The sequence below is a fragment of the Calypte anna genome, chromosome 2, assembly GCF_003957555.1.
Source record: "Calypte anna isolate BGI_N300 chromosome 2, bCalAnn1_v1.p, whole genome shotgun sequence".
Classification (NCBI taxonomy): Eukaryota; Metazoa; Chordata; class Aves; order Apodiformes; family Trochilidae; genus Calypte; species Calypte anna.
Window position 1 is genome coordinate 15,958,873 of NC_044245.1, and position 72,089 is coordinate 16,030,961.

Sequence of the window (72,089 nt, forward strand, 5' to 3'; positions counted from 1 at the left end):
ATGGAAAGAAAAGGAGAGCTAAACTACCAATGATTTCCATCTTCAGCCTCTCCAGGTCTGTTGGGTCCTTTGTTCCACAGGTCTGTTAGTGACAAGTGAGGAGTACCAGGATGAATCCATTGCTTCTACATAGTAATGTAGAGCATTACAGTAAGGTCTAGCCTGCTTGTGAACCAGGGAAAAAACACAGCACTGCACAGTCTGGCCATGAGCAGCCTACACCTTTGCCTGCAAGTTGTTTTTTTTTAATATATATTAACTCGATTATTTAGCTCCCTTGAAGTCCTATCAGTACAAATACAGAACATGGCATTCTTTACTGCAACAGAGCCAAAGTAAACTATCCCAGTGCCATATCAACTTGTGCAAAGGGAGTGGAAAATACTCACATGGAGTGGACAATGCTTTGACACCAGGGCTTACCCAGTACAGATGGCTGGTTGCCAGGCAGTACAAGAGGAATTGACTCTTGCACAGAGGCAGAACATACCCTAAAGGTAGCAAACAAACAGAACATAACTTGAGTGACCTACAGTCTGTGCAGACCCGAGACATTATGGGTGTGGAAAGTAATTTTTTCAAGTAAACACAATTTTTGTAACCTGTTGGTGTAACAGGCTAATCACAACAACAGATTTTAAAGGAGCAGTGCCCTGGAGAATACTGCAGCCTGTTAACACATCACCAATACATTTATCTTTCTCAAAGGCAATGCAAACATCAGAGCACATGCTTCATTTTGTCCCATGATAACAACATCAACAACATCACAGAGAGCATATCCATGCAAAATCTTTATTTGGAGAATGTCTCCTCTTGAATAACAGCACCCCTCCTGTTTACACATAAGCCGAGAAAAACAGTATTTGCATTGTGCAGAAGAAAATACAAAGAAAATTCTTAAAACACATTCATGTTTTGATATATTATAAAAGTTTTGTAATTGCTTACCCCTATTTCCTCTAAATCTGTTCTTGGGCTTGTTAGAGCTGAGAACCATAGTGATGATATAGTATTAGTTCTGGAGATAGGCCACAGTATCTTGAAAGTCAATGTGGAGAATTATCTGCATTGTATAAAGACACAAAGATACTGATATATTGATACAGCACATGGATGCCCTTGTTTTCCTTGCAGGTTGGGAATGGTTTTGGAATGGTTCTGATTATTTTCTCTTCTGGTTCAGAGCTTGAAAGAAGGCCGAGATTGATGCTGTTGAAGGTGGAAAGTTCCTCCTTCATTTTATAATCTGTATGTTATTGTGGTTTCTCTTGGATGGGAAATTCCATTTTTATTTCTAATCTCAGCCATGTGTCGGTCAATTCTGACTTAAGTTCCCTTCACCCTCTCCCTGCTGTGCAGCTCTGCAAGCCATATTGCAAACATATTTTTCAGCATGGGTGGGAGGTAGTGTTGTGGTTTGGGGCTTAGCTATTGATACCAGGATTTCCCTTTTTCTTTCTTTGAAACATTTTTTTCTTTAAAAATAGAGTTGATGGTAAACAGCTTTCATTTAGCCCCCAGAGGGAGTTGCAGTGAACATTTTCATGCAAGTTTGAGTAAGAATTAAATCACAGTTTCCCAACTTTTCTAATAAATTCAGTGATACAGTCATCATCTCACAAAATCTTCAGCTTGATCTTTTATTTGGATTATGCAGAAGAATAGAATTTTAAACTTTTTAGACTCCACTTGTAATAGATTTACTCCAGTAAATTAGGACTGCAGCATCATGGCTTATTGCCAGTGGAGGGAAATCAGGGGATTGTTTGATCCTCAACCAAGAAAATACCATGTCCTCCAAAAGAACAGCTTTACAGAAAATATTCAGAAGGATGACAAGCTGTCAGTTCTTTCCGTTCCTTTTAACACTGTTTTGTCTCTTTTCTTTGAGCTGATGGTTCCTGTCAAATGAAGATTCACCTCGGACAAATACTTGCCTCTGTCAGATCTTGAACCTGGACAGAAGCACCCACGTTGCAATTGCAAGAACTTCTGACATTTAAAATGCAAAGACATTTCATTTGCACTTTTCTCCTTCTCTCTTCACTTGTTTTTCCTTAGAAAAGGGGCACTGAAGAAAATACCAATATTTTAACCCAAAGAGAAGGTTGAGTACTATAAAGCTAGCATTCAGCTGGCTCTCCACATGCAAAGGCAACAGAATGTTGATCCTAGATATTAATACTGATTTATGATATTAAGTAAACAAACATTTTACTAAATTCCTGTCATTATATGTGAATGAGCTTGATGGGACTGGTTATTTTCTAAGCATGTCAGATTAATGCTGTTACATTACCACTCTAAGCATATGCTGTCCTTCTTTCAAGCGTTATTGGATGGATGTGTTGGTATACAGACTGTTTGCTCCCAAAACCAGGATCTGAGTCAAGGAAACTCGATGGTTTCGATCCATGATAGAGTTGTTTGCAGTGAAAATAAACCTGTGGCATGAAATACAACAGCTCTTGTGTCCTGAGAAGGTTTCTTGAGTCAGTAGCTAACAAGAGACACTTAGTCAGGGACATCACCAGGCATTTCCATTCTCGGTCATCCTGTCTCATCCAAAGGGATTCCTCTCCTTTGCCGGCCCCACCCCACCCTTTTTAGCTGGGAGGCCAGGGGGGTTTGAAACACAGACCTCAAAGCTCTTCTCAGACCACACTTCCATCCCATTCAAAAGGCCTCCAGCATGGGGGCTGGAGAGGGCTCCGGAACCAGCGGTTCTTGGTGGGACCGGCACCGGTGCCGCGGGGGGGAGCGCTTTGCCCTCCCAACCCCCAGCGCTGCCGCCCGCCCACGGGGCACTCCCTGGACTGCCGGGCTGGGCTGGGACCCTTCTCTGCTTGTCAGTCAGGAGAGCCTGAAACATTGGGTCGTTGAGTATCTTCCTGGAGCCTTAGCGAGGCCACCAGCTTATTGCCACTATTACCTCGAGCATCTTCATCTCCATCCTCTGGTTACCCATTCTGGGTTCAATGGGAAGGAGATGACAGGTCCTATTTAGCTATTCATCTCTTAAGGAGTCTCCCTCTTAAACATTTTTTAAATGTATAAACCAGGCCTGGGATTTTTGCATGAATTCCTGAGGATTCTTGTGATACCAGTATCTTCCCAATCAAGCACTTTGGTAACCTGGCATCCAACGCCTGCTTCCCCAGCTGCAGCAATCTTGCAGCAGCATAATCTGGATGCACAGCAGCTTGTAACAACATGGTTTCTGGGATTCTAGCTCCACTCTTCCTTCTGAGACTAAAGATAAGTGCACAGTTCCTCACTGCTGCGCTGCTGTCACTCAACTGCATTCGAGGAGACACTGGAAACAGCCCATCACCTCCCTCTGCCTCCCATCACCCCTGAGCTCCTGCTGTTGCCATTAGCAGTGACAGCTGTTGCCATCGAAGTTTTATGCACTCATTGAGACAGGCACTGAAAGTCACCATTTACTGTTTTTTAACTACATCTTCACTATACGGGTGATCAGACACTGGCAGAGTTGTGCCCAGAGGAGTTGTGGATGTTCCCCTCCCCCATCAGTGTTCAAGCTTTGAGCAACCTGGTCTAGTGGGATGTGTCCCTGCCCATGCAGGGGGGATGGAACTCGATGCTCTTTGAGGTTCTTTTCAACCCAAACCAATCTATATAATTCTATGTTACATTAGGTGTAAAAAGAGCTTTCTGTTGACTGCTGTTGGCAACTGGTGGTTTCTGGAAAGGTGTTCAGCTATGAAAGTATCCAGCCCATTTTGATAGCAACATTACAGGTACTGTAGAAACACTGAGCCACAATAATTCATAAACAGTACTGTATGAATTTCTTAGTTGTCTGTAACATAGTATGAAATGAAACAGCCAATGCTGTTAGAGGAATACAGAGTTTTTAAAGCAGTATGAACTCTAGTCTTTCATTCACTGGTCAGTCACATACTACTGCAAAACAAAGCTTACAACCTTTCTAGGTTTTGATTTCTCATTCTTAGCCAATAAAGAGTCTAAAATCTTCTCTGAAATATTCCTTTTTCCTTATTGTTTTCCTTTTGTTTTTTTTTTTTAATTTTATTTTTCTTTTTTAAGATCTTAGTTATTTATGTGTGTTGGAAAAGTAAGTGCTTGACATAACTGATGAAACAGACACATTGCAAAATCAATTAACCCCCACATAAAATGCACAGAGAACTCTTTTTCCACAGAGACATGAACTGAAGGTAGCAGGACTGGTTATATGGGACAATTTACTGTTCTCTATAAATCAAGGACTAATTAAAACTTCCAAGTTACTGCCATGCATACTCAACTTTACTGGTAAGTAGGATGATGAGAGTTGAAGGAATTCTTTTTAATAAATGTTTGTTGTTTCTTTATATGGGCAGAGTTGGAGTGGGGGACGGATCACACATTTTGTAGCTATTTACTAGCTTGAAGATGGTTTTGAAGAAAGGTGGATATAGTAAGAGTGTGGGGAACAGTTTGTCAACAAGTATTGCTACACAGCATGCACAAGAGTTAATGAAATAAAATATACGCCACATTTTCTTTTCAAACAAGCTTTAAATAGTCCATATGTAACAGAATCATGTGTTACAGACAAGAAACTCTTGCTGCCAAAACACAGGATGAGTGTTTTTCCCTGTCATTCTTTCCAAATTATAGACTTAGGAAAAAATACGCCAAGAAATTAGAGATTTAAAAAAAATAATAATTCTAAAAAACAGAGTAGACTGCTGATATACATGAACAAATAATCAGAAGGATGTTAGTATACATGTACTCACAAAAAAACACTGGAGTGGACATAAAGGGTTTTAAGACACAGATACTATACAAGCTAATCCAGTATCAAAGAGCAGAATGCATAGGCTTTATTACAAACTCTGTAATTCATGCATTTGTATGTGCAGATAAAATATACTTAAAGCCATTTCTTCGCTGTCAAGAAGACACCTAAACTCCTTCCCAGCATTCAGGGAAGAATTAAACTCAGTTTTGTTAATTTTTATAGACGGGCCTAATCCAAACCCATAATCTCTAAAACGGAACAAAGTAAAAGAAAGAAAACAGGTATTTTATCTGAGCACCTCAGAGACACTGGGACAAAGATGCAAACCCACTTTTTGGTAATCACTGTCACTGGAATGTAATGGCAGCAGCACTAGCCCAGATAGTTCTCAGCTGTGTTTCAGAAAGGGGCTCCAACAAGAATAATCCAAGGGTTGAGTGGGAAAAAAGTAGAAATTAACCCTCTTGTACAAACAAACATACACAGATGGCTCTTTTGAGAACAAAATAAGGTAGCACTACAGAGTATGTGGCAATATGGAATGTGCATTAAGATATACAAGTGAAATCTCCTTGGGGCACCTTCAGTCAGAGGGATAAGTCTTCTTAAAATATAATAATAATATTAATACTTCTTTATACTTGCCACTTGTTAGCAATTGTTTACATCATAGAAAAATAGATAGTATTCTGTAACAAGAAATATAGTTACTTTGTTAAAATGGGCTATTTTAAACCAGCTACTATTCTTTCATATAAAGAATTTCTAAACAGCAAAACAAAAATAGGTAATACTGAGTGCAAAACAGCCAGTGGTATACTTTGCATTGGTTTGAAACCCTAGTTGCCAGCTACTGTAATTACACGTTCTGTACACGACTACAAAAGTCTTCCATCTTTTAGAACCTTGGGGTTTTTCATTTTCTTCTCTCTAGGTGGCAAGTAAGTATTAATCTGAGTAAATTCAAACTCTGGAAGTCAGAAATAAATTCACAATCAGTCTTTGCTACCATTCTCTTGCATTCCTTCCCCCATGTAGTGCAGCAGCACTTTCTACTTATGGACAAAAATCCCTTAAGTTAAACAAAGTTTAGACTGTAGATACTTAGAAGTTTAGCTTATAAATTCACATTCTTTTAAAAATCATTTCACTAATCTCCCACGTTTACATTTACACCAAAGAGAAAGCTCAAAAGCCTCATTTCATGCATTTCATCATCCCTGCTGAAGACTGAAACAGAGTTTAGATAAAAACTCTTTGCCAGCGGCAGGTATTAAGTCTTAACACTACAAAGCCAGATGGTTCCAATGTAGAAGTCAGATTTTTCTGTGTTTTCTGCAATAGTTTCAGACACGAATAGCTAATTCCTAGTGGCAGTGGTAAAGGCATTATCAGTACACCATGAACACCACAAATGGAGGCAATTTCCAAGCATCAAAGAACAAAAAACAAACAAAAACCATCCAGAAAAAAAAAAAAATCGGTGAAACATTCTTAGTAGAGCAGAAATCTCTATTCGCCTCTTCATTCATCTCACACCTTTTCAACTTTGGTGGGGTCATACGTTTCTGAAAAAAAAAAGAAAAACAAAAACCCAAACCAAACAAGAAAACACTATTAATAATGTATTGTGAAACCTATTCAACATTACTATCTGCACGAGGTAGACATATTTTCCCTATTTTATTTAGAAAAGTAAGTAAATACTGGACTTATACCCATAAAGATATATACCATGGTCCTGATCCAAATTCTGCAATTCTGTAGAAAGCAGTGCAATTCAGGGGGAACTTGGATAGATAGAACTTGGAAACAGAAGCCTTGGGTAGGTAGGAACAAGCACACTGACTGTTAAGTGATTACTTTTAGGCTTTAGATGCTTTCACAGGGAAGGACATAAGATTTGCCTCCTTTTACTGAAGACTAAGGACAAGTAAATGTTTTAATCATCCTAACAGAGTGTTTAAAGTTGGCTGAAGAAGTTGATGCTGCCATCCAGTCATTAGGATCTTTCAGCTGATTGCAAATCCTTGGTTTCAGTTAATTCAACAGAATGCAGGACAGCACAGTTGTCTTGCATCACTATGGTTAGGCTTTCTTGCTTCAGTCTGCAAAACTGCAGCTCATGTTCTCAACATTATTCACTAAAGCACTGGACTGCCTTACTAATACTGATGTTTATTTCCAGCTTACCTCTTGTCAGTTCATAGGACAGCCCACATTTATTTTCTTTTTCTGAAGCCTCAAGGACACTCTTCTATCAGATTTTTTTAAATTGGGTTTATTCAATTGCCATTATTGGGTTAATTCAGCTGCCAAGAAGCCAGCAGATAGGAGCCTTTTCCTTCACCCTTGTGATTTTGGGATAGGACTGCAACGAAAGGGCTTGGCTTTGTCAGTTCTGTCTGCCCTATGCTATCATGCATGTGTGTCTTACTCTGAGGTCCTTGGGATGCATGGTCACAGCATGGAGGCACCAGGGCTACCTGCAGAGGAACCTGGAGGCACACAGGGGCCTGGACAAGCTAGCACTGCAGCCTGTGCTCCCATCCTACTTGCTGCTCTTACACAATCTGGGTATCTCTGCTAACCTTAAATGTCCCTCCTGCAGGCTGTACTCCCACTGCACTCACATTGAAACAGCTGAGCATGAAAATAGCTGCATGTATGAATATCACACCTCAGAGTAAAACATTCACCCTCAGGACTTCCATGCTGATGTGAGTAAATGTCTTCATTGAAACAAGCATAAAAATCCTCAGAGGGAAATTTTTATTCCTGTGTCCAAGTGTCCATCTGTGGCATTCAGGCTTATATAAAGGGGGGACTGGCGAAGAGAGAACTTTTGGATTTGGCCCAAGTGGGTGGATTCCTGCTGCAGCATCCTCTATCACTTCTCTCACATCTCTTGCCCACTCTCCTCAAATTGCTAGGACAGCCAAGAAAGGAATCTGTGCCAGCAACACCTATGTTTTCAGAACTGCTTATTGCTATTCAGCCTCTTCTGGTATTTCCAAACTTCAAGAACAGACACCAGATGAATGCAAAAAAATCAAGAGGAAAAAAGTTTATAAGGACTGGTGCACTCCAGGACAAGGTTTCATCTTTCTAAACTTACTGCATTGGTGGTGTGGGAAGGTGCTTCTAAAGCAGTAATATTTTTCCAACTGTAAACATTTTGCCATCTAAACTGCTAGAACTTACACAAATTCTGAACTATTCTGTCTGAGGCTGACCTAAGAATAAAAATAGATTCACAATGCAGAAGCCTGATTTTCCTCAGGCTGGACACACTAATAGACCTCCCCACAAAACTGCAGGTGCTCACCGTTTCAGGGAGTGGCAGCATTGAGAAAATGAGGCCACAAGACATGGAACCTCTGTATGGTTCAGTTTATTCCTTGAAAGTTTACCCACACCCTCAGCACCTAAACCAAGGACACAAAAGGGCCAGACTACCAGGCTATGTCACACTTCAGGGGGACAAACACTGGAGTTCTGGCACTGATACAGAAATGTTTATTTAACATTTGGTTAAGCTCATTTTAAATGCTCTTTACAGAAACAAAAGCAGATCAGCAGCGTCATGGAAGCAATCTTCAAATAGCAAAGGAGAAAAGACATCCAATGCATTTGGGAACATTTGGAGATGTTCTGTTAATGGCAGCATTTGCATAGTAAGATGAGCTTCTTGCACTGAGTTTCAGCAGAGCTTTTATTCTGAGCTGACTGTTTGTCTGCCAAGCTGTATTACACATGTGAAAGCCTGATCCTGCTAAGGGCTCCAGCCTCTGTGACAGGCCCAGTCTGCCCACCTCACTCCAAATAGAATGGCTTTTAACAATATTTACTCTTCAAAAAAACAAATACAAGGATTTTCCAGGATTAATACACATTTTGGCTTTTAATTATACCAGTGAGCTAATCTGGAAGATGTAAGTAAGGCTTAAAAGAGGAATTCATATCAAGACTTTCTACAAATACGAATTTTCAGTTCTGTCCTGTTAAAGTAAGGTGAAGATCTACAAATCAGGGTCCCTTTGCATGGGAAGAGGCTGGTGGGGAAGACACCTTCCCATCCCAGGTGAGTGCATGTGACACTGTGACACTGGATGTGTGCAGCAGGAAGGGACATCCGAGCTATCCAGACATTGGGGGGGGGGCTATTACATCTGTGAGGGAACTGCTGCAATAGGAACACATGGAATAGGAATACAAGCCTGGCATTGTCAGCAATAGGGATAAATTTAGACCTAATTTACTGCAGAGTAACTCCAATAAAACACACACAATCTGTTTTGATACATCCCCAAAGTCATGTCACCACATCAGTTATTGTCTTCACTCCAGCAGAAACTCTTAAGGGAGAAAAGCATATGAAATGCATATGGAGCATACTAGATCTGATGGGTACAAGGGAGCTGAATTAGCCTGTTTGGAAAAATTGGTCTAGAGAACTATAGTTCAGAGCAGGAAGAGACACAGAGCTGTGAGATACAGAAAAAGACATGAAGGCAAAGGCTGTAAGACTGCAGGAGTCAACTCATACAAATAGAACTCATACAAATAAATCTCTTCAGATGGGAGTAGGTAAATTGATTTAATTTCAGTCCCTCTGTACTGGAAAACTGTGAATAGATTTATATCAATGAGATTTAATGAGCCTGTGAAGGTTTCAAGGTAGAATGTCAGCTGTTACAGACAGAATGGAAAAAGGAAGGAGATTACTACTAATTTAAAACTTTCACACCATGTATTTGCTCACTCCAATTAATTTAATGGACTAGACAGGTGGCCTGGGAGATTTATCCCTTTATACTGATCTATGGCAACACAGTTTTTCAGTTATTTAACGGAATGCTCTATGAAAACTGTTTTGGAGAGAGAAGAGATGTTACTTTGGGGATGCATATGGACTACACAAGTTTATATGCTGAGAGATGAGAAACTTAAAAAAAAACCAATAAAAGGTGTTCATTGAAAAAGTCAACTTTCCATTTGACCTGGGGATAACAGTTATTCTCAACATATGATCTGGAAAATATTCATGAGAGAGAGAGAATTTTCCAGGCCCCTTAATGCAGCCATTTCCCAGAGGCTTCACAGAAGAACATCAGACTTTTATTTTTAGTTTCTTCTGAACTCTGATACAGTATGTGTCTACTTAAGTATTAAAGAGGGAAAAAATGTGTATTCAAGGAGAGGCTATGATTACATCTCCACGTGTTCCCAAACACTGGCACTAGAGTGACTATTTTGAATCCTGCTGTTTGAAGCTGGCCATTCCCTGAAACAAGTCAACAGAGATAAGACCTCAAGGAGCACTCGTGTCTCTGTGAAAGAGTTTCAGTATCACAAGTGAGTTTTACAGTAACTTTTCCTAAAATGGGATCAGAGAACACTCATGTTATCTATTCCACAAGGAGAGCAAAGGGGGTGGCAACCAGATGGGGGCTGAACCACCTACAGCCTGTTACTATTTGAGCAGCATTATGTGGGTATGAGTAAACCAATCATGCCCTTACATAAGGAAACAGTACCCACTCGGATCTCCCGTAATAGATAGGGTCTTACCTAAAGAAAAATCTCTGTCAGTCTTCTTCTTGTCTATTCCACTTAAATATCCGTTTTCACTGAGAGAGATAATACGCTTGGAAACAGCCCCTGAGCTTGCCAGTTTGCTTCCTCTCTCCTCCTGTACCCTTGACAGCTTCTCCTCATCCACCTCCTCTCCTGAATCTGCACTCTTAATGCTCAAACGTCTCATCCGGGACACCGAATCCACTTCTTTCATCCGCACCAAGCGATCCATGGCAGTCCGGCTCGGTGGAGAAGTCAGCTTGCCTTGAAGTGTCTCTATCACTTTCGAAGTGCTTCTCACTTTCTTTTCTGAATGCTGATACGCAGCTGACTTGCAAACCAAGTTTTGATCCTCAGGTTGGCTTGAACTCGTAGGCTGTTCAAGAACTGGCTCAGTTACCAATGTTTTAGCACTGGTTTCCTGTTGAGTGGTCTGGTGTTCAACAGGGTGTGAAGATCGGCCTCCCACTCTGACAAAGAGAGCACTCTCTGTCCAGCCACACTTTCGCCTGCCTTCATAGGAAACATCCTTTTTTCCTTCTTTGTCACTTACTGTGCTGCCCACTGATGACTCAGAGTCCTGGGCACCATTTGCTGGGCCTGAGAGGGGCCCAACCTTGTCATCTGGAAGGAGAGACTCCACTGCTATATCTATGCCTAAAATTCTTGCAGCTCTTGCCTGCAGTGACTCATTCACAGGGATTTCCACTGCATTTGCATTTGAAGAGTGGTCAGAATTGTTAGCACCGGGTCCTGAAGTTACATCAAGTCCCACTGACCTCAGATCTGGCTCAGAGTGCCCTTGGTTCCTCTTTGTTAGTGACAAGCGTGTTATTGAGCCTCTCTCTAATACTGTGTCATTTGTGGGAGTTGCACCTTTACTCAGTTTAACAAAGTCTAGGTAATTTTGGTCTTCACTCATCTCCTGCAAGACAGGGTTATTGAAAGGATTGCTGTGACATGAATTGTTTGGGCTACTGGACAAAACTTTCTCCAGAGGGCCCATATGCACTAGCTGCTTGTTGGTTCTGCTCTTGGCTTCCCCTGTCCTCATTTCTGTTATCAGACTTCCATCTGCTGGCCCAACTCCTTCACTGCTCCCTCCTGGCTTTGAGGAGCCTTGAGAGCCAATGCAACCCAGCTTGCTGCCATGCTCCATTTCCACACTCCAACTTTCAGACTTACTTTTAACTCTTCCTGACTTAAATGCAGGCACCTCTGGTACAACTGTTTCAAATTTCCCAACACAACTTTCCTCCTGGCTCGGCCTCTCATTTCTGGATGCCCTACTCTGTGTAAAGGCACCTGCCTGCAGAGAAGCTGTAACACTTTCCAACTCATCTTCACTGCTTGTGCTCTCCTCCTGCTCTTGCAGCTCCTTGTTAAAACTTTCTAGCTCACTTATAGCATCCCAGGGACGGCGACTTACAGGCTTCAATAGGAACTGCCCAAACAGCTCTTTACTGTTGCAGGGAGCACCTGCTTCTCCCTTAACTATATCTCCTTTGGAAAGAAGGCCATTTTCCCTCTCCTGGGCAGGCACAGGCTGGCTCTGATGGGCTTTTGGGGAGTGAGCCTGAAGGACTGAGGTGGCAGTCCTGGAAAATGCACTGTTGCTAGACTGGTTGAGGTACATCTGACCCTTCATGCCATAAGCATTCTGTCTGCAGATTCTCTCATCAGGCCCTGCCTGTTTAGACCCTATCGTGGATACCATACACCCTGGGAGCTTCGGAGACAGTTGGTTACTATTGGGCTGCTCAGGCTTTGTACCATGGAAAAACTGTGGGCTTTTAGGTTCTTCAGAGAAACTTGTCTGTGTCTGCTGGTCTTTGTACTGATCACCTGGCCAGGAGCCAGAGTATTTGAGCTCTCTGTGTTTTGTAGGCTGAATAAATCTGAGGTCATTCATTTGTTTGAACTCTTCTGGTCTCCACAACTCTTGTTTTTGTAACTCATTTTTATTGGTCATGCTTCCTGTAAGAGCTTGTAACTCCAAGTCTGTTGAAGACATACTTAAGAGACTTTGTTCTTGCAAAGCCCCATTGTTATCAAACCCGTTCTTATCAGGGCTCTGGGTTATGTTGTTGTTCCTATCTGTATCTGGCAGATTGGATTCTGATTTCACTGGGATAGAGACCAAACAAAATATAGTTTCATTCATTTTTTTCTTTGAACTCTTTTTGCTCTGCATCCCGGTTCCAGGTTCAAACTTTTTCACTTTTGTAACAGTCTCACAGGTGCTGTCCATATGTGAATTTGTTACAGAAAGTTTGCCTTTTGTGTACTCTGTGCTGGTTTTGTTATGGGGGCTGTGATTAGTTGTGCTACAACTATCTCTTTGGTCCGGCAAGGCACAATTTCCCTGATCTTGGATGGATGGTGCCAACCATCTGTTGCTGTTGGTGGAGCTGTCGGAAGTTCTTTCTCCCTTTGCAGAAATGGGCAAGTTAGATGCATCCAAGAAGGCACTGTTGTACTGTACTTCAAGATCTCTCTCTTGCAAAGCACCAGAACTGGGACTGGATGCATTCTCAGTGTATTTACTGTTGTCCTGCAGACCTTCCGGTGGTGCAATTTTAATGTGTCGTATCCGAGGATCATCAAAGGGAATATACTGAACAGAACGCAGGTAATCAGCAGGACGCCTCACATGGCTTTGCTTCCCATGAGTAAGATGGTTGTCTTTGCAAGGGCCACTCCCTGCTTCAAAGGTATTCACAGCTGATCGTTGGCAGGGGACAACCTGCTCCACAGGGCCCTGCTGGTTGCTGCTGGCGTACGCCTCATTGTTAGGCACTTCACTGAGGGGACGTGGGGTCAAGTTTTGGTGAGATGGGGATTTGTAGGATGGAGGAGGTACATAGACTGGGGGCTCCAAACCAGGGTCTTGAATGCAAACATCTTGCCTTGGCTCATTAACTTTGGCTAAGTAGGGGACAGATTCATCTTTCTGGTAGTGGTCCTGAAAACCCATGGTTTCTGCAGGTGCCCTTGTCTGCCGCTGCAGTTCATAGGACGGAGGCTTCAGAGGTCTCCCATACTTGGGTTTCACAAGGGGAAGGAAATGGCCTCCCGTTTCATGGTGCTTGACTGGTTCCACACTCAGTCTGTTTGAGGGATAGGAGGGGGCTTTAGTTACAGTGAGTGAGTTGTTGCTGTTGGTCAGGGCAGGCATTTCCACGCACCTCATACTCTCTGGTGAAAGGACCCTGGGCAAGGACTGCGATTTCCCCTTGTGGGTGCTCAGTACGTTGTCTCCCAGGGTCAGTGAATACAGCTCGTGAAGTAGTTTCTCCCTGTCACCCTCAGACATTTGCCTCCCTACCTTTTTTGGCTGGTTCCAGCTTTCCATTCCCAGACTTTGCCATTTGCAGTCGCCGGGCGCTTCGCAGTTCTCCTGCAAGCCACTTCTTCTGACATACCCTGGACCCATCCCCACCTTCAGGTGACTCTCCCTGGGCTGCTGGGGTGCCCCTGGGGCTGTCGCCAGGCCTTTCATTTCCATGCAGCCTTTCTGGGAATAGCCCAGGAGCACACTGAAGTCCTGTCCTCGTCTTCTCCAGTAGGCAAGATCTTTATCAGTCTTGGGCTGGGAAGACCATGCTAATTGAGGCCTGTCATAAACCCTGAAAAAGAAAGGCAGCATCACAAGCAGTTTGTACAGATTCCCTTTTCTTTCCCTTATGGGTAAGGCCATTAGGAGGTTAAATGTTGAGTTATGGCAATGGGGTTTGTGAGACCTATTTGCAATGAGATGACTGAATTATTTTAACAAGAGGACTTAAAAGGCAGTCATTAACATGAGTAAAAGAAGGGAGTGATGCCTCTCTTCGCATGTTGTTAGCTATGCAAAGCTGTTAGAAACAAAGGCACACAGTTATGTGATGTGCAAACATGCACAGCCCTTCTCCATGAACACCAGAAAATCAGTAACAATTGTGTTGAACTTATTTTTCTACTCTGCAACTTCCAGGCCATCAAGGAGACTACCATGGTACACAAGCTTAAGAGGAATCCAAAGTTAAAAAGATGAGGTAGGCAGAATAGGCAGGGACTATTTCATAACATATATTTTGTGAGAAGCATGATTTGCATCCTAGTACAAGAGCTGAAATTTAATACGGCATTTCCAGTGTTGATTCTAATTCATCTTTCAAAGGGAACAAATTTCTTCAAAGCTCTTTGGATGAAATGATGCACGCTCCAACAATGGTAATATATCAGTACAGTTCTGAATAAGATGGAACCAACATTTGAAATCTAAAAAACTCAAAAGAAATATAACACTGTTAAAGAAAAGAGGGATTAACTCCAGCAATCTATTACTGCAACATGAAAGACGTTGGACATTTTAGTGTGCATTAGAAATTCAGAACACAGATTTACATGAACAGAATAGGCTCTTTGTGTGCTCTGAACAGACTGTAAAGTATGTAATATATTACTGCTGAACAAAATTGGGACCATTCCATATCAATAATTAATCTACTTGAACTGTGTTTGCTGTTCTTGTACCTAAGGTGTCCAACAATATAACTGCCTTTACACTATGTAGCTATCACCAGCACAAGACTGTAAAGAAAAATCAAAATTGACAGAAACAGGACAAGTATGTAGATAGAACCCAAGAATTTATTTCTCTTCCCTCCACCCCAAGGTATATAAACAGTGTCATCTGGCTCTTTCTCACTAAAAACAATGATCTATTCAAATAGTAGTTTGTGAAAACAATAATACAGTTCAAAACTTGGAATGAAAACTGAGCAATCCAGGTCCACAGCAATTTTCTTGTGTGTACATTAACTTCTCCTATGATTATAAAAGTTTAAAAAACAAACTGGGATAAGGAGCATCTTGTTCAGATTAATTCAACTGGATTGAGGCTTAACATCTGAACAAACTGTTCTGACTCTGAAGTACAAAGGACAGTTCAATCACTGAACCCCAGGAAGTAATAGATGTCTTTATTAATCAATGATATATAACAGGACACCTCCTATATTGGAATTTAATGGGAATAATGACAAATATTTCCATGAACCTCTGCAAGTGGAAACTGAACAAATGCTGCATTCTCCTGAGGTTATCAAATCTTCCTTTTCATTGCATCCCTATGCTGCTTTGTATCTGCATTTACAAAACAAGGGAGGAAACAGGGTTTAGCAATAGTGAGGAGGGAATATACAGATTGCTCTTTCTGTTTGATTATAGTCATCATCATAAAAGGATCTGCAGAAAATGCAGAAAAAACAGAGTCACAGATTCCAAGACCATCAGACTCTGTTATGATTATTCAGTTTGACATCTTGCTCGGTGCAGGCCATCAGACTTCCCTGAGATGATTCCTGCTTCAGTGGTAGCAAGTCTTTTGGAAAAGCATCTAAAAATCTTTATCTTTACATTTCCAGAGACGCTGTTGCAAAGCTTAATTCACCATTAAAAAACCCCAAACCAAAGTAATCTCAAATTCTTATCAACTCAACTATAAAAACACTGGGGAGGGAGGTATGGTAGACAACAATAGTGAGATTTGCAACAATCCAACTAACAGCACAGGAATGGAACTGGCTTAAAGGATTTAATAGGAAATCAGGAATAGAGAAGGAAGCATTACTCGACTCTTTCCTAGGAAACCACTAAAACAGAAGAGTTTTGTTTAGTTGTTTGATTTTTTTTGAAACAAAAAAAATCCAAGCTCAGACATTAATTAAAGTAAATTAGCCCTAAGGTAGGGCAGCTTCAGTTACAGAAAGGAAGTTCCTCCATTTATTAAAAGCTGTTTAAAAGATTAGATTTATTTTTAAAGATTAATAACTGGGCTCTGGTCATATATTTCTGAACATGATACAAACCACTGTGACCTACACTATGTCATCGTTGCAATGCGAGTGTAGAAAAGACACTTAAAAGGAGGTATTTAGAGCATTTTAAACCTGATCTTTTCTATTATCTGTTCACAAGGAGGACACTATCATCTCTATCTCAGGCACTAGAGGTGGTTACAGAGTCTGTATTGTGGGCTCCACAAGACTCCAGCTTAGCTCCAGCCTGAAGACTCTTCTCTCCCAAGGATGGAGAACAGCACCTGCATACAGCAGTCATGGCAGACAGGCAGAAGGCAGTGAGGCAGCACAGCACAACCACACCTCGTGTGGCCACGAAGGCAGCAGAAAGCACCTCCTTCCAGGATATATGACACTTTTGGGTCTTGCAGTCAATGAAGTGGTGGGGAGGAAGAACATCCAAAAGCCACCTCAAATTTAAAATGCTTCACTTCAGCTTCAGCAATGCAATATTTCTGAATGGTCAATACCAGTCAGGCTGCACTCTTTGCATCCGTGAGGTATTACAAATTAAGAGACCATACTGTCTGTCTTAGCAGCAGTGCAATTTGTCTCACTCTACAATGCACACCCAGAGACAGCAGCTTGCAAGTGCATCCCAGCTGGGAGAGGTGCCAAGGATGAATCAGTCCCATGGGACCAACTGGGAAAATTTAAATGCCAGGGACAGAGGGGTCCCATGGGACCAAGGAGGTAGATTGAACATTATGAACTCCTTCCTAACACGCCTGATTTTAATGAATATTACATGTGCTGTCATAAAGTGTTTTGAACTGATTTGATATAAAATCAATCCAGTTCAAACTGTTTTAAAAATCCAAACTATTGATAGTTGCTATGAAATTTAGGCCTTTGCAAGAAGTGAGGCAATCAGTCAGCTCTGTGCTGGCTGCATGACTGCATTTCACAGAGCTGCCACTCTCAAAGTAATGGGTTGAAGCTGCCCAGTTCCCTGGGCAGTGGGCACTGGACCAGCACAACCTTGCGTGATGCACATAGAGGTGCCAGAAGCGAGGGAGTGTGGCACAGACTTTGTAGTCAAAAACCCTGCAGAAAGTGGCCACTGTAGGGTTATCTAGGGAGTTCCTGTCCCTGTTTCTGGCTGCCAGTTACAGGTACCCAGTAGCTCAGGGTGTGTGAGCTGCAGGCATTGGGCAGACTTTGTTCCCAATGAGGAGGCGCTGTTAAGAAATGTTCAGGATTTGGCAGCAAGAGAGGAATATTTTCAGAGGGCTGTTCTGGACACTGGCAGCTTCTGTTCTGTTTTGAGAACTTATCCTCACATACACACTTCTGACACCCAGCACTGGCAAACGCCAGGACACTGCTCTAATTTTAAAGTAGGTGTTCTTATAAATGATGTTATATACTTATCTCTAGATTTGTGATCTACCAACATAGTTTTCCCCACACAAACAGCTAAGCATAGTGCCTCTTCTTTCCACTCAGAAGGGAAAGAGGAGGCTTCTCTGAACCCTCTCATCTCCACTCATAGGGTCAACTTTTCCGCTTCTTTTTCCTTGTCTACTCTTTCAAAACTTCACTCTGTGGCCTGCTAATGCTCAGTTAAGCAAGCACAGCCATAACAGCCCTCTTGCCATCTGCTCCCCCACATTTTGCCTGAAAAGCTGGGATGGAGCAAAAAATCACTTCCCTGCTCTGCTGGGCCCTCACTCCCTCCTCACAAGCAGCAGCAGCAGGCGGTGATCTGCACCCACAGCAGTTGTGATGCCTCTCTGCTCCTCCTCAGTAAGGTTTGATCTACAGAACAATCCCAATGAGTGTAGACAACAGCATCATCCCCTCTGTCATCAAGAACTCTGAGCCCTGCACACACATTTGTGAAGGCAGGAACGAGGTGAGCAATGTTACTTACTTCTGTGGTGTTTGGAGAGCAATTAGTGCCTTCTCTGCATCAGTGGTCTGAGCAAGGATGTGGTGTGGATAATTCCCTGTCTGAGGAGACTGTGTCATGCTTCACCTTGCCATGGAGCTGGTCAAGCTCTGTGAAGGCAGCTGGGACACACACTGCCTTGTCCAGCCCTCTCCTGCTACTGTGCTGCACTGGAAAGGCAGCATCAGGAGATGGCTGCAGCAAGCCTAAGATGCCCAAAAATCAGTGGGGTTATCTTCTCTTCAGGCCCAAATGGCCCCTAAGTCCACAGCAGACAGTTTCTGTCCCAGCCTAAGTACCAGGAACCAACCTATTTCCTGGGACAGTCCAGAAACTGGACAGCAAAATCAAAGTTCACTAGGGCCTGGCCTCAGCAGGCCAGAACACCACAAAGGGGCCCTGACAAAACACCTCTGTCTTCTTTCCTAGAGCAGCTCATGCTTGTGTGGCAGCCCTGAGCCTTGGGTGCTCCTCCAAGGCATGGGAGTGGGTCTGGAGGGGGACTGTTACCCTGTTGTCACCAAGCAGCCAAAACACAGGTGCTCCAGCACTGCAGGTGCAGAGAGCTCTCCTGGCTCTGTCCCAGACAGCTGCTCCTCCCTTCCTGTACCAGCGGGACAGCGGCCATGTTGAGGTACTCTGCACACCCAGGAGGACAAGGAAGGGATGGCTCACACAAAGCTTTTCCCTTGTTCATAGCTGCTAGTGCCTAGCAAGAATTGTCAATTGCCAGTTCCCTCCACTGGGAACTGGAGTTTCTGCTGTAACAATAACAGTAAGAAGAGACTTCTATTTTTGTAAAAGTGTGACAAAGCCATTTCCAGGTCTGCGTTTCCTATTTTGTGGGAATAATATATAACTATAATAAATAGTATATAAAATAATAGTATAATAAATAAATATATAACTGTAATAAATATATAACTATACTGTAGATGGGCAGGTTTCACCTCTTGCATTTTGAGATGCATTTACATGTTGTGTACTTTGCTCTCTAGAAGGGATGGTTCCATGTGGAACCTTCACTGCAGCTGGGACTTGCTGCCCTAGGACTGCTTTACAGGGCTGACATCTCTTCCCACCGGTTATCCTTGCTCACAAGCAAGAGCCATTCCTACTCCAGGCAGACAGGATTGCAAGGGGAAGAGATATGAAGAAAAAGAGTAGATGAGCCCAGCAGTCAGAGGACACTTGCCTTTGCCACACATAGTTACTGAAGGTCTAAGAGGGCAACCTCTCAAGGCTGTTCTGCCCTGCTTTCAGTTTCAAGCCCGTTCAGCAGGAGGAAGGGGCTTTTCCTTGTAAACCATCATCACATTTGGGCTGGCTTCCAGTCCTGCTCTAGCCCCTTTCCTTTGTTCATCTGCAGCACTCAAATAGCCACAGAACAATGGCTGAGCTGTGGTGTGTACACACAGCTCTTCCTGCCCGGCCCCAGCACGCACGTACTCTGTCTTAAGTAAGCCATGGGTGTACAAGCAGGTTTGATGAAGTGACGACAAGAGCTTCCACTGGCTTTGAGCTGTTTTAAAAAGAAACACAAGGAATCATCTCATGTTTACTCCACAAGAGTGGTCTTAAAGAACCACAAAAGTCCTCAGTGCATGTAGGATCACGCAGTGAGAGCTGCACATGGCTGTATCTACAGCAAAACTCAGGGCATGTACATGGCAGAAGCTCTGTTCAGTTTTCTAAGACTAAAGAAAAGAACTGTTCCCCCTTTTTTTATTTTACTGTACTTGGACTGAACTTTTCTAGGCTCATCAGAAAGACCTTTCAGATTCAGACCATATTAGTAAATTAAATTTTCCCAGACTTTAGCTACCTCCCATCACACTGACATTCTCAAAGGCCTCACTCCAGAAGAAAATTAACACATGTGCCACTGCTTTGTGGGGGTTTACTGTGCATGGAAATGGTCTCTAGTATGGGAGCAGGAAAAGATCATAGGAAGGTGGTCTCAAGGGTTAGAATCATGCTTAGTTATCTATCAAGACCAAAAGGAAGAGAAAGCAAAGCCATGGCATGATGCTGAAACTTACCCCCCTTCTGAAGTATGAAAAGTGGACAAACCCTGAAGGTCATGGTGGTAACCAGGACCTGCTTGCCTCCCTTGGCTCCCATGGCTGCTTTCAGTGCTGCTCGAGTTGATTTTTACCAGAGGTTTCTTGCTGTAAGCTCCAGCTCTTGATTCTGCCTCAAACCCATTCAGCGTTCTCTGAGCGGATCTGTTCCCCGTGATTTCATGCCGGTATCCATCATATCTATTCTCATGTGAAACAGGGGGATTTTTTGTCAATTTGTATCCATGAGAAATCAGAAGGTCCTCGACACTGAACATATTGTGCTGGTTTCACTCACAGCTGTGCCATCAGAAAGCTCTTCCCAGCAGGACCCATCACTGGAAAACAAAACCAAACAGAAGGCCACTTTAAACAAGGAAAGATATCTTGTATCAGCTGGTAGGCTGCTGAAGCTAAAAATCTTATCCCCCGGCCTCAGTTTTCCACCTTTATAATAAAACAGATGAAGCAAAGTGCATGCAGATGCTGATGAATCATGTGCTGACCTTCCCCAGACAATACACCTCCATGTGCTCAGCCAACCAGCAGATGCTGCACTGCTGCTGACTCAGTCCATTTCACTGTAGAATTCACTGGTGATTGCAGCATTCATATTTCACTGTGATCTCAGAAAAATCTTTGCCTTACCAGGAGGTAAGGCCACAACCTGAATCTCCCATTTCCTTAAAAAACAATTTTTCTCCAGTTATGAAGTTGCTGCAGGAGGAAAGAGTGGAGTACAGGCAATATGCCTCTCCCTATAGCTCTGTATATTCCAATTAAGAAAGAAATATTCATATGAGCAAGGGCAAAATATGCATGGGAACAAAAATGGATTATGAAACTACATAAGAAACCCAGGTAATGTCATGCAATACCCAAGCTAAACAGTCCTTTTTACAGATTACTTTCTTTTTGACCTGCATTGGCCTGCTGGAAATCAGTAATCCTCAACTACAATAATACAAAACCTAGGATTTCAACTATGCTTTATTTTTATAGCACACTTCAACTGTGTAAAATGACTGGAAACAACCTGAGATGCCCATGTCTATTGCAACTCAGTGATTTCCAAGATAAGGGACAGTCAAGATTTTTCTTCCCAGTAAGCACCCTCAGTTCTGCACTGACTTAAGTAAAGATCCAGCAAACTGAATTAGTTGACCGGAACTGATCTCTGTTGTCTATACCACTCTCACAGCTTATTATGGCAATTACAGAATGCCCATTCTTCCAGAGTTTTAAAACAAGTAGAAGGTAATATATATTGCTGTGCACAACAACAGATTCATTCTGATACGTCCTTCCTTGCTTGAACCCTGTGAAGAAAACATTTTTTTTTTAAAGGTGGATAAAAAAGAAGTGAAATACATAGAAAGGTTTGTTATGTAAAACATAGAACACTCAAGATGATTCTCCTGCATGAAGACTTAATTCAACATGCTTGTTAAATTACTGTGTGCTGTTACAGTACTGTGTGTCCTTAGCAGCAGCAAGCCTACCTGAGGGACAGGGGCCCAGCATTGGCAGTGAGATCATCTCTGGAAAGATCATGACAAGCAAGTGCATTTTATACACTGGTCTCTAATGATCTTCTTGGGCAAGAAGAAAGGGAGAACTCTGTTTCCTGTTGTTTACAATAATTTACATGAGATGGAACAACTACCAAGATGGCTGCTGCACGTTTATTAGTACTAAATCTCTCAGGCTACATACACAAAAAAGTTGATGTGTCGGTTTAGAATATAAACCAGTTTCTGTGGTGCAGCACTCCATATATTATGGCCACTTTTTTGCCTATTCAGTGCCCCATCCATTTTCTGCTCCCGCCCTGTCTTCTGGATGCTCTGCAGACTGTGGAGCCAGTCCAGCCAGAAGCTCAGGACCAGCCTGGTGGGGCAGCTCCTGGGCATGCAGGGACCTCTCAGCCCCTCTGCCCTGTAACCACAGCAGCCATGGTACTTGCCCGAGGTCAGCCTGCAGTGTGGAAAAATATGCACAATTTTATGCAGAGCCACAATTTAACTGGTAACTTGGAACGCTGCAGAAGTGGCTTTTCAGCCTGAGAGCCTGCTGAGCATTTAAACCGGTTTGTCTCTAGAGCTTAATAAATCTCTTCCCTTTTCACACATGTAACACTACACACCCTCTAAAAACAGAGAACTAAAGCTCTGTGCCGAAGATATTTTAGGAGTATCCCTTGCTAGAACAGAACTCCGAATTCCCAGTGACTGCTCTGAGTAAGCAAGCCAGCAGTAAGTACAAGGAGGCAGACAGCAGGGAGGAGCAGGACCCTTCCCTTTTGGAAGGAAGGGAAGGCTTCATAGATTATTTTTGAATGCTGACCTAAAAGGCTGATTTTCCATCCACCCACCACCCTGGATGGTGCAAGGAGCCAGGTACCAGCAGAGCAAGGGGAACAGCTGGCTGCTAGAGCTGCTCAGCCTGAGAAGAGAAAGATCCAATGTGACCACCATAAACAGCAGAAAGCCCATCAGAGTGCTTGCAGGTGCAAGGAAGAAATGTGCCCTTCCTGCTATTATTGTCAGACTGGCTTGGAGAGCAGCTTAACCCTCTCTCTGCTGCAGCCATGGTGCCATATCAAAGGCAACTGGGCAAGAAATCTCAGCCTGTGGGGTTTACTCTGATCCTCCTTTTGGCACCGGTGGTGAGGAGCACAGGGGTGGAAATGCACCATGAGAAACTGGTGCAACTGTCTCCTCTGGCTCTGCAAACTTATCACGTCTGGAAGGTAAAACCCCGCGGTGCTATGGGAGGTGGGAAGGCCCATCTGGGAGCAGGATGCTATCACTGAGACCATCACAGCTCCACAGTGGGAACAAACAAGGCGGAGAAGCGCAGACCTCTTTGCCTGCCACAGTGCCCTCAGCACCAAGCTCCTGATGAGCTCTCCCCAGACCTACAACATGGAGAAATGCTCTGTCCCCACAGCACAAGCTCCTAGGAGCTGGTGGCAGTGGTGGTGGGTGGCTGCTAGCTGGGACACTGTCAAGACACGTGCCTCAAAGGGCTGCACAGAAGTCATGGGGAGGTACTGTCCCCCCACATCAGACCTGGCCAGGGGCAGGGAAGCTGGAAGCCCTGCCTGAGCAAGGCCTGCAGGACATCAACCATGTCATCACCCAAAGTCCACAAAGATGCTGGCCAGCTTTCCAAACCTAGCTGCGGTGCTAGGACGATCTTTCCACCCTCCTTTAGATAAATACATCCAAAAAATTAAATCGAAGGAATTGGATTGGCAGGAGTAACAAAACTTGCTGCAGTGCTGTCTTATGAATAATCATCTGTCAGACTGGGCCAAAGAGTAAAGACTGTACAGAGCTTCTAATTTGAGGACAGATTAACAACACTGGAAAACAGTTTGTTTTTCCAGTGCTCATTTGTTTTGTTTGCCAATGACATCAGTGCTTTCTGATAGGGTTTGCTTCCTGAGGATGCCTGCTATCTTGCCAGCGTTTCCGACTTGTCCCCGTCAGCCGGTACCGTTCTGCATTACCCTGGAAACAGGGGCCAAGCTTTTCTCTGGAAACTTCTCAGCAGCACTCTCAGATGCAAAGAAACAAGCTCAAGATGAACGGCGGAAATCGGCATCAGCCCCCGTCTACATGGACACAATGGGGACTCACAGCCTTGGCAAGAGGACACAATGGGACCACCAGATGGAAACGTCATCAGAGCACCTCAGCTTGGGGTCCAAAATTGGGAATCTCATCCCTTCCTTGAGAAAAGCCTCAAATTCTCCTGAGAGACACCCTGAAGAAATATGGTGCTAGAATTTCTTCTGGAATCCTTCTGGAACCCATTCTCAGTGGAGGAAATGCAGTTGTTTCTGTTGATAGCCTGCCTTTATCTGCAGTTTTTTCAGTGGCAGGGACTTCCCAAGTGACTGGTACCAGCCATGATGAAGGCCAACACTTATAGCAGTGGCACCTCCTACCTCCATGCTCTGAAATGGCTTGCACCCTGCATGGTGCTTCAAGCAGCCCACCAGCATGCTCCTTCCTCAGCTCTGATTCCAGAGAGTATTCTGGCACAGCACCCATGTGGTGGATGGGAGACCAGAAATGACTGAAAATTTAGCCTTGGCTACTCTCTGTTACATCTCTCCTGCTTTCCACTACTTGAAATAAAGTGGAAGGTGTCAACCCTTTAACTGTTTGATTATGACACCTGAAGCCCTTCTTGTGAATGATTCTCCCTGTTCACCTCTACAGAACTATTTTAAACATTTTTGTAAGTGAATGATTCTGTATAACTTTAAAGAAAAACTTGGAAGGAACATGATTCATACTGCAAAATGAAGCATACAAACATCATGAACTGCCAAAATTAAGGCACCCTGCATAGACACAAGAGCTGCTGCAGTCTGTAATTACATGACTTCAGGCTACAGAATTCTGCAGGACTTCTGCCTCGGTTGATGTACAGGCTAAGTAAGGCTAGTCTGGTCTACCCTGGCTTTATCTACAGCAGCTATCCAAACATTGTTCTGAAGACTTAGTTACTAACAGGCATCTGAATTACAAAACATATTATCTAGATGGGTCACACATTAAACTAGCTTATCTTCACTCACATCTGGGTGACATTACTCTCATTACATATCAGACATGTGCCAGACAGAAGTATTTATGCAGCCAGAGTAAAGTGAAAGCAGTGCTCTCCATTCTAGGCGCTCAGTCTGAAGTGCCTACAACCTGGTTTTTTAAAGCACTAAGCCTTAAAAGTGAACTAGATACATTCAAAGCAACTGCTGCATCAACCTGGTGCCCCTGCACCTCAGCTGAGGGGTGGCAAGCTGGGAAGAGAAGACGACATGGGAAGAGCCAGATAACTGGTTGCAGAAACTTGACTACTCCATCTCTCTGGCCACCTAATCCAATACCAATACTTTTGTACAGACAGCCCTGTATCCTGTTCACATCTGTTAACTCCTCACCACCGTGCCCCCCTGGCCCCCATATCCCACTGCCCAGCCCTGCCATTACCACCCCCATTGCCACCTACTTCTTGCCACCCCGGAATCCCTTCCCTGCCTTCCCACCTCTTGGTCCCACCAGTCCAGCCACTCCTCCCACACAGCCCACCACCACGTAGCCCACCAACCTGCCCTCCTGCACCCCTTACAGCTTCTCCTGACCAGTCCTCAGCTGGCGTCTCTTCCAGGGATTGGTGATGGACGTGGGGGGAAAATCTTCAGAAAATGGAGCGGCTCGGAACAGAGACAAGATTGCTGAGAACATGCGCAGACGTTTCCCAGCCTTGTCACCATAGATCCTGTTCCTGAACATGATGGCACTGCAGCTCTCAAACAGCTGGAGGATTTTTTTTCTTTCCCTTTTTTAATGTGGGCAAAACAATATTCCTTCTCTTCTCCATTCTCCCTCCCTCCCCCCTCCTTTTTTTTTTTTTCCTTGGAAATGGTTGAATTGGTTTACCTGAAGATATTAAAATTAATTTAGCCTGAGAGACACAACCTGAAAGTCTGTGATCAAGTGATAAAAGCCTGACAGACTACAGCAATGGAAAACAGGTTCTTGTAGAAGAAGTTTTAATACCAGATGGTACTACTTGCTCAGCCTAAATATAACCCTGAGCTACATCCCAGGAGAATACCTAAGTCCTTGGCCATCGTAACTGCTCCTGTTTCCTCACTCTGGTTTTGCATGTATGCATATGAGACAGTTTATAAAAAACAAACACATGAAATCAAGCTTTTACCTTGATAATTTCATCTATTTTGGGGACAATAAAATCAGATGGGACCATAAACAGCAGACTGCTGTGTCTGCAGCAGACCCGGCACATTGTGCCCCTGTCCTCTGCTGTGGAAACAACCATCACAACATTGACTGACTTGCAGAAACATGCTCCATTGGGAAAGATAAAAGTCACGGGCTTGGAGAGCCTTCAACAGTAATGTTCACTGTGATCAAATACTAGCTATTTAACACAAAGATAGTCTAGAACATAAGAAAAAGAGGTCAGAGAATATTAATATAATTTTAATGTGTTTGATTCGGCAGGGCTTAATTAAGCATAGGCTAGGAGTAAGGAGTAGGGAACTAGCCTCCAAACCATGAGTAAATACCTCCTAGAAATTTTCAAAGAATGGGTGAAGTGCAAATGTACAATCTAACTTCAAACAAAAGAGGGAAGGAGACAGATCTGAGGTATCGTAGACCAAACATCACAGCTTTGATATCGACTCAGACAGATTATTATTCAACCCACTTATAGCAGGTGTGGATTTATCCCTCCTGTGGAGCAGGAGGGAGCAAGTGTGCGATCCAGGAGGAGCAGTGGCATTTCCAGCTCTCTGCTCCCTGCTCTGCGTTGCAGCTGCATCTACTCCCACGTAATAAGATCATGAGAAAACAGAAAACACAGACTTGTCAAAAACAAATTAAGACTAATCAATTTAATTTTTTTCTTTGACAGAGTTGGGAGCATAGCGACTAGGGAGGAAAAGCAGTAGAAGTCACACATCAGAATAAGGAAAGCTTTTGATGGAAGCATGTGATATAGTCTTATATGCAAATCTGGTGAACACAATTTGAGTATACAAATGTTTCAAATCTGTACTCAAGGACTAGTTAGCAACCTCAACATCAACCTGAAAAGACACATAAGGGCTGTGCCTGGGGACTTGCTCTATTCAGTATTTCCATTAATGACTTGTAAATCAGAATAAAGATTACAATTACAAATCTGTAGGGAGTGCTGTGAGCATTTTCCAGGGATTACAATTAGAATAAAATCTTAATAAATTAGAGATGTAGTCTGAAATGAATGGCTGAGATTCAATACAGGCAGGTGTAAAGCACCACACTGAAGAAGGATGCAATTCAAAAGTGCAAAATGGACCAGCATGGCAAAAGAGTCTCTGGGGTTAGGAGTGCAAAGACAGAAGACATCAAGAGTGGTGAATGGCTTGGTACACACAGGCAAATATACCTGGAGATTCACGACAACGAGTATTGCATGTGAGGCTCATTACCCCTTTCAGCTCTGTGCCCAGTTTTGGGTCCTACTTCAAGCAAGATGCTGCTCCCTGTCACTTGTTTACAAGGATGATAGAAGTTTAGGAAGTGTGACCCCTGGAGAAGAGGGTACAAAAAGTGGTCTTGATTAGTTGAAAGAAAAGGGAGGAGGAACATGGGTGAGAGAATGAGAGATGCTAACAAGTTTTAATATGTCAGGCTACTAAAAGGCAGTGATCATCTTCTCCTCCTCCCTGTGGATGTAGAAAACTGAAGGGACTGGCTTAGCACACAGCAGGTTTGGGTTTGGTATAAGGAGGAACTGTCTAGCCATGATGATAGTGAACTGCTGTTTACCCTGTGAGGCTGTGAATCTGCATCAATAGAGCTTTTCAGGAACAAGCTAAATAAAGACTTGTCAAGAATGGTGCAAATGAAACAGACCCTGCCTCAACCAAGGGATTTGGGATAGAAACTAAACGTTTTGACAGTCCCTGTCTCCTTCCCTCCAAAAAATATATTGCTTTGTTTGTGTTTTACATCAATTTCTAAGAAAATCAAAGCTCTTATGTGCAAGATCCTCAGTCTTAAGAACAGCCACCTCACCTGAATTACAATGTGGCTTTGCCCCCGCTATGGCTGTCCAAAGCAGAAAAAACACTGAATCACACAGTTTCATCAATGACTTACCCTGCAACCCCCTGTCCTGACATACTCTGCATTGAAGGGACTCAGTGAGGGAATACTGAGGGCAGGGAGGCCTGGCAAGAAGGCAATCATCCCTTTGTAGGAACAGAAACCTTACCTCTCCGCCAGGGATGGGAGAGACACAGAGACAGAAACACATTACATACTGAAGGATCCTGAGCAGATGAGCTGAGTGGAGGCACTGGAACAGCGTCCTGACCAAAGGACTCTTATCAGATCAAGACAAACTCCAGGCAAAGCTTCAAGAAAGTTCCTGTTAAAGCCAACACCATACTGAGGGCTGCAAAGCTGCTGGTGCTAAATGCACTAGCATTAGTAGTGCAGTAGTAGTAGCAGCAGTACCAATGCACTAGTAGTCATCTATGCTGACTAGATGGGAAGAAGACATGTTAAAGTCATTGCTGGAAGATAAGCCAACTTTATGTTGGGTCTGCATGTCTTCTCAGACCAGTCACTCCCATTCATCTCAGAGAAATTAAAAATAAATACGTGCATTTCTGTGTTTAACCCTTGTTACCTAAGGGCAGGGAAGTTCACAATTTTTCTCTAACATAGAGATGCACTGACAGTGAAAATTACAGCTCACATCCTCTCTGCATTCTTTGAGCAAAATGTCCTCCACTGATGCACCATGCCAGAGAATAAATTAATGATATGATGTGTCTCCAAAAAAAATCAGGAAGTGGGGAGGAGGAGAGGAGTGAGATGTAAAGTTTATTAACTCTTGGAAGGTGGTTATTCCTGTCTTGTATCTCACCATTACAGATGCATCAGCAAACCCACTGTGGCATGAGAGAGAGCATAGAGCATCTCCTGCGGGAGACCTTAGCTAGTGATGGCTTTTCTCCATAGGCTGATAGCCAGGTTTGTTAGGATGTTTCAGGTCACATTTCAAAGTCTGCCTTTCCAGATTTGCCATGAAAAAAATGGTAGAGAGCTAAACCCTTTAAAGTAATGTGGGTGTTTGAGTACTGGGTTCACACAATGCTGAAATGTGTGTCTGACAGTGCATAGATGGGAGTCTGGATCTGAAATAAGGTTGATTTTGAAATTTGCCACAGACCAATCCAGCTCTGAGGGAGCACTGATTCACTGTGACTCAAAAGCAGCCAAAAAGAAGTAAAGGCATAAAAGGAAGAGAGGAAATGTCCAAGCATGCACAGATACCACTGTTCATATTAGCTGGTTTTCAAAATGTCAACAGCTTGCTTCCACTGATGACAGAGCAGCACATTACTCCACTGAAATCGGTCCAGATTTTTTTCAGAGAAGGAGCAATTGTTAAAAGAGCACTCACTGCTACTCTGTGCTCCAGATATAACCAGTCCTTAGACCAATTGGCAGCATATGGTGTATTTCCTCAAATGACAGCTTTTGTTTGTCACAAGAGAAGAACAAAATAGTACATTTATTAAACAAAGCATAATTAATCAACTCTTTCCCTCCCAAAAAGAAACTGCAGAAGAGGATATTTTTTATGACTCAGATAAATGTTTCTGTGCTGTTTACAACACTTTTGTATAGAGGAATCCATGCTGGTAGAACAAAGCACATGGAATCACACTTGCTGCCCACATCTTAAAATCAAGATGTTAAAGCTAACCATCCCACCTAAAATACCTATGGGCAAAGTGCTAATCAGATACTCCCACAATAGGGTTACATGGATCATTATTATTGCTTGCATTTTGTTAATGGAAAAGCTCTCCATCTGTACAAACCAAAAAGAGAAAAAAAAAGTACCTGAATAATAACTGTATTAAACCTTTCAAAGTACAATTTTTTAATAAGGGATCTATCACATAGTTGAACTTCTTTGAGGTGACAGTGACATGACTTATAGAGCCAGGGCTCTGTGATCAAAAGGATTACACACATTAGCATCCTACTAATCACAGCAGGACAGGACAGCCCATCAGGCCAGGACTCAAGGAGGAGAGATCCATAAACAAACACTTTCTCCCGCTCACAAATGGCCAGGAGCAGAGGCATGTCAAGGTTGGTGTGGTCTTCTCTTTCACAGAGATAAGGATTGTGTCTGCTGGAGTAAATAAATTCTCAGCATAGTCTTACACATCTGTTTGTTTACTCATTTTCAGACATTACTATCCTCTCCTGTGTTGTTATCCTTTTAACATTACCCTTGTATGTATAATCAAATGCCCTCTCTTCTGGATTGACCCTCTGCTTCTTCCTGTATTATAGATGCCTTTGATCTTTCTTTCTTGAATCAGTGTGTCCTGCCTTGTAGTCTCAGCAGGATTTCCCCCCGACCCCTTGCTCTACCAGAAAATAAATGCCAAAGTAACATTTGTATGCATTAGTGTAGAAAAAAATAAGACAGACACTTGAGAAGGCTGCACGCAAGCGCTGCTGTGCTGCTGAGGCACTGTGTGTGCTGGGCAGGGCTGCTGCTGCAAGGTAAACCTGGGCTGGGGAAAGCTGGCCCAGCTCCTGAGCACCAGTGAGACCCTGGATCAACAAGGTGGAAAGCCATCATCAGGATGGGGGAAGACGGACTATCCTACAATTTCAGGAATGGCTGCTAATTTTTCCCCCTTCGTGACACACTTGGTGACTTGAAGGATACCCTTGGCACTTCCAGAAAGTAGGACTCAGCTTTTAACGTTTTCCTTTTTTTTTTACTAGCTCAGATTTAAAAACCCCTTCCCTTGCCCTACCATTTGAGATGGTCCAAGATGGTTGACAAATTCTATTAATATCCTGTAATACACCAGGGCAACAAAGAAGCTGCTGCTGCTTTTTATTCTGTCCAGGCACTTCCAATACCAGAAGAACGACACTTATCTCTAGTTAAATGCAAAAAGATGCCATTGGTTCACATAGAAACCTTAACAATTGTATCAAGACTGCTGAAAGGCTGACCAACCCCTTCCCTCATCACTGGAACTGGTGAGTAAGCTTCCCCAGCAAGCCCAAGTCCACTGGCTCTTGAAACAAAGCATAATAAAAAGGATGCAGAAGGTGAGATAACCCTTTCCAGTCATGAAGTGGAAAACAACATCTGTTAAAAAACAAATAAACCGGTGTAATGGCTTCAGCAAGAGACCCAGAGGATTTCAGAGATGCAGATCATGGCTTGGTCAACACATTGTGAACAGCAAATTACAGGAGAACAATCGTTTCATACCAAGCTCTCCCACCCCTGAACTCCCTCAAGGTTAATTAGGATGGCCTCCAGCCAAATTAATTAGAAGAGAAGATTTGGGCAGGACTTTGCTTTGCACTCGTAACTATTTCCAAGGTGACTGAGAAGTTCAGAATGCCTCACCTTCCAAAAAAAAGCCTGCTTGGCAAAAACCAAACTCACATGGACCATGTCATGCCTCTGGAAATCAGGAGAAACACTTAAAAGCAATCTTTCCCTAACTAACGCCTAGGGTAGCAGAATTTTCTGCATCCTTCCCACAGAACAATATGCCCTTGTTTATTTTTTGTGTGCTTTTTAGGTCATAAGAGTTCAGTGAAATTACGCATCTAAAGAACAATATAGTACTGTAATATGCCACTTAATACACACAGCCCAGCAGACTCCAAAAGATCCATCTTTTACAAGAACTGGCACATGCACGTTGCAGTATGGAGTAGTCCTTAACATCATCCTAGGAAAGGAGGATGCAGAAGTGGGCCAGACTTTGAAACAACAGATTAAGCTGGTAGTTTAGTTGATATTACAAGATGCCCTGTTGGCACTCCTTAGGAGAGCATCCTGCCTTGAGGAGGATGGCCCTGCTCAGCTTATCTGCCCTGAGGCAGCAACCCTCCTCAGGACTCCTACTGCCCTCAGCATCCTTGGCAAAGGGAATAGCTGGCAGGACCACACCTTTTTTCCTCCAAGTGGTTCCAAGGTGAGGGGTAGAACTGCAAGAGGGTAGTAAGGTAGGGCTAGAGTGCTGTCACAAATAGAGGTTGTCACAGTGGCTGTATCTCTGAACTGCAGAGCCCTTCTGATATCAGTCCTTAATCTGATATTCTTTAGTTTGAAGCTGGAAGGTTGCTATTTTCCATGTGTCTGTTACCCACAAACAGCAACATCATTTCTGGGCAGAATCAGAACTTTTAAAGTAACAAAGAAGTGAAGCTGAATACTTTTCGGCAGGACACAATTCTCATTGTCATTAGCCAAGATTTAATGTCCTAACTATGCGGATCAGAGTGACTACTCAGAACAGTTACATCGTATTTTCACTTAAAGACATAGTCTGGAGTAGCTTAACATGTAGGTTCCAAGCCACAAAAAAAGCCATTATTCTCAACTCTTGACAAAAAGGAAGAAAAAAAAATGACAAAAAATGACAAATAGATGCAAGAGTCCTTTGGAACTGATCCAAGAATGGACTAAGGCCATGATTTGTAACTCTGAGGCAATTATGAAATGACAGAGCAGCGCCGATCTCCTTCTGACATAACAGCTTTTTTTTGTCTCTGCAACAGCACACGGTTTAAAACACCCACCAAAAAAGAAGTAACCCCCAAGATCTATGTGACTGCTGTGTAAACATCGGAATAAACACCAAGAGGGTAGGCAGCTGATGTTTCAGACCCTGATGCCACATCCTGGCCGGTGACAACGGGCACGAGCGGCAGCCGGTGCCCATGTCCCAGGCGCAGGGGACCGCAGTGACAGGCGCTAAAATAAGGTGAGAGGCTCCAGCGACGGGCACACATCGTCTTCCCCGAGACTCCTGCTCAAAGCGAGCTGCCCGGGGAGCCTGGGTGAGGCTGAGGATGTGGGCAGAAAGCCCCTCGAGAGACGGGGGACACAGAGGAACCAGCAGGTGCAAAACGGCCGGAGCAGAGATAGAGAGGCGAGGGATGTGCCCCCCGCTCATCGCTGCCCTCCATGGGACACCTCCGAGCACCCCGCCCGCCCCGACTCGTCCTCCCTCCGGCTTCTCCAGCTGCCTAAAACCCCCTCCACGACCAGCCGGGACTCACCTCTCCGGGTGCCTTCCGCAAGACCCCTCGGGTGGCGGCTGGGGCCGCCGCGCTCAGCTGCCGCGGCAGCCGGGAGGCGCCGAGCCCGAGGGCGGGGGGAGGCGGGACGGGACGAGGGGAGGGGGCGGTTCCGCCCCTCCTCTCCCCTCTCCCTGTCCCGCCTCCCCCCGCCCCTCCCGTGGGCGACTTCTTGTCCTCTCCGGAGCAGATTTATCGTGGTTTTCCCGAGGTCCGACCGTCCTTTAATCCGTCCCTGTAAACACGCTGGCTTGTGCTGTGGGGCTGTTCAGTCTGGAGAGAAGGCGGCTCCGGCGAGATCTTCCAGCTGCCTTTCAGTACCTGAAGGGGCTACAGGAAAGCTGAGGGGGCGGTGGAGGTCTTTTTGCAAGGGTGTGGGGTGATAGGACGTGGGGGAGAGGTTTTAGACTGAAAGGGGGTAGATTTAGATTGGACCCTTGGAGGAAATTCTTTACTGTAAGGTGGTGAGACACTGACCCAGGCTGCCTAAAGAAGTTGTGGATGCCCCCTCCCTGGGAGTGTTCAAGGTCAGGTTAGATGGGGTTTGGGGCAACCTGGTATAGTGGGAGGTGTCTCTGCCCAAGGCAGGGGCATGGGAACTTGATGATCTTTGAAGTCCCTTCCAACCCAAACCATTCTGTGATTTTATGACTGGGGAGCTGATGTCCTGCACTGGCAATGAAACATTGGTGAAGCACTTTCAAGCTAATGAAAGACAAGCCCTGAAAAGTCTTGTTAGCTTCAAGCACCTAAGCCCACCCATCACAGGCCTGTTCTCATGGCACTTAATTGAAAAGGACAGGTTGGTGACCTGTCCAGCTGCAGTGCATACTTACAGAGGGGGTAACCCTGAAATGCCTGAGCCAGGAGCCCACCTGGCAGCAGCACCTCTTTCAGAACACAACTTTTCTCTGAGAAGTTGAACACTTGGTACCTCCTGCCCACTCTTTCTGCAGCTGAGCTCTGCCCACAGCTCAGCTGAGAAGAGAGACATCAGCTTTCTCAGCACAATGAAAATATTCAGAAGGGAAGACTGGGGTACATCAGGGAGGGAGAGGGACCAGAGGACTCCCTTTCAAAGCTTGCTGTGCCTGCTGGCGACTGGCCGTGCACCCAAAGGGGTTGTCCTTGCCATGGTTTTTACTGTGACATCCACAAGCATTTTTGTAGCATTTCTGGTTGCCTGTTTCCTGACCTCTCTCTTTCCTTTCCCATCATTTGTTCAGCCTCTAAAAACAGGTGAAAATCTGTTTTGGTCTAACAATACTCTCAAAAATAATGTGTTTGTGAATCATTTACTTCAGCAATTGCTTGGGCCCATCAACTGCTCGCCATGTCTTAATTGACTTTTACCGTAGGCTATCAAAGTGCTTTACACATGTTCATAAATTAAGTCCTATTTAATATGTGCTCTAGTTAATAGCAGGAAAACAAGGGCAGTGAAGTTACATGATGAGTCCAAGGTCACAGAAGAAGTCTGCAGGATAGCCCAGAACTGGGTACAGGTTTCCTGGTGCCCTGGTTTCATAAGGTGTTGGGAGTAATTGTCATTGACCTGTTTTCCTAACATCTTCTTTTGTCTTCCAGAAGTGAGGCTCTGAGCCTGCAGCCACTGACACATGAAGCATTCAGCAAGGGCAATGCTATTGGTGGCAGGGGGACCTCCAGCAGGACCCCAGACATGCACCTTACACCCCATCCCTGCAGGATACTTGCAGAGTTCTCCATGGCCTTGCTGGTTGGGAAACCCCACTATTTTGCTATAGTAAAGCCTTGTAGCTGACAGAGTTAGTAAGTAGAAAGTTTAGGTTTTGTCACAGAACAGCTTCTTCGGGTATGATGATAGCATGGGTTTCCATCAAGGAATCTATGCTGGCACAGGTTACCGTTTACTATTTAAATGTGTTGACTCTGGCAGGCAAATTGGGAATTGTGGTTTTTTTAAATACCTGCCTCTACTGTCTTGTATGAAAAAAAATATAGGATGATTTTCTCATCTGCATGGCAGCAGGTCTGAGCTGTTTGCTCTGCTTGGTTGTAGGAGACAGTCCTGTTTTTGTCCCTGCTTCCCAAGCCAAAAAACTCTTGCTCCTTGTTCGTTAATTACAATGCACTGAACAGAGCAGGTACTTGCTGCTAGAGCTCTTGGCTCTCCATTGGGAAAGCTGCAGCTGCACTGGCTTTAGGGGATGGGAAGAGGGGGGCTCAGGTTGGAGCTGCCACTCCCAGCAAAGAAATCTGGATCATTTACTAAACAGTGTCAAGGTGGAGGAAAGGGATGTCTTTTGTCTTCAGCAGGTTAATAGCCTGTGGGAAGTACAATAAAGCACAGGGGACAGAAGACCTCAGCACTGCATCTCTGCACTTGGGGGTATTTTTTGCTACAGGTCTTCTGAGAACACTTGATGGGCTGCAAAGGGAGGAACAGCCCTTGGAAGGAGACATCTCTGCAGACTTGTTTGGAGTCACTGAAGATTTCCCCTGAGTGAAGTGAAAGGGCCCTGAGTTGAGAACAGCTTTCCTCATAAGAAGTTGTGCTTCTAGCTCTGCTGTTACAGAGAAAAGCCTTGAAAACCTGAGCTGAACACAGCTTCATGGTCAGACCCCAGAAAGCAAATTGCATGATTTTTGAGGCAATCTGAAGAATTTCTCAGTCTGGATTTAAAATTAATGACCAATGATGCCAGGCAGCCCCACGTCATGTCTGAGTGAGATTGCCCAGAGGGCTGGTGTAATGCATGAAGCCATCAGTCTGTGATTTGAGAAGTCTGAACACTGTGCTCCTCACCTGCAGCACACCTATCAGGGACTACCTTTGGTCCTACTGCATCTTGCCCTCTGCTTGTTAAAGAGGAAACTCTTCAGGCAGATGTTTCTTCTGGTTTTGTTTTAGCTCTGTGCCCAGATTAATAGGGCTGTGGCCTCAGGTGACTCCTGCAATACAGACCATGAATGCCAGGAGCAAGACAAAGATGAAGCAAAGCAGAGGAGGCAAGAAAGCAATGCTGCTTTTGGGTAGGCAGACTAAATGTGTATGACTGATGGAGCACTGCTCTTCTGCAAAGCCCATAGTCTTATTGCCACCTGTGGAGACATCCCTCTCCTGTGTCTTTCTGGAGAAGGAGACCATAGTCAGAGATTCTTCAGCTTAGTGTTTCAACCTTGAAAAGACTGGAAGCACTTAATGCAGCTGTGAGTGAAGTGTACAAATGGTATTTGTGGAAAAGAGCACAAAAGCCTCTGCCCTGCCACTGAAAACTCCTGAGATGTGTGAAAATCAGTGTGATGGGGCAGGGTGACATGATAGGGCAACAGAGGAGAGAGTTATTGTTATTGTACCTCTGCTTCACGTGGCTTGCAGAGAGCAAGGACAAGGGCAAAGAAACCACAAATCAAAAGTCAGTGATGGCTGTGTGTAGCAGAAGCAGGTATCTGGACAGGACCATGGACGGGTTGCATGGACCCAGCAAGCAGTAAAACTGCCCCCGTGTCACAGCAGTCTGGTTCAGATCAGTGTCCCATGGAAGGTGGTCAAGCAGGTTCATGTGCCTGGTCAAGCAGGGAATGTTGAGGCTCAACTCCTCAGGAGATGAAGAGCAGCGCCTGAAGTCTGGGAGAGTGGCTATTATGGGCAGAAATCATGGAAAAAAGAAACACAAACAGGAGAGAGAGAGGCCAGATGGGGGAAATACAGATGAATTAATGCACTGGGGAGGGAAAAGGAAAAGCACACAGGCATGCTGCACACCAGCCAGCTCCTCAGCAGCAGCACTGCTGCATGCCATTGCTGTGTGATGAGTGAATGGGAAGTCCTGCTCTGCTCCGTGCAAGTTATTGCTGGTTTACACCTTTATAATCCTCTCTGGCCTTAAAACCTCCCTGATCAGGAGTCTTCTGTTTAAGTTTTATGTCCCATCATCAGCGTTGCTGCTTGGGACCACAGCTTTCCTGCTGTTCCTACCAAACTTGTTGCAGGGTTGGAACCTCATTTCTGGGGGTGACCCTGCATTAGTGTTTTTTACATTGAAATCAAGCAGATTTCTTTGTAACTTGGCATGGTTCAAAGGTGCATTAATTACTCCCTGAAAGACTGTAACAGGTTTTGTCTGAGCTCCTGTTGCTGTTGCTGGGATTATATTTAGGAACATATGCTGAAATCACCACATACCTGAAGTTTACCATAACTAACCAGCCACAGATGTGCTATTAAATCTGTGCTTATTTACTCCTCTTGTCTGTCCTATATGGCATGTTGCAGCCATGATATATTAAACTTTTCTAGAACAGATGCTAGTCATAAACCAAAAAGCTATTAGCCTTTTGCAAGAAAACACATCACGTTACCCATCCTGCTGGTAATCACCTGTTTATAGAACTGGCACCTCTTTTTACTTTGAAGTAGAGGAGCTTCAGATGTTTTATAGCTACATCAAGGGAAACACTAAGAATTGCCATGGAGAGGGGACTTCTTCATTTGCCATTATTTTTGGTGCTTCTTTAGCTGTATCTTGACCTGGTGTTTGGGGATGAAGTTCTTGAACTACTTCATCACATCCCAAAGAAGCAGGTGGGATGGGTACAGGCCTGTATTGACTAGAGGGAAGTAGCTCAGGATGCTGGGTGGTGACCATTCTGTGAGAATGACTTAATGCACAGCACTTGTGTATGTGCAAGGTGATGGGCCACAGGCTGCTGAGGAGGAGTAATAGTCAGTGCACTAATGGAGAATATTTTCCTTCAATGTAAGGACTCAGATGTCATCTCTGCTAGATGTGCATCAGAGTCCTAAACTATGACAACATGAAAGTGTGATGGAGGGAGAAAAAAATGAGGGAAAAATAGTTTAAAAATAAAAGAATAGTTAACATAGAGGAAGTATGAATGTATACTGTGTGTGAAGACACCTGAACATTGCAAAGACTACTGAAAAGTTTGAGGTGTGGCACACAAATTACCATTCAGAATTTTCCTGTTTTACATTAGGGAAAATTAGGTAGCACTCCCAAAACTTTTGAAGTTTGCTTTGCACTTTTTGAAGTGTTAAGTATTGTTAAAATAATCCTTTCAGCTTTTCATTCGAGGACTTGGCTCTGGGTACTCAGCAAATATTAATGAGTTTCTCACCATAACACCCAGGAGAGATGGGAAGTTATCCCAGTAATTACCCCTGTCTCCCAGCCCAGGTACAGAAAAGTTAGGTCTCATTTTGCAGGAGAATTTCCTGACCAAAATATTTGTATAGTCCTTTAGCCAACAAGCTCTTGAGAAGGATTAGGAGCTGCATCTGGTCTCCCAGCAAAGTGCTGGGACTAGAGATGGAGAGGGCCATCCCCAAAAGCAGGTGAAGTAAAAAGGAGAATAGTTGCATGGCAGCAAAACATATTTGTGCTGGATCTGTCCTATTTTTCCTAGTTTAAAAAATTTGGTTGTTTACTACTCTAGAGAACTCTAATCCCTGCCTTCAATTTACAAAGTAATTGAGATTTGATCCTTTGCATACAATGGTATATAAACAGTGCAATACAGATCTTATTGCAGCCCCATCCATCTCCTTGATGGTACATATGGACTTCAAGCTGTGATGGCCATATTGTCATTTCTGCTAGTGACATGAGCTTCTCTTGATAAGGAATGAAGCCTTGCAGATGCTGGGAGATGATGTTGTGGGTGAGATGTGTGCAGACAGAGAGGGGGCTTTTTCCAAGCACAGACAAGGTTTTAACTTGATTTCTCTAATAAAAAAATAAAGGGCAAGAGATATGGATCTCATTAACATCATTGTGCAGACTAGTGTTGGTGGAAGGAACACTTCAAGTAAGATAAAAGCAAAGCAGACCTTGGTTGGGTCTCCTGTGTTAACACAAGATATTAGTGACCTCCAGAGAATGCTCACTTCACCATTACTTGTGAGTGCTCAGCATCTCCCAGCCAACACTCAGCAGCCCATCTGGTCATGCCTAATACTGATTGTAGGTGTAGCCAAGCAGTGGAATCCACCCAGTTGCTCAGCACCATCCAACTGTGACTCCAGATTTACTGTGGTGAGAGCAGATGCTGACTTGTTGGAATCAGAAGGCAGGATGAGAGCAAACTCAGGTTGTCCACAGGCATTAGCTAAAAACTCATTGCCTTTTTCATGAAACTAACTGCAAAACCACTCCTAAAAAAAAAAAACCACAAAAAAACAAAAAACCCCCCCAGCAACTTCATCTTCAAAACAGCTGCAAACATATTCTTAGAAATACAGATAATTTAATGGGCAAGGCCATAGTGTGTGATGAGCAGGTCTTTATGAGCAGCTCTTTATCTGGGAGGACAGAGTCATAGAGTCTGAAATAGTAGGGCACCTGGGGGAGGAGATGCACAAGAACAGGCAGGGTGATAAAGGTTTGTAAAGTGAAACAGAAACAGTAGAGGTGATTTTGAAAGGTGCCCTCCCATTCCTGAACATACTTGTATAAAAAAAAAAACACCAAAACTGGAAGATTGCAAATTCAGTACGAATAATAGGATTCTTATTTATTTCCACTGATAAAGTTAGGCTGTGAAAACTACTGCTGTAAGATATAACTGAAGCCCTTAAATTTATAAGGAACAACCAAAAATACATACCAATGGCAAAAGAACCTATAATTACAGCAGTAACTATCAAGGAATAAGCTCTGGGGGGCGAGGGGGAGTTGTGCTCTTCAAAGGTTTGGTTGGACTGTAATTATTGGGAAAATACTCTGGAGCAAGTTATCCCCTTCCCCCATCCCTGGTCACTGCCAGTTGGCAATGCAGGGAGTTGCTGAGGGAGCTGTGCAGGGCCAGGCAGGGGCATGCAGTGGGATGGAAAATCTCACTGATGGCTCTAAGCTGTGGGCCAGTGGTTGTGGTAGTCCTTCTGCTTGCCTTTGGGAGGCAGGAGATAAGCAGAGCAAAACTGAGAGCTGCTGTGCCCTGAGCTATGTGGCTCTGGCTACCACTGGTGCTGAGCCCTTGCAGCAAGCCCTGCCACAGGGAGCACAGGTTGAGGCTGAAATGGTGCATCTGAATACAAAACACAGCAGACAATAAAAAGGCTCTTTTTTATCAATGCCCTGTGGCCTAGTTCCTATTAGTTCCATAAGGAGTTCAGTAATAGCTATTTAAGTTAAACTCACCAGTTTCAGCTTCCATCTGTGGTAAGGCTGATTTTTAAATCTTATGTTTCAAAAGGCAGCACTGTCCTTTCTGAAACACTGCTTCCCACATGTAGATCTACACGAGCTGGTTTTATGACATCAAAGGGAGAAAGTAATCTATAGTAAGTGGTTTGCAACTTTTTGTAAGAAAAGTTGAGCACAGTAGCAAGGGCAGAGCATGAAGAAAGACTTGTCTGTATAGGGATTACTCAAAAAGTTCAACAAGAGTTTGCAAGACCCCTTCATTCCAGTGCATTCCCACAAAAAGCCTCACCCAAAAAACCTGAAATTACAGTCCTTCACTTTTGAAGGGAAAAAAAATGTGAGGATGGCTTGTAATTTTTCAGCTAGAAAAGCTATGTTTATCTCTTAAAGAAGATGTAACTGTCATCCAGGGTTAAAGAGCCTGGAGAAAGCCTGCACAGGGACAAGCCCTCAGCAGCTCAACACCCAGCACTAGGCATCTGCCTCCACAGATCGGGGGGGACTCTCCTGCTATCTAGCTGATATATACCAGAGTGTTGTGGTTTTCCATATCCAAACACATCTTGACACTGGAGATTACACAGATCCCAGAGCTCTGGTGTGAGGCCAGGACGTGCACCCACCCCAGAGCAGCTCTCTGCCATGGGAGCAGGCAGAGTCAGTGTGGAGGGCTGTTATCAGAGAGCACTGACATGTCACAGCCATCTCAAATGGGCCAGGGGTCAAAGGAGTATGGCTCAAGTCCATTCTTCATAGAAAAGTCTTTTCCAAATGCCTGACTTAAAGCTATGAAATCACACAGGGAGAGTGCTGTTATCTGTGGGGGTGATACAGACCCACCTCTGCTTCAAGTGGAAATCCAAAAGAATAATATAGCTGTATAGCTGTGCAGAGCACCCTCATCGCACAGACTCATCCTCACCAAGCTGCTTTCCTTCCCCCTCACACCCACTGGTGGACAGGTTTAGAGGAGCCAGTGGGGGTGGGTATATAGACCCACAGTAATAAATTTACCTTGAGCGTGTGTATTTCACTCTTGAGTTTAACCCTTATTTGGTCTTATTTTACAGCAGGGGATGCAATTCTGCAGATACTGCTGTCATCCCCATTTCTTACCTGTTCTCCACTGGAATTGCTTTTGAAGGGACTAGAGAGGAGGCACTTTTTTTGTAAGTCCTTTTGCTAAGAATCTATCTAAACCAAAACATGTTTTTTCTTGATAATCTTTTAAATTACAGCAATTTGGCAAAGGCTTGCAGCACTAATGGAATGTTATAGAAGTTCATACTGATATTACATACAATCATAGAATCATAGAATTATTTGGGTTGGAAGGGACCTCTAAAGGTCATGTAGTCCTCTCGCTCTGCAGTAAGCAGAGACATCCTCTATGAGATCAGGTTGCTCAGAGCTCATCAAGCCTCACCTTGAGTATCTCCAGGGATGAGGCCTCAACTACCTCCCTGGGCAACCTGTTGCTTTTTTCCACTACTCTCATGGTAAAGAACTTTTTCCTGATTTCCAATGTAAATCTACTCATTTCTAATTTAAAACCATTCCCCCTCATCCTGTTGCTACAGACTCTTGCAAACAGTCCACCTCCAGCCTTCCTGTAGGTCCCCTTCAGATACTGGAAGGTCACTGTTAGGTCTCCCCAGAGCCCTCTTTTCTCCAGCAATCCCATCTCCCACAGCCTGTCCTCACAGGAGAGGTGTTCCAGCCGCCTCTTCACTTTTGTGGCCCTCGTCTGGACCTGCTTCATAAGATCCATGTCTTTCCTCTATTGAGGGTTCCAAAGCTGTAGGCAGTACTCCAGGTGAGGTCCTACCAGAGCAAAGTGGCAGAATCACCTCTCTTGGTTGCTTGGAAGTTAGGGAATTCCATGCGCTCAGACCAAAATACTTGTCAAACTGAATCCTTCCATTTCCTTCCTTCTATCCAGGACCAGAGGGAAAACAGAACAAAGCACTAAAATAGTAGAAGGTTTTTCTTAGGCAAAGCCTCATTCAGATTAATCAGAATGTGTCTGTGTGCATTTAACAAGATTATTTTGGTCTGAGGCCACTTTCTGTACAATTCATACAGCCTTCAGATTCACTAGAGGGCTTTCAGACTCATCAGTGGAATTGCACCTTGACTTAGACCATATTTTCTGTGCTTTGGATATGAAACAGCCACCACGGAAGCCTTTATTTATCACACCCTTTTGTCACTGGCTCAAGCTTTACCCCTGATATTTAGGTGCCAAAACATTATGCAGGCTCTCATTAGGAGGCAGGATGTCAAGACCGGGGTGCTGTGAGACATTAATACCACACACACCCTTTAATAACACCCTAACCCTGCCCAAACACCAATCATCCCCATAGGCAAGTCCCTGATCTAGGGGTCCCACATCCCACTGCCTGGTCTGGAGTTGGAGGAGTCTCACAAGACCCCCCTTCTTCTCACAAGTGTTACAAACACTTGAACCAAGAAGATCTTTAGTTCAAGCTGGTTCGAAGCACTTTGCCCTCAGGAGGGCCCTGGGAGAAAAGGAGCCAGCCAGCCTCCAAATTGCTGTTTGAAAGTGCATTAAACCTTCCCCTGCATGTGCAACTTATAGTCAGTCAGACATCAGAGAACCAGAGCTGCACCCACTCCAAGGAGTAAGTCAAAATAGAAATTAATCTTCTCACTTCAGCTCTGCCTCTTGTTGTGCCCTGCAGGCAGTGTGCACCTGTGACCATGTATGCACCAAAGTCAGAGTACATTTTCCTAAGGTAGAAATGACACACACAGACTTACCTTTTAAATCCTATAATTTCTAGAAAAACTTCTGTCCTCCTTCTATTCAACATGAACTTGGTGGTTGTGAGCAGCACCACAAACCGTGTAGGTACTTGAGACATCTCAGAAGAGAAGCTGCAGAGTGAGATGCTTAGTGCATAGCTCAGGTCCTTACGAGTGGCCACTCCATATTTAAGGAAAGAAGCAAACAATCATTACAGAAACAGCAATACTACTGTAAGATGCTGGCCTCCTCCACTGGCCAGAAGCCACCTTTCTTCCTAAGAGGGTCAGACACATAGGTAGTGGGACCTGTAAATCCATTTCAACACCAGTGGCACTAGCCTGGCTAGTTTTCTGGATTGCACTAGACTGATGGTTTTGCAATAAAGCCAGTGAGGAAAACTCTGCTGAGGGGTGTTTCCCTTCCCTCTAGATGTGGTGAAGTAAACAGCATGGGGCAGTGACACCGTACCAAGTACAGCTGTTTCTGCAGTGATCATTTGTTAACATCCTAGGATGCAATAAAAGAGCAGCTTGGAGCATTTCTGTTGCTGCTTATCCTCTCACTGGGCTGTTTTTAATGCAACACTCACTCAATGAAGTGTTTGGGAGGAGGTCCAAAAAAGCACTTAGGTGCCTAAATCCAAGACAGCAATTCACAGCTGCCTAAGGACTTAGGTTCCCGCTTTTGTACACCCCTTCCTCGAAACGTCTTTAAAAACCTGGACTTCTGCAATGAGGATGACTCTAGATCCTGCCATCTTAGATGGGCTTGGCCACCACAGCCTGCGTCCTGCCTCTCTGCCACCCAGCCCTGCAGATGAGGTGGATGTGTTCAGGGTTGCTTAGGGGCTCTGGGCTCCTGGGCTCCAAATCCAGCAACTGCAGCTGCTCTTGGTCAGTTTGTGTCCAGTGCTGCCTTTCCCTTTTGGTTTAGCTGCCATGAGAGGGTGGTGCTGGCTGGCTCTTCACAGCCAGAATCATGATGAGCATGGCACAAGGGGGACTTCCTGCTGCTGAGGAATGCCACTAGTATGGCTTGGTTATGTTTTCCCCTCATAGCATTCCCATTCTTCCACTCCCTAAGAAGGGTTCAGAATAGAAGAGATGAACATATCCATCACAGAAAACAGATGTTCCCTCTTCCCCTGCTCTTGCTGCTGATGTCGTGGTAGAGGACAGTGGAAACAGGTGGTCTCTGGCAACTGCTACATGTGTGGGAGCTGGGTGGATCATGGCTTAAAGCCACTTGTACCATGACCCATAATTAAGGTCATACAGGAACTACTTAAAGTCATTCCTAACATGGTATAAAATTCCTCCATTAATCAACTCTTCTACTTTGTAGACTATATCTGTCCATATGTCTCTTTCCTCAGGACAGAACTCAAAATAGTTACAGAAGTCTGGTTATCAAGCTCCAGTGGTTCACAGGGACACCACAGTTCTTCTAATACATCCTACTCACCCTGCTTCTGAAGAAGCTAATTACATCCCAGGAGGATCTTTGGGTAGGTGACAAGCTGGGGCATGCCTGCTGGGAACCGGTTTGTTGGGATGGCAGCACCCCCTTCCTGCAGCCTCAGAATCTTTTTGAGATATCCAAGAGACATCTTCCAACCATGTTCACACTACTTGCTCTGAGATCATTAAGCCTTGCCAGATTTCTCCTTTCATCTGATAAAGTAGTTAGGGGTCCGTGTAACAGACACTTGCACTTTTCAAATACATGTCTCAGGTAGGGCTCTACACACACAGGCTGTTTTTCTCATTAAGCCTTTAGTTAATGCAGTCTCCCAAAGTCCATGCTGGACTGTAAAAGGCTTAATCGATGTAACACATTCACTCCTGATGATGTCAGGGAGCCACTATACCAATCTAACAGATGAGCTGAGCTGGTAGTCAGTAAATTTGGGAACACAAGCATGGTTTATCATGTTAAGCCAGATGCCATCAAACCCCCTTTATTCTGCAAAAACACTCTAGTTCTTCATCAAGCGATTACTGAGACATGTAAGGAAAATGTGAGATCTGAGCTCCTTCCTGCTCCAGCCTTCTGCCACTGTCTCCTCTTCCTACAGTGCAGAGGAGAGGCCAATGCAGAGGCATGCTTTGGAAATTATTTCAGAGATCACATTTGGTGTCTTCTCTGCCCACACATCTTGAGAGGAAAACTGCAGAGCAGCAGAAGAGGGAAGATAAGGGCAACAGTTGAGCAGAAAATGATTCTTCTGTAGATCTGTCCATATGTGTGTATCTGTCAGGACCCTGTCTTCCAGCCATGCTGCGATCCGTACTTCAGGGGGACCATCATTCCTTCTCAAATTACTGGTGCTGGCAGTGCAGCAGAGCTGGCAAGTGAGCTTTCAGGAATGCCTTTGTCCTTCACAGTCCATGTGAAATGGCTCCAAGAAGTAATATTTTTGGAGAACCAGATACACAGAACTTGCAAAGGCTGGGAGCAGCAAAGCACTCTATTAATAAAACAGCCACAGTACTCTTGTTTTTTTTCTGATTGTGATAATTATAAGCAGAAGTTTTCTTCTGTTGAGGTCAAAGTCTGTTGCTTCAAGTTTAGAACTGTCAGAGGCAGCTGAGTGAGAGAGCTTTATTCAGTGAATACCAGTATCTGTCCCAGCAAGTGCCATCAGTCTATGTTGGTAAGTTCAATGGAAGAGGGAAGAGAAGAGTTTGTCTGAGGATCCGGTCTCTCATCCACTGTTCACACTCATGCAGCTCAGAGTGGCTTAGAGCTAAGTCAAAGGTGTCTCGGCTTAAAGAAAAACATGGATTTTTCTGGATGTGTACAAGCATATCCGTGTTAATGGCTTTTTACCACACAATGGTAATAGCTAGTGTTACATCACATGCATATTTACTATTTTATTAATACTGGCTTATTTTAATGAGGTACCTTCAACAGGTACCTCCCTTCCTAAAATACTGGGTACTAGGTACAAAAAAGAAGATGCCAATAAGTGTCTTTTTTATCCTCAGCCAAATATTATGAAACAAAGTTGGTGACTTCTGGCAGTATGAGCCTGTTTAGGAGAGAAGATTTTGTTCTGATAGTCAACAAATTTTCCCTACATGTTTTCAAGAGGTAAGTCTCAATAATTATCATGAAGAATCAAAGTATCGATTCTCCAGAGGCCAAAGCACCCACCATTTCATCTCATTTGCAATTTAACAGGTTTATCATTTACACTATGGTGTTTCTTTTAAAGAAAATCCCGGTGGAATTAACCAGTACTAGATTTCAGGTGCAGCAGGAAAATGTGCAGTGAAGCATATTTATGCTAGAGAAACACTTTTGTGCCTAGGTAGGCTGCAGTGGATATTGCTGAAAAGAGCAGCTTTTTATGAAAAGTTTTGTTAGATCCTCCTCAGCAGGAAACAATTATCTGTAATACCAATTTCCCACAGAATTTTGCAAATCCTTCCCTACAGGGATTTCACCTTTCATTGTTTCTCCTGCACAGGACAGAAAATCTAACTGCAGTGGTATAAAAACAGATCTGAGTCATACCTTTTTTTTTTTTTCTCAACCTCTGGTAGCTGAAGGGAATAATCTCATCCTCGAGTAGAAGGCCAAATACAATAAGGGCTGGTGACCTAAATCCCAAGATGACCCCCAGAGGTTCCTTCTCACCACAGACATTTTGATGTCAAAGAGGAGAGGGGTGGAGGATGCAGTGGTGGGGTCCTTGCTTGGTGGCAGTCATGCTTTGGCAGAAGAAAAGTCCAAATCCAAGCATGCTGGGGCCCTGAAATAACCACAGGTAGGAGCATGGCCACAGCCAGTGTCTGCTGAGAGGAGCTTCTCTCACCACCCACTGTCCCTCTGTGTGTCCTCTGAATGCCACAACATCCCCATGGCAGAGCCCCCACCTGCTTTGAACCACCTTCTCTTCTACTTTCCATGGCAGGGATGCAGGTTTACAAGGATTACAGCCATGCCAATCAGGAGTCATATTTTCACCCAGGCCACTGTGGAGGGCAGTAGGAGCCATGAGGCAGCAGGCAAGGCAGTGGCAGGGCTCAGACCCTGCAGCAAACCAGCCTCACAGACTCCTACAAGTAACTCCGTCACTGTTTCTCCTCAGCTCTCCCAGGCTCTTCATTAACTCCAGCCTGGATGACCAGACATTCAGGTAAGCTGAATCTGGTTTTCTGGTTGAGGGATCCCTCAGGTCTTTACCATTTCCAATTAGATTTTATTGTGAGAAGCACCTTACCCTCTGAGGCCTTCTCTTCTATGCCAGCAGCAGAAAGCACCATCCAGCTGCTGGCTGAAGTCAGACCTTTGCTGAGCCCCTGGGATATAGCACCTGACCCAGAGGTGACCCATGGTGTCTTTATCCCTGTCTGTGGGTGACTACAGCAAGGCTGGCAGCAGGCAATGCTCCCCTGTTTCCAAATTTTCCTGCAACAAATGACTTTAAAAAGTGGTGACAAACCCCTTTATTTTGGGAGGAACCTATTAAGGTCACAGAAGTCCAAGTAGCTCTACTCCCCACTGCGGATGCGTTCAGACACACTCAATGTATGTGGAACTGTGATTCTCTCTTCTTTGGGATGTCTTTGTTGCTGTCCTTGAAGGAGAGTTGCCTTGTTTTCCCCTCAGCAGAAGGAGATGCAAAGTATGATGCTGCTGTCCAAGAAGTGTGAGTGCAGCTGTGCTCACAGACCAGCAACATGGAAATTTAAAACTATGGAACAGTTCTTCAGGGCTGTTAATATCATTTAATGTTCATCTCTGCTTATCCATTTATATCCATGGTCTTTTAATTACTACATTAGTCTAGCAATCTTTAATCCAAAAAAATATTAATTTCCCACTTGAGATCTCAGAGGAACATGATAATCAATGACTATTTCAAGGAAAGGATAGGATCTGGATAAATAAGCCACAACCTAACAAGAGTGAGGATACAAAGAGTGGGGATACACATTAGAAGTTTTTCCCCTGAATTCCAAAGTCCAGGTGGCCACAAAATGTTGTTTTGAAGAAGCCAGGAGAGCATAGAATCATAGAATCAGCCACCAGGTTAGAAAGGACCACTGAGATCATCAAGTCCAACCCTTGATCCACTACTGCTGTGGTTACCAGACCATAGCACTGAGTGCCACAACAGCAACAGCTGAAGGGGAGAAGTCTGTCATATCACCTTTATAAAGGACTTATATTTTTTCAGTGTCTAGGTTTTTTAAAAAAATTTTTGATTCAGTTTGCAGCATTGCTGTGATGTCCCACAACATGCCACAACACTTACAAAAATCAGCAAGAGACCAAAAGCAAACAGTGACTTTGTTGACTGGTAGCACTCCTGGATATTTCTGAGTGCAATGAGAGAAGCAGAGATCCTGGCCTTCCCCCACAATCCATCCTCGAGGAGGATGTAATTACTGAATTGGATTTTGTAATCTTTCTGCTGGGCGCACTCTGACTGACAGCCTGGGCCAACCCACACTTCTCTCCTTCATAATAGTGGAAGCTTATCTGGCTGCAGTGCCAATAAAAATAAATCATCTGGTTGCCTTATGCTCTGTGTGGATGAAAAAAGTCATCAGTGGTCTGGGTACTTCTATAATAACTTTACGCCCACAGAATTCCTTCTTTAAAAGCAAATTTCAGAATTTTGAAGAGGCTACTATGTACTGGAGAAGAATGGAGGGCTGAGGCTCAGTATGTGCAAATGATGAGGTTACAATACATTCATTGTTCAGTTTAAATAATGGTTTTTCAAATTAGGTTTGCATGCATAAGTGTAATGTTCTCATTGACTAGAGTGATGCACAATAGACCACCCACAATTTGGGAGAGAGCTATGAGTTTGTCCCTCTGTGGGCAGACATCACTCTAGTTTTCCATCCCCATTCTGTCAATATATCTGGTCTTAATCTTTCCTTCTAGTTGAGCTGGAAGAATATCTGGATCACATAATTTTCCATGGTGGCCTCATATGCAGTTAAAAGATGATTTCAAGTTGAGAGTTCTCAAAGCCTGGAGAGTTGATACCTGTACCAATGATCCAAAATCTAACTTCAGCATTTTCCACTCATTCAGTGTGGGAGTAAATCAGGGTTTATTATACTGAAGTCAGAGATCTCCATCACTTTGAAGCAAGAATAAGTGAACATTCCTCTTCCATCAAGTTGGAACAACTTAACAGGGTAAAAAATTTTTTTTTACCGTATATTGGGAGTCTCAGCTGCTTTGCAGTAGTTTTGCCATCCTCCTGACTACCAGTCTCCCTGCTTTCACAAAAAAGCAAGCATGAAAGCAGGATGACAGAGATTGTGGAGGACTCCCACTCAGGTCACACTGAGATAAAATTATGTAACTGGAAGCCACCAAGGGCACAACCCCCAGTTGCATTTCCATCTGGGACATATGTCCTTCACTCTTCTCCCAGCATGTGCAGGGGAGATGCTTGGGTAAGTTGTTATTTATGTGGGTGCAAACTGGTGGTACCAGGCATGTCCCTGAGTAATGAAGGGAAGTATTAGTGCTGGCATCATTGTGCGGGATACGTATGTGATGAGATAATGGACATCTGGCACTGAGCAGCTTCTGGGGCTCTGTAAATCCCTTGTTTTGTAGAAGAGCTACCTCCAGCACTGTATATGATCCTATAGTCTGGAGTAATACATTAAAAGCTGTGCTGGTCCTTACAAAGCATTGAGCTGTGTAATGAATACTGCTTTTGGGTGCCAGGCTTAGTAATTGGGTCTGGAGACTCCCAAAAATGTTGGTGCCCAAAGAGGGTCCCAGAGAGCTCCCAGGTGTCTGTGGGCTTGCTTGTAAATCCCCAAGGGTTGCTTTGCTTCCTCACATCTTAGCATTTTTGTCAGCCCAATCAGATCAGCATCTGCCCTTGGGCTGAATGCCTCCCACCTGAGACCTTTCATGTGACACACTGGCTGGCCAAGTCTTTCTGCATGAGCACCCATGATCACAGCCCAGGCACCCCATGTCACCTTCCCATCCCACATGGCTGCTGGCAACTCACTGCCCAGGATGTGGGATGTGCTCATTGTTTTCTGGACTGAAATGACATCAATGTTACATGTCCAGCTTCTGGAATAGAAGAGCTGAATGTTCCAGTCCCTGCTCCAGGTGCAGGTTATGCATTGCATACAGTGGCTATTCACAATACATATTCTAAAAACCTGTGTTTTTACCTCTAAATCAAGGGGATTACAAATGCCACTAACACTGACCACTATTAAGAAGTGCAGGAGTAAAAACTCATGAGAGAGCTTTGTGACCATGGCAAACCCACTGCAAAACATCTGGCACGTTCAGTTCTGTGATAGGGCACTGTCAGCTCACAATCTCTTGAGATGGGTATGGGACCAGTTTCAACTCTCTCTTGCACTGACCCACAGTGTAACTGACTTCAGTTTGCATCCCTGTGGTTTGAAGTGGTAAACTGGTGAGATATTTGATCTCCAGCACCAAGAACAGAAACAAAATGTCTGACTCCAGTGCATTATATTCTGAAAATAATTACTTGAGTAGATGGGTCTGAGTAAACAAAGAAATAAAATAGAGGGATATGGAAAAATCTTTTTATGCCTATAAAAGGATTGCTTCAAAATGCAAGATTTTCTATAGGAGCTTTTTTCCTTAAATAGTAGAAACAGTTGCCAGGTGCATTCCACCAATGTTAAAAACGGGGGATAGAGGAGAGCTGCCATGTCCAGCAGCAGTTTCCTCCCCTTTCCTCCCACCATCACATGTGTACCTTGCCTTAGCCCCAGAAAATGTGCTTGTAGGAAGCATGAAAACAATATTATTGCAATATGCATATGTTTACACATAGATATAATCAGTCATAGTTATATGCTACGTGGTTAAAAAGGAACTGCACAGTGGGATTTTTCTCATTCTTCAGGAAACACCTTTCAGTCCCATTTTCTCACTGACATAGGCAAAACTTGGTCACAATTTTGCTGGATGGCTCAATCCTCAGTGTAGGCTCCTGCTGCAGGCTCACACCTGCAGCCTCCCCTTGCCTGTGCCAGTCAGAAGTCAGGAGAATAAAACCCAAAGCTCTTCAGCAGTGCCTGCAGGAGGGCAATGGGCCAAATCCTGCCATGCAAAACCCTGCTGACATCACAGGGATTAGATGGGTCGCTAATCAGGACAGTGGGATTTGTGTCAATCTTTTATTTAGCATGTGATGCCAAGTGTCTCAGTAGTGAATGTGGGGTGGATGGTGGCAGGGTCTCTCCAGGAGAGAGCAACTGGGGGTGGTGGCACTGGGCTTTGGGGTGCCCTGCATGTGCTCCAGGGTGACTGCGTGTGCTCATGTGGGGAGGAGCAGGAATGTGTGACCTGCTCCAGCCCTTTCCAGCTGTGGGCTCTCAGGCCAGCACAGAACAGGAGTGGGAGAACATTTCTGTGCATCTCACCAGCCCCTTTGCAGCAGGTTTGTCAGAGAGTGGAGCGTGGAAAGGAATCAAAAGGTTTCCATCTTAATACTGGAGACACTCTCTGTCAAGATGGAAACCTTTCTGGGAGGTTGTTTAGAAGCTAGAGTGGTGTTTTTAGTACTTTTTTTAAGAGGAGTCCCATGTGTTCAGATTAATATGATGAAGACGTCATGCAGAAGGGTCCATGAGGACTCAGGCTGGCTCCTGTCCATCCCTCCACCCCCTGCCTAGGTCAGTCTTTACAGATGTCTGGATAACCTGTTCTTAAAAACCTCTAATAACAAAGCCTCCCCAGTCTCTTGAGATGGAGTATTTCAGCATTTTACAACTCTTACTATTAGGAACATTTCTTAAATCTCTCTTAACTCTTTCTTAACTCCCTCCAGCCAGATCCAGTACAAACCCTCACTGAGATTTTAACATGTGTCTACTTATCTACAGAGAGCAGTTAATTTACTTTCTTTTTGCTCAAGCCCTTATGTATCTGAAAGCTATTATTTCTCCCTCCAGACATCTGCTTTTTAATCAAATCCAGTTTCTCTAGCCTTTCTGCACATACCTGTGTGCTCCTTTCTTGAGGAATAGCATCCCCATACATAAAAAAATCCCCAAGTGAAGTCTCACACTAAGAGGAGGAGCTAAAGAGAGGGAAGGGAGACACCTTGCATGCTGTATGTCTATTTATATGCTCCACAATGAAGTCTGGGGTTGGGTTTTTATTGCAACAAAATGACACTTTAGGCACTCAGTCAGCCTGTGACCCATCACAACCTGCAGGTCCTTGGAGCTGAGCAGCAGCCCAGGCAGCCCAGCCCTGGAATGTCTCAGGGGACTGGGGAGAGGTGTGCGTTCATCCCTCCCAAACAGCATCTCAGGGCTTTTCAATCCCTATCTCCAGTTTGTCATTCCTGCATCCTGCAGCCAGCATAACACCTGCAGGAGCTCCAACAAGCACAGTGTCTATTTTTCTTCACCCAAGCTGTTTTAGAAATGTTGGTTAGGTCTGGGATGATGAGGAACTTCCAAGGTCCCATTCAAGGCACCCTCTTAGTCAACAGAGAAGTATTGGCACTTTTACTTAAAACTTTGCAACAACTTCACCCTTCCCATAAGAGTTTCACTCCAACCCTGTTGGAGCTGCTTGCTCATGAAAGGATGACACTGTCAGGATTGGTAGAAAACCAGGAGATGGTGATGGGGTGAGAGTGCACCCATTTACACTGCAGGTGAGGCCTGGGGTGGCAGAGCAGGGATCACCCACAGGGTGGGGGCTGTGGGACCTGCAGGCTGAGCCACATCACCCCAGGCACATAGGGGGAAAAATCCACATGGAGCATGGTTCCTCCTGTGGGAAAGATTTTTAGACCTCAGTCTTGGGGTCCCACAAGTGCAGACATGGGCTAGCACAGACAAGGCTCCAAAAAGACCAGGGGCCCTGCTGTAGCAGGGCAAGACATTTGAGAGCATAGGAGGCACAGGATAGGAGCATGGTGCCTCCTTTTTGGTGCATGAAACTCAGCTCTGTTATTGTAATAAATATTAGCAACCTCACAGTGGTAAGGGCTGTGCATATGGCTGGCCACCCCCAGAATGGCTGTTTGTGCTTGTACCTTTTGATAAGTTCCACTGTCTGCAGAGGGCACAGGCCTTGTGTTGCACATGAATAAGTTTCAAGTAAACTTGTTAAGTGCAATTAGAAAAGGATAAGAAGTACCTCTGATGAAATTGCTCAGCCATTTTTTCAAGGAGCAGGACATAATATAGCTGGAGACATGCTGCTGAGCAAAGCGTGCTCCATGTACTGGTCTAGCAAACACCTCCTGAACATTTTTTAATGTGACCTGGCAGCAGATCAGGGTAAATGGCATGTTCTTTTCGCAGTACTTTGGCCCAAAGTGTGTATTTCAGAGGCTTAAAAGAACAGTCAGTCAATTAAATGTGATAAATGCGGCCATTTGTCACCAGCATTTTAGCTTTTCTTTTAAAGTATAAAACGAGATAATGAGCAGGGCTTGAAGAAATCCTCTGTGGTTGTTGGGAGCCAAGGGCACATGATATACAGAAGGGATTTTCTGCCTCTCCCATCATGAGAATGAGATCTGACAATACTCCCCCACATGACACAGAAATCAGAGACAACGTTAAGAAGGGGGGAAAAAAATCACTAATGGGTGGAAAACTAGTGACATGTTGCAATGAAGAAAAGAAATGCACTTAGATAAGGACAAAACTCCTCCCATTCCAAACTTCCTGTTGTAGGTGCTGGTCAATAGGAACACTAAAGCAGAGGCAGCTTCATAGTAACTTCAGATTACACAAAAGCCACAGGTAGTTCCCAACACATCACCTGCTTAGAAAGAATTCAGCAGGGTATGGACACATGGGCAGGTAGTGGTCAATGGAAAAGATGGGTTGCCCCTTTCCTCCCTCCAGCACAGGGGGGGGGGGGAACATGTCTGTGATGGGGATGTGAGCTGGGAGGTCATGATTTTTCTCAATCAATCATCAGTTTATACTGAATACATTGAGGCAGAAGTGCCAGTAGTTATGGTTGTGCACAAACATGAACAGATATTTAAAGAGATGAGAACCACTGACAGTTTGTCTCTACAACCTATGCTTTATTTATGCTTGTTCTGTGCTGTCCTTGATTTAGTCCTGTCTTCTTGCAGATATGGACAGCCTCACACATACCTCTGACATTAAATAAGTAATAGACACAGTGCTCAGAAACATAGATTCTAAGATAACTACCCAGTTGCACCAGCAACAGCAGGTATTGAAGTAACTCAAAGATAAATGATTAAAATCTTATTAGAAGAAAGCATGAAAGAAACAAAATTCCAATCAGGAACCAGAGGAGGAAATGCCAAACATGCAGCTGAACTAGAGCCTCTGCATCAGGTTCACCCCAAGTCAATGAGTTTTTGTCTGATAGTTAACTTTGTGCATGGCTTTTGATGGGGCTCTGGACGGAGGAGGAGTGCCCTCCTCAGAACCCAGTGATCCAATGGCACCAGCCTGTGGCCATCTGCACCCACATGAAGTTTCCAACACTCCTGGTGGCCACCACATTAGTGAGTTCTGAGCCCAGGGGATTTTTCAAATGAGGTTTCAAACAGGACCAGACCCCTGTACTGCATAAAACTGCTGGACTGAGTGGTCAGCCTGTCCCTGCCTGCCCTAGAAGCAGTCTCAGTCCCAGCCCAAAGGTTGCCCTAGCTATGGATTGCTGAAAGGTTGGGATAATCCTGCTGAAGCCCTTGGTGGACTGCCCATTTCCTCTCCTTCCGACTCACTTGCTTCCAAAACAAATTCCTATTGCAATTGCTCAGACCCTTTTAACTCCGCATTCCTGTCTGTAACAGGATCCCTTTTGAAAAGGAGGTGAACTGATACAACTCGGTTGACTCCAAAGAAAAGGATCCCAAATAATTGTTGGAAACTATTACAAAGAAATACCTCAAAAACAACATCTGAAACTAAACAGAGCACTGTATGTTTTGTGCACAGTTAGCTGTGAAATGCTGTGTTTTCAAAACCACAGTGACTTAGCACAGGCAGGCAATGGAGATGTGGGAGTCAGTGCCAATGCCTTTCCCTTCCTCATATGCACACAAAGCCCATGGGATGGCTGCCCGCACCATGAGGTGGTGTAAAGGTGCTGCCACCATCCATTCCACCAGCAGTACCAGAGTCCCACCAGTACAGTATCTAGCTAGGGCCCCAGGAGTGAATGAACCATTCCTTCTGAAGCAGAGGTTTGCTGGCATCCACCTCATTTGTCTGGGTGTAGTGAGGAGGATGTGGGGAATGAGGGAGAGGCTCTGACTCGCAAAAGTTCAAACTTACCTCTTCAGGAAGATAGATTTTTACAAGCACTTTCCACGGTTTTCTTCTTCTTGTGATCTCTACAGAAAGTTCAGCATTTTAAAAACTGAATTATTTTCCCTGAGGAAGGCTTGTTTACAGATCTCTTTTCAACACAGTGTGGATCAGGAACATCAAAGGCAAAGCAAATCTGTCTGCCTGCTCACTTGGATCCATTTGGAGCTGGTCTGGGAAGTTGGAGCTCACCATGCTCTTCACAGTCTTTCGAAATATTTACTTATCTGACTGACAAGAGAGTTATTTAAGAAGTTATGAACTCTGCATTTTCGTGTAAACTATTTACAGTGCCATGATTGATGCAGGGTGCTGTTTGGAGAGAGGCAAAACTGATTGTACATACTGGGCCTCGGTTTGAAGAGTTCAGCCCCAGGACTGGGCAGCATTGTACCTAATAAATAACAACAGTTCATCATTTGGACTCAAGCTGTTTCAGTGCTCATAAAGCCATGCAAACATGGCCAAATTCAACCAATGCTTCTTTGAGCAGACTTTGGCCATGCAAACACCAGGGACCTCTGTGAGGATGCCCAGTACAGCAGTCACAGTGCTCCCTCTGCTCTTGCCCCAGGCCTATGCTGTCCACAGCTCTCCAGCATGTAATGCACAGAAAGAAACAGATGGGTTTACAGAGCTTCAGCCCCTCCAAGAGTGCAATGAAATGAGTGAGTTTGCTTCTTCTGGCCCAGCTTCACGCCATGGTACATGGGTGGGTTTCCTCAGTTTTGCTTTTTTCAGTGCACTTCCTTGGGTCCCCAGGGGCTCCTGGGAGGAGACATGATTTCTGCTGCAGTGCTCAGTCACACCACCAAAGTCCTTTCTTTCTGGGTGAATAGCTCCTATTACAGGTGTGCAGGATCATGAGGAAAGCCTATTCCTTGGCAGAAGAGGTGTTTTCACCTCCAGTGGAGCAATACAGGAGTGTGATTGCTGTGGCTCCTGGTTGCATGCAGCCCAGCTGCTGAGCCAGAGCTACTGCAGATCAACACAACCCCCCACAAGGCATCACAGGAGAAATGGGAGGGCATGGACTGATGCCAAACCGAGAGGCAGTCAGAGGTCTTGAGTCAGTTCAAACTAGAAACAAGTTATTTCATTTCTAAACCATCAAGATGTTGCATTTTTTTCTGGAATTAAGTGACCTGGACATGTCTGAAACATATTCAGGACCATGTAGCTCCCTCAAATTTTCTGCAATTTGACTTTCTGACCTGATTATATACAAAGATAAGGGTATGACTCTCAGAAGCTCCCTTGAAATGCAAACCCTGGGCCCAGTGGAGCCATGTGCAATGCAGGAGCTATGCAAGAGCTACCACTGAAAGAAAAAAATCTTGTAAGGAGAGGAAGAAAAAGCTGTTTCTTGCTACTAAGCATCTGTTCAGATTGACTAGTACAGGAAAAAAATTAAAAAGAAAAAAAAAAAGCACTTTATTCTCAAAATATACCTTCAGACACATTCACCATGAAAGGTCTAAGCCAGAAGCTGTGAATGAACAATGTGAGGAATTTAAAGGAATTTAAACGAATCAACCCTAACAATGACACAAGATGGCTGGGTGGATGCAAGCTGGAAAAAGTCTCCATGTACCCATGAAGAGAAAAATGTGCTTCCTCTGACCAGAGCACAATAATGAAGTATTGATTTGGAATTATTGAACTATGATACTGCATCCATGTTGCTGACAATGGCCTTGCCTGATGGAGAGAAAAGTATAAGGAGGTCTTTCCAGTTCTGACTGGAAAAAGAAAAAGGATGTCCGAGACAGATTTTCCACATATTACATTCACCAGGGGAGGAAAGTAATGCTCAATGCCCTCCTGATGTTCAAAACAGTTTCTGCAATCATCCTCAGCCACCAGAAAAGGATAATTGATCCCCCAGCTTCACCAATAGCATTTGGTCTCAAAAGAATGTCTTTTTGTTTCGTCTATTGAAATTTGCTCTTAGAACAAGAAGGATCTTGAGCAAAAGGCAGCCTGTCTCTTCCTCCCCAGGGACCCTCCAGAGAGGCACTGCACTTAGCAGAACAAGTGAAGGTTTCAGGGGGACCTGGGTGACAGCAAGCTTATGGTACCATTTTCAGTCTCCATGGAAATATGTTTTGATGTAATTAGTGATGAAGAACTAGGACGAGAATAAAAATTATTCAAAGAAGCTCTGGTACTTCTCCCCCATTTGGCTCCCGTGATTAAACCCACACAGAGCCTAGAACAGGGAGATGAGTCTCAATTATAGTTAAGGAACAGCATAATGAATTATCTCCTTTGCACTTACTTTAGCTGGTGAGTAATCCAATTTCTACCAGACCCATATTAACTACAGAGATTTTGCCAGTATCTGATTCATCAAGATGCTGGAAGGATATAGAATTAGAAATGCAGAAGAGTGGCTGCAGCTCTCCACCACTTATTCTTAAATATGGATAATTTCAGGCAAACATTTTAACATATAACACTGCTACAACCAACGCTTCTGTGAAATCTACCTGCAGCTAAAATTAAATAGCAACTCATGGCCTGCTGAGTGAAGCGTTAGGATTCTCCCTTTTATGTACAATATGAAGATCTTTTTATTTTGGATGGTGAGTGTTTCTTAGATTCATGGACTTCAACTGAATAGCACAGTGTGGTTTATGTGTTTTGAAGGTCTTATGATCAGAAAATACCCAGAACTGAAGGTTTGGAAGTTAAAATTCAAGTAATATTGAAAGGTATCAGCAGACTCAGCATCACTCCCTGGCTGGCAAGAGACACAGAAAGCATCCCTGTGTTTCCAGTCCCAGACATTGTGTGGGGAACAGACAGCCCCCAGGGCAGTTCTCCTGCTTTTGAAAGGAGCCTGTTTCTGGAAGCTTACATGGTTGTTGAGTTCCTGAGACAGAAACAATATGACTGCTAAAACTCTGCCTTGCAACTCAGGTGGCTGCTTGCGTGATCTGAGAGTTGGGTCTGTAACTCCCGTGGAGCAGGCTCTGGATTTCTGAGCTGTGGGATCTGCCACCTTGGCAGAAGGAGCTGCTGGCCCACAGCATGGCAGCAAAAAGCAGTTCAACTAAATGAAAAGAAAAAAGAAAAGAAAAGAAAAGAAAAGAAAAGAAAAGAAAAGAAAAGAAAAGAAAAGAAAAGAAAAGAAAAGAAAAGAAAAGAAAAGAAAAGAAAAGAAAAGAAAAGAAAAGAAAAGAAAAGAAAAGAAAAGAAAAGAAAAGAAAAGAAAAGAAAAGAAAAGAAAAGAAAAGAAAAGAAAAGAAAAGAAAAGAAAAGAAAGGTTGGGGTCTTTTTTTGAGTCTTTTTTTAGGTCTTTTATAAAAGCCAGTCATGTGCAGAAATTTATAAAGAGCTCAAGGGATGTTATTTTTTAAATAAATATTTAAAGGAGATTCCTCTCAATTTAAACAAGTGAGCTGTAGCATGTGGAAAGCATCGTTTGATTACCCACATGCAAGAGGCCAGAGGAAATTGTTATGAACAAAGGTGTCAGAAGAGTAGAAAGCTGTTTCATTTGATTCTGCTTCTCCAAGACAGGTCATTGAAAACCTCACTTCTGCCCAGTGCCAAAGTGTGGCAGAGGTACAAACCCAGGCAGTGCCAGCAGTGGATGCGCTGTGCAAAAAAGCCAGTCTGCAGCTGGCATTTTGTCTGATGAGGTGGCTGTGGAGAGAAGTGAGGGCAGGGTTTAGCTGAGCAGGTGACAGCCTGCCTGGCAGCTAGAGACCCAACATGCAACAGCAGGACTGTGGGGCCCCAGGGGAAGGGGACAAAGTGGGTTTGGCTGGTGATGTGTGGCCCATCACTGTGTTGGCCAGTCTTCAGCAGACACACAGCACAGCCTGCATACCAGGGGGATGCACATTGCAGCATGGCTTCACATTAGAACACTACTAGGTTGCGTTGGGGCTCAGGGATGACAACTCAGGTGAGAGTTTGTTGTGCTCTGCAGGTACAGATCTGGAGTCATCTTATGCAGTGGGCACAGCCAAAGCTCAATGCCATGTACTGCCAACAGAGGTTGGATACAAGCAGGTCCTTTCTGCCCTCCAGGGAGGAAATGCCAAGGGTATAAACAGCCAATCAACAACAAAGAAGAGAAAAGAAGAGAAAGAAATGAGATATTCACTGCTGAGGGACAAAGCATCTAAATAAAAGGGGGAAAAAATCTCACATATAGATTTGAACTATGGGATTGACAAGAGTTTTGCAAATGAATTGATAGAAAAGGACTTAGGGGAACCCATGACAATTACCTCAGGGTGGGAAACTTGAATTTATGTCTGTGTAGAGGTTTCCCAAATGGTCTTCACCAGTGAAAAGGACTGAAATTCTCATCTGCCTCACCCTGTGCTAGTCTGATAAATGTAAGGCCTTTGTCTTGTATCAGAAAAGACTTTTTCCTTTCCTGTATAACTGTGTATTTACTCCCCTTCTGAATTTAAGTCACAAGCCAATAGGGCACCAAATAAATCACTTTTCCAAAGTGTCCCTGAAACTGGGGGATTCAGCAAAGGTCATGTAGTCTGGGTGGCACCTATTTTATTGTTGCACCTGAAGACATGGCAAATTCCCTGTATGCTACAGGACAGTTCTGGTATAAAACAAAACTGTTTGGGTTATCAAGATGGTTGCTACAAGAGTACTCATGCAGGGCTGTACCTTGGTAGGAGAGAAAATCTGGCCACCCATTCATGAACTAACTTCTTTACCCTATGCCATGTCACTGTACAACAGATGAACAGGAAGACAAATTTGTATCTGGGGTAAACCCACAGGAACTAAGCAAGCTTCTCTCAGGGCTGGGATCAATCTGGTTCTTTCCAGAAACTCAGGACCCGGGCATGGCTCAGGACAGAAGACCTAGCCCATGCAATCTGTGGAGACACAGGGGTCTGTGGAGTAGGTCAAAGCAGACAATTTGGAAGAAAAACATTAATTTCTGAGACAAAATAGTTCATAATTCATGAATATTTGGAAACAAATGAGAAATAGGAACTACACAAAGGGCTTGTTTTGTTCATTGAAGAACCTCAGAATTAATTGCATGTACTTTAGTTTCCTGCAAAGACTAAGTCCCGGGGCACAGTGTTGTGATTGTTGAACTAATAATGTCACACATACTGGCTTAATTCAGACCAAAACTGTAGATGGGATATAGTCAGTAACTAGCTGGGAATAGAAGTGGGATAGGGGCAGGGTGTGAGTCTCAAGTAGGTCAAGCAATTCATCAAGCCATGAAAGTTTTGGGTTAGTACCCTTGAGGTAACCTCACACAGCTGGGCTGTGTGCAGTGAAAGGAGCTGGCTGGACCAGCCAGGATTGCAGATAAAGAGGCAGCCCCTCTTCCAAAGCTTTGCAATAAACCTTGTGCACAGACCTGACTGCTTCATTCCTGATGTTGCTCCCCACTTGTAATCATCACATCAAAGTTGTACTAGCAACAACTTCCCAGATTTCTTTCTTTCGTGACAGCTTCCACAAGGACATCCCCATTAAGCATGTCTGGTCCTTTGGGTGTCAGTCTCCACTCCATCCATCCACTCTCATCCAGCTTCCAAGTTTATGGCACAGCTTGACACAGTGTTCAGACAAGCATATTCTTGGTCTGTTTTTTTTTACATGATGCTTGGGGCAGCTGCTCAAAAGCATCCAGCACTTCTTTTCCTTTTCTGTTTCATCTCTCCTGCAAACCCCTGTTTCAAACTCCTTCTTGTGACACTCTTGACAGAGGCAAGGCTGTTGATTTGCAGCACGACCTGTCACACTGGCCAACACTGTTCCACAACTTCTTAGCACTCCTTCACCTCTCAGTACCCATCTGTGGGCTGCTCTGGTCTACAGATAGTATACAGGTAGGCTCACAGCTTCTGTGGAACAAGAGCTGTTCTTTTTGTCTTGATTTCTACGCTGTCTCACACAGAGGAGTTTTGGTGTGTGCATGGAGCTCCCAGGAGCTGATAAAGATGACAGAACTTCACATCCTGGCTTTATGGAAGGAGACCTATATGGAATGCTCCATATCCTGTAGCCATAAAAGAAGCTGAGGAAATCACCTCTCTTTGCCACTCCAGCAGGTGTGGAAACAAGCAGACTGCAGCTCCCTATCTTTCAATGTGGAAATAACATCAAGTGGCAAAATGGAAACCCTGACATTTCACCATCTGTCTGCAAATGCTGCATATATATTGCATACAAAAATAGGCTGTAAGAATATGGTTAAGACTAAAGAACTCATGAGGCAAGAGATGCCAGAATTAGGGCTTCCTTGTGCTATGTGTTATGATACACTTATTAATTAAAAGATCACACAGTATTTTGCCAGAGGTCTCAGCTTTATCTCATGGTACAGGATGACCTGTCTGTACTGCAGAAGATGTTATATAGGATTCTGTCTTTTCCCTAGTTTTAAGTGCAATCTGAGGCTGCATTTGTGAGTGCTCCTCTCAATAAAATTGACTCATTTTCCCAACACTGAGAAAATTCCAGTGGCACACATCCCTCTAGTATCTGTGTGTTCCACATGTGTCTCTGAGCTCTGGTAACTCTGACAGGGGTGTATTGCTGCTTTAGCCACTTGAACAAAACAGAAATGGAGGGAAGAGCCAGGCATGCAAGCAATCAGCTCAATTACATTTGTCACCCGTTTGTCAGTGTTGTGGCTTGGTTGCCCACCCTGGCTGTCCCCACAACTGTGGCCTTCCCTATACTCATGCCTTAACCCACCTTTGTAGGCTTCACTGGTCCCACAGCCCCAGCTTCAGGGCTGTGAGCTGGAACCATAGGGTGGGCAACAGACATGGTTGGGGCTGGGGCTGTGCATCTGTTGACACAGGACATGCTCAAGGCAGAACATTCATCTACTTCCACCCCAGGAGCAAGTAGCCAGAGCTGGGGTCTCAGGGCATGTGCAAGCAGGGGGCACACGCCACAGCTACTGCCTGTGGAATGGAGAAAGTCTCAGTGTAATCTGGCACAAAAAGCCAGTGTAATCTGGCACAAAAAACCCTGCAAGGAGAGCAGGACTGAAGCCAGTTCTGCAAGGAAATGTTCTTCCCAAAAAGAGACCGGGTACAGGGCAGGGGCAGCTTAGGTTTCCCATCAGGCTCTGGCACATTCAGACTTTCCCTGTGGCTCACACATTGACACAAATCTTCCTGCCACATTTCTGAGCCCTCCAAGCCCCTGGCTCCTCAGTTGCACCATGTAGTCCCATCCTAGTCCCATCCCATCCTTCAGCTTTAGCATCCCTTTGGTAGCAGACCTTCCCTTTGCCCATCCTCTCCAGCATCCCTGCTTGTACCCTGGCTGTGCAGGGCAGGTGTCAAAATAAGAGTGTTGTTTCCCAGACACTTTTCCAGTGCACAATCTTTCTGCCCTGAGCAGTGCTACAGGGAGAGCCCAGCTTCATTCTGCTCCTGAGGCTGGGGATGGCTTTGGGCTGCAGTGGGGGGATATAGGTAGCTCAGTCCCTGCAGAGTTGCAGTGGAGCAGCAGGAATGTGGTAGCACTGAATGGGTGCACAGGATCACTGGGGTCAGCACTGGGAGAAGCCAGGATGCTGGGATGAGCTCACTTAAGGGGGGAAGAAATCTCCGCAGATTTTGACTACTGATCCCTAGCACATCCCTCATAAGTTGCTATTTTTTCCCCTCAAGAGCTTTCACTAAGTCAAATTGGAGGAAATTTACTATGTTAAAAAAAAAAGTAATAAAAAAAAAAATCACAGTCCTGACACAAAGTTGCCAAATTTCAGATCTCTACTCCAAAAAGTGGAGGGCTAAGAACTATCCAAGGAAGGGATCACCAGTTTCCCCACTCCTGTTTCTTCCTTTTTTTTTTTTCCAATTGGACAACAATGCCTTTTTCCCTATGCTCATTCTTGGAAATGGCTGGACAATTTTGGCTGGTTTTTCCAGCAAAGAACTTAGCCTGAGGCAGATAACCAAGTTGAAAGAACTCAGTCTAAACGGTTCAAGTCTGGCAAAGTTATAAGCAAGTGCAAATGTGGTCTTCTAGCAGGACACAAATGAGTAACCTTAGTCATAGGAGCTGCACACAATCCCACCCTTGACGCATTCAAAGTTAAAATAGCTGATGATGCTGTTCCATTCAGGTGCGACTTATCACGATTCAGATATGTCAACAGGAAAAAAGATTTAACTCAGTCATCCCACTGAGACTTCCCACACCCCTTCCTACTCAAACATCTCTTCCCATATAACAACTGGTTGTACAAAAAACCCCACAGTTCCCTCGCCTCCAGTATTTATATTTGAACTTCTGCTTCTTGGATAGAGTCAGCTGATACTAAAATGGGATTACTCTCTGAACTAGCATATTCAAAATTAATAAAAGAAATAAAGCAATACACTCCTCTGGCAGGTTCCCATGCATATTTTCCATAAAAGTTAATTTTTCCACATGAACAAATTTTGAGTATGTGGGGGATTTGCACTGAATCTTGATACAGAGCTTAGAATTCTTGGCACTGCTTGGGATGTTAAAATTACATCAGCTCCATTTTCTATACTGAAATTTTATAGTTACTGCCTGACCACATTTCTTTGTTCTGCACACATCCTCTCTCTTCTGAGCTGCCTCTGCTGTACAGGAGTGTCATGAAAAGCCACATGTTTTTATTCCTCACATCCCTTCCTGCTCGTCCCCACACCAGACACCCAAGTGATAAAGCTGCATTTCTTTCTCCAGGACAAAGCTGCATTGTGGGTTCAAGGGGCAAGGGCACCTTTGCCAGCCAAGAGGCTTCCCCACATCATGGAAGCTCTGTGCTGTGAGGGACCTGGTGTGCCAAGCAAGGTCCTCCTCTTTTCTCTGGAGAAACAGAGGAGTAGACTGTGTGCAACTGGGGTGACACGGTGTGGGACACTGGGGATCAGGAGAGATCAATTATTGCAGTCAGGACAGTTCAAAAACCCCAGTCTCTCTCAAGGAAGGGAAGGGAGAGTGGAAAGAAGTGAAAGAGGAAAGGGAGCATATCCAGGTAGGAGACAAGGCTTTCTCCAGCACTGGCAAGGTAGAGCCTTGAGCAGTTCGTTCTGTGCTGCCTTGACAGAGGGAAAGCACAAGTGGGCCCCTGTCCCCCCCAAAAAAACCACCAAAAAACACAGGAGTGGCAGCATTGTTTAAAATTAAACTGAGCAATTAATCTGAGTAATGGGGTTGTCATATTACCCAGCAGTGAGCACCGCGAACCTCGGCGCAGGGAGGAGCAGGGGTGTCGGGGCCGGGAGAGTTAAACTGGCTCCCGGCACTGGGAGAGAGGCTCCACGAACATTAGCACAGGCATCACGCTTGTTTCCTGGATTTCAAATAAAAGAAGGTTTCAAGGAAAAGTTGTTGCTTTCCTACATCCCCCTGTGACTTGGAAAGCACTAAGAGCAAATGAAGTCAGTTAACTCTCCGGCGCCCCGCATCCAAACCTTTCTGCGAGCACCCGCCCCTGCGCCCGGGCTGTCAGAGGAGCGCTGGCATCTGCTCTGTAAACAGGCTCCGTGCCATCCTCCGGCACAGCCCCAGCCTCCCGCACGGGGATTACAGCAGCTGTGCCAGCCTAGGAGGGACTATACCTGATAGTCAACAAAATGTCAGTTTTGCTTTAGTCTGGCTCGATCACAAGAGAAGGCAGGTCTGTTATTTCCTACCTTGCTGACACACTCAGCCTCCCCAACGTGTCACCGAGAATTGCTGCCGCTTGCTTCTCTGTGCAAGATTATAATTTCATCATTTAACTGCCATATGGAAATAGCCACAAAACCAGATTAACACAAAGATTGTGATGCCATTTGCCAAACGCTTCTTGCTCCGTAAGCAACAAAATATTTACAATCACATTTGTGGCGTTTTCGCAGTCACAGTTATGTGCTCCTCTACATGCACATGCGGCCACACACAGAATGCAGAAAATCTTTACCTTGCATGCCTGGAGGAGAGAGCCTGGTTTCTTCTCATGGATCAGAAGGAGGATGAAAAACAAGCCCGAGAAAGATCCTTTAACAGACTCATCTGCTGAGAGTTGTCTAAATCCCAAGCCTGCTCCCGCTAGCAGCTCTTAAGTTTTGCTCTGAATAGAGGCTGTGTTGTTTTAACCACAGGATTTCTAGTCATGGGGGAGGAGAGATGGATTAGGTACATTTGCAATCTAATGCTTCACGTTTACCTCAACTGAAATGAACTACTTTAAACCCGAAGTAAATAAGTACTGCAAAGATATAAATTTCAAGAGCCTACTAGCCAATTATGCTTAAACTAACATGCTAAATAACAGTGGAAAATTCCAGAAGAGTAAGATAACATACTTTTGTGTTCTTTCCTAAATAAAAGGCATGTGTGGAATTTCATGCTAGATAGTCCAAGTGAGGGGCAGCAGATGAACTGTGTAAACTAACCTATGTAAGGTGTTGTACCTTGTAAAAAAATACTAACACCTGTTAGCATGGATTTCTGCAGATGTCCACGCAGTTTGGCTTTTCATGGCTAGTAAAAAGTATAGATTTCAATCTCATACTTCAAAAGAATAAATAAAGCTCTTTAGAGAAAAAGAAGCAACATTTTGAAAGGCCATGAGGTATGCAGTTCTGTGGGAACAAATATTATCATGCAGAATAAGTGTCATCCCCAACAGAGGTGTAAGCTTGATACCTGCTTCGCACCTCACAGAATGCTATGGAGATTATTAAACTCAAGGAAAAAATATTGCAGCCAGGAAACTAGTTTGAGGGTTTTGTTGTTGAATCCATCTCAAACTCTGTCTTTATTTCCTGGTTTATGATGTTTTAGTGCTGCAGCTGCTGTAGTTGCAAAGCATGGCTACAGTCCAAGCTTCCAAGGCCACCTCACAGATGATGGAAAAGAGATGCATTATCATTAAAGAGGCATGATTTGTAAATAAAATGCATTCTTTAACTTTGGGCTGAATTGAAGCAAAAAACTAGAAGAAATGGGCACAAATTCCAATTTGTATTTGAGAAGAAAGGTTTCAGGAACACCAGTTTAATTCCATTTTAAATAAAACCTGGCTCTATAAATAACCTTATCTTACACTTACATAATGCTCTTCATCCCAGAGCGTTCCCAAGTGCTTTGCAGATGTAATCATCCCTTCTGAAAACCTCCAGCAGACATCCCACCCTGGCATGGAGGGAGGAAGCACAGCATCCAGCTGCAGCACTGCTGGCTTCGTCCATTGTCCATTGGCAAGAGCTGGCAGCTGGTCAGGGCATCACAGCCAGCTCCCTGCTCCTGGGATGCTGGCTGGGAGCACAGGGCATCAGCTTCTTGGGCCACCTCTGCTGGCTGCAAGAGATCAGCTCTGATGTACTGGTCTGGTGTTTTTCATGACCAGTAGTGGTTAAGAGTTTGTCACCCAGGTGAGCCTACAGGGTCCCAGAATGGACTAGAGCATCTCTGGAGATGTTAGCCTGCTTCCCAGAGCCCATCATTCTGAGCTTCCCTTAGTGCCTGACTCAGCCTGGCTCATCTGAGATTGATTTTTTGCATGATAGGCAACTGCAATCCCAAGCTGCTGGGATCCCAAGCATCTGTGCCACAGGCAGGGCTGTGCACCTGAGCTAGGAGCAAAATGTCCCCAAACTTCCCATCAGCATGCCTCTGGCCTATTAATGAACTTCTCCTTGGGATCATAGAATCATTGATGTTGGAAATGACCTTCAAGATCACTGAGTCCAGCTGTAATCCAGCTACCACAACCATAAAACTTTATCATGAAGCACCACATCTAAGTGCTTCTTGAATTCCACCACCTCCCTGAGCAGCCCATTCCAGTGCCTGACCACTCTTTCAGTAAAAAAGTTTTCAGTTCCATCAGCTGAGCAGCTTGCTCCATCCTAGCTGGCTTTCTTTGTCATTACTGTAATTGCCACAAGGTCAACTCCACTGATATTTCCCAGCCATAGGTTCTATCTCCTCTTTTCATGAGACCCTACAAGGAAAGCAGGCATGAGAGGTGCTCCTGGGACAGGGGGGGACACAAGTGTTGCTACAGCCCTCCTGTGGGGAGCTACAGCTGAAGGAGCCCAGGTCTCCCAGTTCACAAAGTTAATGGCATGACTGGCACCAGTTGTGCACCAACATCTCTTTTTTTTCTGTGCTCCCTTTTCCACCTGGATGGAGGATCTTTGCATGCACAAAGGAAGTTTCTGTGCTGTAGAAAGATATATTTTTCTTTTTTGCTTAGCTGGCTAGATAGGAAACAGCAGGAGGAAGAGAGGCCAGCAGAAGCTGTTCTGCAGGTTGACCTAAAAAGAGTCCATTTATCCAGAGAAACTAAAAATAAATAAAAAAGCGGGAGGGGTGAAAGCAAAAACTATTTTTTAATTAAGTGCAAGCATTTGATTCTAATGCATGTTTTGGCTTTTCTAGTTTATCTCTTAGGTCAGACTGTACCCAGTTTGTGAAGAAACAGCACTTTAGAAGCAAACATAAAGGAAATTAACAGTTTCATTTCTAAATGTCAAGGCAAGACATTTCAGCATCCCACAGTGCTGCTGTTTCTTTGAGACACAGTGAAAAGCAGTGACAGAGGGATAGGTATAGTGTTTGCTTCCTTTCTTGTCCTAGGCAAGTAAAATATTGGACCCAAGTCCACAAACCCATTCCTTCAAGTTCTTTTTCTCTTCTTAATAAAAAACAAATGATCCTGTCTGAAACCTTTGCCAGATATAGGTGCTCACACAGCAGCCAGCATCTGGAAGTCAAACACCTGACTATTGATGAAGTTTATTATTTTTTTCTTGTGCCCTGAGTCAGCTCAGCCGTGCTCCCTGCCTGGCATGTCCTTCTGCTACAGTGCAGACCACAAATGTGCCCCCTGCCTCCAAAACAAAGTCAGCTCTGAATAGTTTCCTAGAGCTTTCTCTCTTTATCCAACCCTAACATTGGATCTTGGCTGGAATGGCTGCTTCCCAAGTGCAAAAGACTATTCCCAGGTTATGAAGGGAGCATTCCCTTTCAGCACCCTCTGTGCCATACTGGATATTTCTGCACTGTAACCACAGTGGGCTGAGGTCTGCAAGCTGCAGTGCTCACCTGCCTTCCAAAGTCTGCAGGATAAAACATGGCCCATGCTAGAACTATTTAGGGATTCAATTTTGCATTTCAGTCAGCACTTAGATGAATTGAGCAACAAATGAAAGGAAATGTGAAGCACAATGAACTGTACAATGAAGTACAATTTTGCAGCAGCAAGAACTCCCACACTGGCCTCCCCTTCTGAGATAATGTGCTAAAGAATTTGTAATGGATGGTGTTGATGGGAAATTACGTTACAGGAACCTGAACAGTTGCCCATCTGTTTTCTATGTTTCCTCACTTTTTTATAAAGTGATCTGAGAAACAGAGAATACAAAAAAAAAAATTCTATTTCTTTGAATTAGAAAACCACTTCTAGAACTGATACTGCCATTCCACACTGTTAGAAGATCTTCCATTAGGAATAGAAAAAAAACCCTAAGACTGATCCAGTGAACACAAGCTTTGGGGGAAAATGTCCATTGGGAATGGTAGCAGACCACATTTTTCACACTTCTGCTCTGCAGTTTTGTCATCTGGTACTTCTGCTGTGAAAGAAAGAAAATTCTTTCTTTAATCAAAGTACTGCAGGAGTTCAGGTTCTGAACTCTCCCATCCCAATATGAAGCACCATAAGACACAAAATGGTGATAGCTGTTGAAAACGAAAAAAATGTCAAGGAAAAAAGGTAGTTTAAGCTCATGCGTCTTGAATTATTTTCTTCCTGGATTGCAGTGCTTATTCTGTTCTGTTTATTTCTAAAATTAGGTCAGTCACGACCATCGGTGAACACAAAACGCCAAATGATGTGATGAGCTAAAAAAGAACAGGCTCACAGTTAATTGCAAGTTCACCCAGGGGATTCCACCAAAGAATTTCCCCTTAAATGAAGACTGTGCAGCTGTCAGTCACAAGCCTAAGATAAAATAGGTGGGTTCCTGGTTTAGGAGATTCAAACCAGCCACATCAGCTGGCACAGGAGGGGCACTGGCAGCCCCTGACCCTAGAGGTGCCTTGCTCTCCCTCCCCAAATCCAGCAGGACTCACCACCTCCTGCACTCAACGTGGCAGGAAGCATCTCCCAGTTAATGGAAGCAGGACACCCAACCCTGTTCAGGGGCATCTGGGACACTGCTTGATGTAGGCAGCCCCAGGCACCTCTGGGGAGGAGGTACATTGAGAGGACATAACGTGGGAATACCCCACAAACTGGTGCCAAGAGATCCAGGGCTGTTTAGCAGAAGCAAAGACAGGATGTAGTGGGCTAAGAACCTCAGCCAGACCCTGCAGGCTTTGACATGGGTCTGATATGATGAAAAAATTCAAGTCAAGCTCCTTCTGGAAAAAGTACTAATGGAGGAAAGTTTAAGTTTCACAGCTTCCCACTGCCGCAGGGTAAGCCTTGAGGCACCAGTGCACTCGTGTCCTGGGGTGTTTGTGCAACTCATTTCATTTCTCTTGGTGGAATCCATGCTGCTGTGTTGGGTGTTAGTACATGAGGCAAGTGCATGAGGCATTGTACCTCTGGGCAAAACCTAAATTATAACAAACTAAGTCTAATGATTTAGTCTCTTCTTACCCTGCAGTGGTGGATCTCTGGGAACTGTAGGGCTCTGCAGAGAAGCAAAAGATTAAACAATTGAGGCACCAGGGACCAGGAGTGAGTGCCTAAGCTATGTCAGGGTCCTCCCAGGACTCCAGTGAAGGTGACCTCCTGTACTCAGTACACAATAAGGAAAGCTGTAGTCACCTTCAAGCCTGAGATACTGACAGCTGTCCCAGGAAGGGTTCAGCAGCAGTACCCAGGACTGCCTCAGCACAAGGCTTACTTTTAATTATCTGAATTGCCAATAACAAACAGCAAGCCTGGCCTGTATCTGCAATTGCTCGGAGTAAAGTGGGAATTTCTGTTACTTAGCAAGTTCTTTTGGTGAAATTAACAAATTTAGAGAATATACAGATAATTCTTCTTCAGGGATGCTTAAGAGTTTATTGTTACTGTAGATAAGTTGACCTCCAAGTTGGATGAATCCCTAGCTGTCTTCCCACACACACCAGAATGCTTACGTTTGATCATGTTTCAAAGCATGGCTAACTGGCCCAGTTCAGGGGTGGACGTGAGTTCAGGGATTCCTTTTCCAAAGCAACCCTGCTTGCAAAAATGATGAAGCTTAAACTGCTCAGATGCTGGTAGTCTTTCAATATTTTCCTGCATATCCAGAAGGCAACTTATTTAAGCTTTTTTACCCCGTCTATTTAGCCACATTCCTATCTCCCAAACTTTTCTGACTCACATTGAGACAGAAGGAGAAAATCCACTTGGATATCAGAAGGAAGAACATGCATTTCCTGAAAGGAGCTTTTGGATGAGATAGCTGTTCAGATGGCTGAATTTCATTAGAGACAACTCTAAAAGGATCCCTAGACAAAATCCAGTATTGCCCTGCAATAGAGAAGGGCCAGCAGCAGTTCTCAGAGAGACCTTCCACTCTAGATGATGGCATCTTCTCCTCCAGTCCTGCCAGGGCAGTTGTGATTGCTACTATTGAATAAGTTTGTGTTGTGAGGTGCCTTCTGAGGTCCACAGGCATATTAAATCCCAACAGTCAGGCTCATCCATCAGCAGGGAGGACTTGCAGTAGATACGATACTGCTATGAACAGGAATTTCTGCCTTGAAGAACTTATGTCACAAGAAAGCTCTGCTGCTGCAGGAGGAGCTCTCAGTGTCCCCTGCAATGTTTGCACACCCATATTTATTTTGGGAAGGAAGATTACTTATTGTGACATCCAGCACAGAAAATGAAGGCAGCTGAGTTCTGTTTTATGAAATTAAAGGATTTTCTCTATGTGAACAAATGATCCATGTTCTTGCACTCATATGTGTGTATCTTTAACACTGTGCTACATAGCAACACCCAAACCAAAGCAGTTTCTGGGTGCAGCAGGTAACTCTCAGGTGTCAGCTCCTGCTTTACTTTGGGAGCAATTTTTCCTTGAGCTTCCCTGTCATATCTGTATCCTCCATAGTGTGAGCTGCTCTGCACATGCAGTAGAAACTACCATGTGGGTGCTCATCAAGAAATAGAAAGGATCAAGCCAAACCAGGACAAGTTGAGGGCTCTCCAGCTCTTGTGCTCCTTTCTGAGGACCTTCAGAACCACAAGCTGTACCTCCCACAGTAGCAATGCCCCACATCTGCATGGACTGTTCCTCACAGCCCCAGTGACAGCCTGTTTATTTAGGATGCTGTTTGTTACTCCACACCTGGAGCAACATGCTGCCAAACTCTCTTTTAAATAAAACAAAGTGTAAACAGAAGTAGCCCAAATGCCTCAGGAGACTGCTCTGCAGCACTTCTGGCGATTCGAAAGAAAAGTATCTCAATGATGCTCCCTACAGACTTCTTTCCTACAAACTTGTCCAGCTGTAAGGTGCCAGGATGAAGTTCCAGGCTTAGATGGTCCACTCAGTGAGATGGGAGCAAATAACAGAGTTCCTTGTTCAGCTGCAGGTGTCAGAGCACATTATGGAGAAAATGGAGAAACAGCAGGCTGAGAGGAAAAAAAAACAGGGGTTTAGAGCAGGAACCTTAGAGGTCCTGAAAATAGAGGCTAATGAGGAAAACAGAGTTGGAAAAGCTCTTTGCTGCATCTAAGAAAATGCTGATATTCAGGCAAAGTATGTGATGATTCCTGTTAGCTAATACCACTGGTTTCTCTTTTGTCTCACATGTCTGACTGCATGAGTCTGGGGACCTCTGGCAGGGCCCTGTGTCATGATCTGTGACATGAGCTGCTTTAGTGGGAGGTGCCATCACACTGCTGATGTCTTGTGGTTCTGATTTATGAAAGCAAAATGCAGACCCAGCCACTGGGAAGGAAGTGGGTCCAACCTGATGGCTCCTCCTCTGGGGAAAGGAGCTGTGGCTGCTAAGGAAAGTA

At 44.3% G+C, this 72,089-nt stretch overlaps 1 protein-coding gene across 4 annotated transcripts; it reads right to left on the bottom strand.

The window, feature by feature from the left end:
- Positions 1-1,335: 1,335 nt before the first annotated feature.
- On the bottom strand, positions 1,336-32,997 carry JCAD (junctional cadherin 5 associated). Of its 4 annotated transcripts, XM_030444093.1 has the most exons (5): positions 32,835-32,926; positions 20,462-20,501; positions 20,143-20,364; positions 10,355-13,989; positions 1,336-6,348 (listed from the first exon to the last, which is right to left on the bottom strand). In XM_030444093.1, the coding sequence occupies exons 2-5, from the start codon at positions 20,497-20,499 to the stop codon at positions 6,314-6,316; spliced, it is 3,930 nt and encodes a 1,309-aa protein (XP_030299953.1). In that variant the 5' UTR covers positions 20,500-20,501; positions 32,835-32,926; the 3' UTR covers positions 1,336-6,313. The 4 variants fall into 4 exon arrangements, with proteins under 4 accessions (XP_030299953.1, XP_030299954.1, XP_030299952.1 ...); XM_030444094.1 differs by having other exon boundaries at positions 20,174-20,501; positions 32,835-32,997; XM_030444092.1 differs by having other exon boundaries at positions 20,143-20,501.
- Positions 32,998-72,089: the final 39,092 nt, after the last annotated feature.

What these genes read in the sequence shown, in the direction of transcription:
- JCAD (XM_030444091.1), bottom strand. Translation starts at nt 20,441, where the DNA reads ATGTTCAGTGTCGAGGACCTTCTGATTTCTCATGGATACAAATTGACA. An exon ending in TTTCATACTTCAGAAGGGGG is followed by an intron (nt 13,990 to 20,142) that starts GTAAGTTTCAGC and finishes TTTCTTTTTCAG; the next exon opens with GGTTTATGACAGGCCTCAAT.